A 71,697-nucleotide genomic window follows, 5' to 3' on the forward strand; every position below is an offset into this window, starting at 1 on the left:
CTTAAAAATATTTAACAAGACACAATCCTCCTTCTTGCTTTCCTGGGTGTTTTTTCTACATGCAGATGCATATACAAAATAATTAAAAGAAACTAATTTCTTACTGTCCAATTCTGCTTTGTCTTCCCTCCAAGAATATAATGATCCACTTTACAAAGCTCTCTGGCTCTGCAGCCAGTCACTATTATCAGATATCAATGAGTGAAAAAATACAAATCCAAGAAAGGCATAGATATGAAAAGAAAAGAAGTGTTTACATTACATAGTGAATTATGGAAATATGAGGTTTTCAATTTTTCACCAGAGAAAAAGTCAGAATTTAATTTGGTAGCTTAATACTTGCATTTATGGACAGACTCACACACTGAAACTGGGATTTTTCAGAGAAAATGAAGGTCTTCCAAAAATCTCTGTCTTAATGAAAATACAAATATCAAAAATAAAAGAAGCATTTTTAGGCTGAGCTTGCAATTTTTTAAATTCATGCAAGCCAGTACATTACAACACAGATTTCTAAAGGAGTACAAAGTTGTAATTTAATGCCTTAACTCCAGAAAATACCTCTTGTCTCTTCTGGAGATGAGCTGTATTTAAGCTAAGTTTTTGAAATAACTTACCTTTTTGTTTCTGCAACAGGCTGGAAAATTGTGATTTTCCTCAGCATTTCCAAGAAAAACTCCTGTAGGTAGTAATGTATAATTAGAGTCTAAAATGGACAAAAATTGTTAAGATATCTTTGTGAATAGTAACAACAGCACTCTACTTCTGCTGATTTTTATATTTACTAGGGGTCTCACAATGCATTTGAGAACAACATAACTCAAATGCAGCAATATTTGTAGCATTTGGAAAATCTTATTAGATGCTGAAATAGTAACTGAAAAGTGTGAAAAAGAGAAAGGCAGCAAAACAAGAACCTATCAAATTCTCTTTTCTTCTCATTCAGTAAAAAGTGGTGGCTTAGATGTCGATAATCTGCTGGGATTAACTGGGCTTTCATTTAGTCCATGGTCATAAATTTGGTGAAGCAATGTACTCCAGAAGTCTAGCTTTGTGCACACTGAGGCATCTATCTACCTTCCCAGGTGCATAAGCAGTAGCTCTGGTAGGTGTTTTTTGAAAATCAATTTTTGCAGAGAGACCACCCACTTTGTTAAATATTATAATACTATATTTATTTATAAATATTTATATTATATAAAAATATTATAATAGTATCCTTTTTTTTGTACCACGCATAATTCAAATGCCAACTGCCTTTCATGCTATATAAAATATTTTTGCCCCAATAACCTGTGTTCACCTTTCTCCAAAGGAATTCTCTGTTTGGGTTTTTTTTTTTTCATTTTCTACATAAACTACCCTGTAACAACTGCAATTATGGCAAAGTATAAACAAAAATTTAATTAACTGAGCAGACATTATATCACTAGTGTTATTCAATAGTGTTGAGAAAAAGTTGGGTTCCAAAGTTTTAAATGCTCCAGATCCTTCAAAGTCTTACGTAGATGGTTAATATTACAATTTTGAAGATTTTCTGTTGATTTCAGTGAGCCTGTCCACAAAGGTTACTTCAGCAAAGGTTCACGTTTGAAAAAGAGTGCTATAGCATTCACATAATACATATCATCTTATCCTACTGCACTCATGTAATCTCATTTTTTAAAAATATTGCAAAGTGCCACATAAATTCTAGTCTGCTGCAGAATTTGGATTAACTTTACTGCAAAGGCTTAGTTATTAATACAGTGAAATTAGAGAAGGGTTGTCAACTGCATAGTTGTACTCTTTCCTCTGGATGCTTTTCATTTATTTAATGTTACAAAACCCACCTAATACTACTAACAGTAGCCATCAGGGGAATTTGAATTGCCTATTAAGTATTTTGTGCATTTGACATGCCTTTTGATTACCTTTTCAATCATATAATCTTCTCATCCAATTTGCTACTTGATTTGAGTGCCCCATATTGCTAGAGGTGAGATAAAATGCTTACAACTTGGATTACAAAACCGCAATAAGGAAATCTCAAGACAGATATGGTACCTGTAATTCTTTTTATTCATTTTGCTTTGGAAATGACTAATTTTCAAGTTAACTGTGTCCCTTTAAATCAGAAAAAAAAAAACCCAGCGCAATTCATTCCACCCATGGCATGAATTCCACCCATTTATGGAGAGCAAAGGGGATCAAGGAAAAATGTTCTGTCAGTGCAATTCAGCAAGAGGATAAATGGGAATGGGAAACCCCAGGGATGTCTTGCTGTCATTGAACCTAACTGTGAAGGAAGATTAACTCACCCCAACCTACCCAGAAAGTGAATCTCTTACCAGATAAGGCAATTAGTGCCTGCGGAGGAAGAGTTGCTGGAAATTAAGATTTATGGATTACAGACAACATAAATAAAGGCATTCTGATACTTGTTTGAAGCAATGTTTTACACAGATCCTGGGCGTGACCGATCACTGAACCCCAACAATGGAAAAAGCCTCTGAAGACACAGGCAAGGGCAGCGTGCTTGTGAAGCTCAGGGAAGAATGCATGGAGTGACTGACCACAGCTGTCACACAGAAACCTGAACTTCCCTTGACACAAAGGGGACCAGAGGGTGGCCTTTGTTCTAGATAAATGGCTGCGTGAATCAACCAGCTGTAGAACTGCTCATCCCTGACTTAACAAGAGCACAAATGTCTCCCTCCATTAGCCAGAACAGGATGAGGAGTGTATATGTGAGAAACCTCTTTGAAATAGTTCTAGACTATTCACTTCTGAGACTTCTTACAATAGTCTTCTTTGTCCCATGCTTGAGCTGGCTTCCAACCGTGCGTTTCTTCCCAGCAGCAGAGGATGCTCACCATCATGATGGTGAGCATATTATAGAGACCCTGGATGAGAAGCATGTTTGTATTGTGAGTTGGCTCTACAGCAATTGCTATAGTCTGCTAAATGTAATTTGTATTTGTATTGTGATTTAAATACATTGCTGTGCCATTCTGCTAAATCAAAATCACAAGTAGCATCAAATAACATCAAGTAAGTAAATCTGGCTTTAAACATTAAACCCCCCCAAGTGTGGAATATCTAAAAGCACCTAATTAGAAAGTATTGCACTCTGACACTGGGTCAGATGTGCTGAGTGGGATCCAGGGCAGTGCAAGAACCAACTACCCCTTAGCTTACATCCAAGATCTGCTGGAAGGGCAATTGATATAGGTGCTTACTGTTTTCCCTGGAGTTACCACTGGACCAAAGTAGCCACAAATTCACATCGGTGGCATAACAATGCTGTGGGAACCCCCGTTCCCTCCGCACCTTGTTCTGAGTTCCAGGAGATGTGGTTGCTGTGTGCCCTCACTTTCCTCTACTTATGACACTTCTGTCCCAGTGGCCCCATGTGTAGGTGTAACATTAATTTCAACCAAGACTGAATTTAACCCACTGTAGCTTTCAGTTTATCTAAGAACAAGTTTTCATTGCCGGCACTAAAATACTTTGTTTATGTAGGTTTATGTGGGATGGTCACATCTGGTTTTCTCAAAGTTATTTATTGTTTTATACTATCAGAAAGACAATTTGTGGGGAGGCTGGGATAACTTAGGATACCACTCTTACAAGGATAAAGAAAATAATAACAGCATCGCACTACTAAGAAACAGTTTTTAAAAACCAAGACAGGTATTACAAAAGTTGTAACTCTATATAAACAGAGGAAGCTGAAGGACTGGGATAATTACCTAAAAATATGCTACCTATAGGAATTGAAGCTAACCAATGACATCAATACTATATTCTAATACAGTGCTTTTCATTAGTATATTTTTCAGTGCTTCAGAAAGTAGGCATCATTATTCCGCTTCATGGATGGGGAAGCTGAGATGCGACAATGTGACATGACTTCTGTATGTCATGGAGCAGACCAGCAGCAAAACTGGGAAGACACTCTTGGTCTCCTGAGTGCCAACACTGTGCCTGATCCACTGCCAATGCTGTGATCCCCTTCTGCCATCTACAGTATATAGTCTAGCTTCGTCTACATTGAATCAAAACGTAGCATCACAGGAAACAACCTATCACGCAAAGATCTCTGCAGCATACGTCTGTTTTCTTGCACTCAGAAATGGCTTTTGTTCTGATTCATGGGGTGCTTCAATTGCAGCACGAGTAGTTAACACGTTGAGGAAATTACATAACATCTGACAAATCAAGCACTGCTCAAGGAGTTAGCAAACAAAACAGATGAAAGATACCGTGAAGTAGATGCAACACACGGCATGTACAGAACAGAGGTACTTCCTTCCTTCCACCCTGCACCCCTCCTGACTGCTGGCCTAAGCCACCCAAACAGCTCAGCAGAGAAACCCAGCAGCGAAGGAGGAAGCAGTTTTCAGAGGAAGCAGAATATCTGCTTGCTGTTCACAGAATCACAGGTTGGAAGGGACCTCAGGGACCATCTAGTCCAACCTTTCTAGGAAGAGCAGAGTCTAAACAAGATGGCCCAGCACCCTGTCCAGCTGAATCTTAAAAGTGTCCAATGTGGCCAAGTCAACCACTTCCCTGGGGAGGCTATTCCAATGGTCGACTGTCCTCACTGTGAAAAAATTTCCCCTCATGTCCAATCGGAATCTCCCCAAGAGCAACTTGTGTCCATTCCCCCTTGTCCTCTCCACGTGACGCCTTGTAAAAAGGGAGTCTCCGTCTTCTTTGTAGCTACCCCTTAAGTACTGGTACGTGGTGATGAGATCCCCTCTAAGCCTCCTTGATTCTCAAGGCTGAACAAACCCACCTCTCCCAGCCTACCCTTGTATGGCCGGCATCTCAGTCCTTTGATCGTCTTGGTGGCCCTTCTCTGGACCCCTTCCAGCCTGTCCACATCTCTTTTGTATAGCGGGGACCAGAACTGTACACAGTACTCCAGGTGTGGCCTGACAAGAGCCGAGTAGAGTGGGATCAACTGCCAAGTAGAGTGTTCTTCACACACCTCTCGAAAAAGCCACACTGGGGACATGGGAGACTATGGTGAGAGGAAGCCTCAGAAGCCAACAGTCTAGAGAGGTTTCTTTAACGCTGAACCATCCAGATGCATTCAAAGGGTCAGGCCACATAAGAACTAAATAAGAACTCCTATTCTCACGTATCCGTGACATGCCCTGAATAATCTGAAGAATTGGACTTTCCAGCCTCAGCAGCACTTGTGTGTTTGTTGGGCCCAGGGATTTTTCAAAGGATGGTTTTATAACTGAGCGGTTTGGTCATTCTCACCAGACAGGCTCTTTGGTCTCCTGCTTATCTTGCTCCAGCCAGAAAGCAGGGTGACATCAGTGCTTCCATAACAACAGTAAGGCCACAAGGAGACCAAGGGTGCAGGGCTGTGTGGAAACTGAGGCATGCCATTCATACCTGCCGGCCCTTAAAGTCAGCATTTGCAACTAGCCTGCTGTTCTGTGACGTGGGAGAGCTGAGAGATGCCAGAAACACTCAGCATGGGACTCAATAAATCCTCACACATTTTAGGTGATCACTAGCCCTGAGGCTGCTTTTAGATGTTTGGCTCTAACTTCCCTGGGATTCAAAAATAGTGAGATAGTCCCTAATCTGCAATATGATGTTCCAAATTGTTTTTAAAATCAAATTCAGCTCCCTGTAAAATGCACATTTAACCTAGTTAACTTGTAATTGGAGCATCCAACACAAGTTGGACACGTCCATTATCTTACTGCTTATTTTTGTGATTACATCACCATAAGACATAAGCATCTCTGGTCAACTAGCACATCTTACCCCTATAACAGCATGGCTGAAATAGGAAAATATTCTTTTAAAAATGCAGAGTGGAAACCACAGAGCTCTGGTTCATCTCTCCTAAAACCAGGGGGGTGGCAAGCCTGGAGCAGAAGACACATCTCCTGATTTATAGTCCTTTGCCTTAGCCTTAATTCATCCTCCTCCTAGTCCAAGCTTAAAATTGGTTATTAAATCACTTCCCATGGACATATATGTCAATGTACAGAACAATTAATTACAGCAATTAAACAAACAATTAAATACAGCAGGAGGCTCTGACTTGGATCAAGAACAAGAAGTGCATGTGAGATGCAGGAATTGGACAGATGCTTTCATGTAGCTATGCGCCATTTCTGAAATGAGGGTAGGTACCCAGCTCTGCATGGCAAATTCACACCGCTTTCCATAAGCACCCATTACATTTGTAGATTGTGAGCATTGGCTTTTTTGTACTGTATTGAAGCACAACCGTACAAATCGGATTTCCCGAAGGTGTTGAGGCAGGCTGGGCCACTCACAAAAGCTGTGGTGAGACCATCAGGCATGATAAAGGTGGAGAGAGCAGTGGTGGGTAGGTGGTTTGGGGGTGAGAGGTGGAGGGAGCCTGCTTCTGTCGTTCCCAGCTACCAGCAAAAAGAGATGAGTACACTGAGTTTGGTGTGCACATGGCTTACAGGACAAGGAAAAAAAGTATGTTGCAGCTGAGAACTGGAGATGGCCAGAGTTCACAAAGCATCCAGAATTTTGCCCCAAACCCCAAATCACCTGCTGTGCCACAGCTCTGGCAGAACTGCCATTTGCATTTGCATCAGAACATAAGTTAAAACTGAGTGTTTTGGAATCTGTCCAAATTGCCAGAAATTTTCCCTGACTGTTCTGCCTTTTACTACACTGATATTTTAAAAACTTTTTGGTGAATATTAGCACCGGCTGCAGTGGTGTAAGCCGGGTTACAAAAGAATGGCCATTTGTATTCAGTGCAGACCAAAAAGCAATGGGAACCCATTGGAAAATGAGGCTGTAATAGTGCGAGTGGCAGATTTAGCGTGCCCTGCGTGTGATCGTATTGTAACATTCACAGCAGCACTTGATTAAGGGAAAAAGTCTCAGTCAAATGTTGAAGCCTTAGAATGACAGAGGTAGTTATGAATTTTAGAGTGGTTGCACGTCTGTAATAATAAAATTGTTTAACCCCCATTTAAGGCTGGTTTAATGAGGCCAGGTAGTTTAAGGCATAAGTAATGAGTTACTGAAAACGTTTTCAATCAGTCCAGCTCAGTAGCGGCCAAAGTTACTGTCATTTCATTGTTGGACTTGGCCTGTTTCCCACTAGACAGGCACTCAGAAGCAGGCACAAGGATGTGTGAAACAGCAGTTTCCCTGTGGAGGTTAGTAAGTATTTAAGCTTGGGGTTTCCAAATGCACCTGGAAGTGCTAGGGATCATCCTCCCTCCGAAATTCCTCTCTTGGGTTCTTCTAAACCTCCATCCCACCCTCTGGAGCTGTGAGTCAACAACCACTCTAGGGTCTCTCAGGGCCACAAAAACAATCCGAGGGCTGGAGCACCTCCTACGAGGACAGGCTGAGAGAGCTGGGGTTGTTCAGCCTGGAGAAGGCTGAGGGGAGACCTTATTGCAGCCGGCCAGTATTTAAAGGCGGACTGTAGGAAAGATGGGGACAATCTCTTTAGGAAGGCCTGTTGTGACAGGACAAGGGGTAATAGTTTTAAAGTAAAGGAGGGTAGATTTAGACTGGATGTAAGGAAAAAATTTTTTACAATGAGAGTGGTGAAACACTGGAACAGGTTGCCCAGAGAGATTGTGGAGGCCCCATCCCTAGAGACATTCAAGGTCAGATTGGACGGGGCTCTGAGCAACCTGATCTAGTTAAAGATGTCCCTGCCCATGGCAGGCGGACTGGACTAGACGACCTCTAAAGACCCCTTCCAACCCAAACCGTTCTATGATTCTACGACCTCCAGCGCCCTTCCCCAGCCGGCCCCGGCCCGCACCGCACCCTGCCACGGAGCCCGCCGCCCGCCTCCCCGGCCCCCCGGCTCGGGAGCTGCTCCGCGGCCGGGAGCTGCGCCTGCCCATGGCTCTGCTGCGGGGCTGGGCCGTGAATACTCCGCGGAGGCGGCGGGAACCCCAGACGCCGGCCAACAGCAAGCGCTAACCAACCCGCCGCCGCCGCCCCACCCCCAGCCGGAAGGCTAACGTAGCCCGCGACCGCTACACGCCCGCGCGCTGCGGGAGAGGGGGGCGTGCGCAGGCGAACTGCCCCTTCCCCACGCCCCCCCGCCCAGCGGGGCGCTCCTGCGCATGCACCAAGAGAGGTTTGGCCCTCCCCGCGCGCCGTCCGGCGCGAGGGGTGGTGGGTACGACAAGATGGCGGCGGCGGCTCGCTGCGCCCGGGCTCCCCGCGGCCTCCTGTCGCCAAGGGCAGGTGAGTGTCGCCGCCGCTGTGCCCCCGAGGGGCTGCTGCCGGGGAGCCGCTTCCCGCCCGCAGGGAGCCTGGCTGCCCTTGCGCCCTCTGCCCGGTGCTGGGCCAGCCGCTGGCCTCCCCTCCTTCTCCGCGGCCGGCGCCCTCGGAGAAGAGCCGGGCGAGGGAGCTGACGGGGCAGCGTCGGGAAAGCAGGTCGCTAAAATAACTGTTCGCGGCGGAAATGGTCGAGTTTCTGCCTGCTTTCTCCTTAGGGAACTGGGGTTTGTAGCCTAGAGGGCTACATGGGATTAGCTTGGGCTGCCGGTGTAGTTGTGCAGTGGGGTTGTCTCGCTGCGGCTGCCAAAATCCCAGCAAATGAAATGATCCCCTGTGGGCTAAAAGTTTGGATTCCTTTTGTGTTTTCTTAGGTGACCCTGGCATTTTGGCCATGGTCTGTAAGCATGCTCAAGTACCGAAATTATATTTAAAGCCTGTATTTGGGTCTTTGCCGCCAGAACAGAACTGCTTTTTAGTTAAATTGAATCAGCACATGCTCCTCTGTTGAGATGACAAACAGGTTTTGTCAGTTGATAAAGGTGAGGAAAGAATTTAATATACTTTTAATTGGAACAATATGTCTTTTCAAGGAAAAAGTTGTGGTTTACTGTGGATATTTCAGTTTTAATTCAAACCAGTGTTCATAAATTGCTTCAAATATGGGTTGTAAAAGTAAACTTCCAGGAGTGAATCAGTTCTGGTCAGTGAAGAAGATAAAAGTCCTGCTGTTGTGGGAGAAAATTCCTGTGCAAGTCTGTGTTACACAGGAGCACCGAGCTTTAAGCAGTGCTGCTCAGTCTGGAAATATTAACATGGTCTGTGAAAGCTATATGGCTCTGTTAAGTTACGTTGTCCTGAGTTACTAAATGTCACACTTTGAGAGGGCTCCACATCACGTGGAAGGTCCTTTACTGGTTGTGAGTCGGTGTGAGAATCTCTAGCCTTCTTTCTTTTAGTGTCATGGATATCCTTAAATCTGAACTTTTTATAAAATATAGGAGTAATTGGGCACATAGCCATAGGTTCTGATAATTTGTCATAGATATTGTACAGTTATGGAACAAGAAAAGATGTACACCACTAAAGACCTTACAGTATAAGGCAAGCAACAACAGGTGTATACACAAAGGTGGGAGAACACAAAACAGTAGATGGATGTTGTTTGACAATGTGACAGTGCTAGCATCATGAAGAGCCTATCATAAATAATTTTTGCAGAAATAAGAACAAAAAAGACACAAAGTAGTTGAAAGACGTATATGTTTTTTTCCAGATTAACTTTCTTGTCATTCTAACATGGGATGATCTGTTCAAACTGAAATCTTGTTGTTATTAGGCTTTATGTTATAAGGACTGATGATCAGTGGACTGGAACAGGCTGCCCAGAGAGGTTGTGGAGTCTCATTCTCTGGAAATGTTCAAAACCCATCTGGATTGCATTCCTGTGCCCCCTGCTCTAGGTGTTCCTGCTCAGGCAGGGGGGTTGGACAAGACTATCTCCAGAGGTCCCTTCCAGCCCCCACCATTCTGTGATTCTGAGACTGAAATGTGTTAATGTGTTCCTGTCTGAAAGCAACAGAGATAGTGTTAATTCTGTACATATAAATACTGTGTAAGGTTTGGGGTTTTTTATGTTGGTTTTTTGTGTTGTTTTTTTTGTTTGTTTTTCTGCAAACCTTTAGAAAGAGATGTGTATGCAAACAAAGTACTGAGGAGTATGTGTCATTAGGCTTTCTTTTTCACCATCTCAGCATACCATGTAGCTTTTTTGCATACTTAAGGGAATCCTGCTGTTACAAGAACCCAGTCATTTTTCTATGAGTCTGCTTGTCCTAAAAAATATATTAAACAATGAAACCCTGGTTGTTAGAACACCACAAGAACGCAGGTAACAAGATCATCCAGCTGTCTCCCTGTCTTCCTCAGTGTTATCCTTTACGCTTGTGCTTGTACTGAGCTTGGTTAATCTCTGCTCTCCAGGTACCCATTACACAGCTGCAGGCTTTATTGTGTACAGGGTATTCAATATACACTACTGATTTAATTTGCAAGTTTTTTCTGTTGTTGTTGAAAAGAATAAAGAAAAAAAAGCAACCCCTCTCTCCAGGAGTTTTGAACATGAAAACCTAGGGAATGTTTGTGTAGTCTGTGTCAGATAACATTGTAAGGATATTGTGGTAATGTGTTATAAGATGTTCTGTATTGGAAATCCATTGAAATGTGTGTCTTCACCTTCACTGTAGTTCTGCAGAAGTATACACAAAGATTTTAGAGGGCAATGTGAAATTAAATGGATGATAGAAAAAGCAGAGAGTGGAGATAAGTCGTGAATATGGCAGTGATAAGTTGGCATGTTCCTTAAATTTTAAGTTTGAGGTATTATCAGGTTTAATATGAACATATTGTGTCACTTTAAAAACTGCATGTCAGGTTTTTAGACATTAGTTGGATGCCACAGGAGTGTGTACTTCTATTAAACTGCAGCAGATCTTTGACAAACAGTGTGGTGTTTTTTTTGTTGGTGGTGTGTGGTTTTGTTTGTTTGGGGTTGGGTTTTTTGTGTGTTGTTTTTTGTTTGATTTTAAACAGGTGCTTATCATAGAGTGTATTTTCCTTCTTTCTCATAGTTAGTCTCAAGGTCTCTACTTTGGTAATGGAGAGGCCCTGCATAACTGCCACTTTAAGACAGATACTATGCCCAGTTTAACTGTTCCTTGTTTGGACCTATTTTGTAGGAGAGTTGCTTTTTAGGAAGTCATATACATACTTGAAGTTTGCATAGCTTATATCTTATTTTGTCCTGTTTCTGTCAGCCAACTGGAGTATAGTTTCTAGACGTAGCATATTAATTTGGTAAGTACAAGTCTATATGTGTGATTGCTTTATTTAAGTGGGTGTGAAACTACCTTTCAGGACAGAATTGGAGATGTGGTATCTTCTATTGTTCCAGTTTGTGGGGTATGGAGAGAGGAGGGATAGATAAACTTTTGGGTAGAGAAACACCTCCTTCAGGCACTGAAATCGTGCTGGATTTTCTGGTTTGAATTCTACTAGCTGATGTAACAAAATATAATTTATGTCCAAACATGCCCTGCCCTTTTTATCATGGCTGCATCATCAGTGCCACTGTGTGACTGGTAATACCTAGCCATATCCAGATAAACCTTATTCCTTCAGTGTCCAAGTGGGATTTTTTTTGTTGTTGTTGCTTCCTAATGTGTCCGTCATTCTGATATCAAGTACTAATCTTGTTTTCATTATGATTCTTGCTACTTAGATTTATGTGGGGAAGGTTAAACTTGCTTATTCTTATCCAGAAAATGCTTATGGCCATGACTTAGTAGAAGTTGGAAGGTCAGTTACTGGATTTCTGTTATATCCTCAAGCTAGTTTTCCAATGACACCACTTATGGTCTGCTCTTGTCAACAGCCAGATGTCTGTAGCGTGTTTATGCACTCTCTATTTCATCTGTTCCTTTCTTTTTATGAGCATGGACATGTAGTAACACTGAATGCTTCTAATTTAAAAAATCTTTTACAAACAGTTTATTTCTTGCTTTTAGCTAACTTGATTGGAGAGGACATGCTGCTTCATTTCAATTGGAACTACCATGTCAATTTATGTCAATATCCTAGTGACATCCTATTTCCATGGCTTTCAAGTTTTCATAGCCCTTTGAGAAAAGTAACAGCTTTGAGGCAATATTCTATGCATCATGGATCTGGGTCTTTGCATCTCTTTATTTCCCTTCACACCAGAGCTATGATATAGGAGGATTGCTGCCTCTTCCAACATTTGGGTCTGCTATATTTAGACTGAAATAAAAAGTCTGGTTAACTGCATCTAGAGTGAGTCTGAGGTCTTTGTCCCACAGTTCCTAGATCTGCAAGCAGGGTGTGGATGTGCTCGTGTGGGATCTGCCTGTAGCAAGTATTCTTTATTTGCTTAACCTCTGTGCTTTACCTTACACATCAAGTACTAACGCTAGCCAGTTAAGCTTAACTTACTGTTTAGGAACCAATGACCTTAGTCTGCTTCTTTAGTGTCTTAGTTTGGTCTCTGACTTTTCTCAACAGCTCCTGCAAGCCTGCTGCCCTCTGACCTGCCCATATTTCAGTCTCTGAAATAGCCTGTTAGGAGTCTTGACATGGGAAATTTTGCTGAGGGAGGTTAAAGAAAATGGATCTGTAACGAGAAAAATAACATTAACTATGGTTTGACACTGCTAACTTTTAGCTTATATCACATGCTCTCTCCTGTTTTGTACTGCAGGCCCTGGCATTTCTGTGCTAGCTGCAGCACCATCTGTGTTGCAGCAGCACCGCCAAGTTCATCATGCGGTGATCCCTCATGGAAGAAGTGGACGATCCTCTGTTAGTGGCATCGTGGCCACTGTCTTTGGGGCTACAGGTTTCCTGGGACGATATGTTGTCAACCGTTTAGGTAATGCTCCCCAGGAGTACTAATTAAAAAAAAATTAAGTGATTAACAAAACTCTAGTTTTCCTTCAGGTTGTAGGATAATAATCTTGATATCCCTCGCATTTTGGATCTTAAGTGTTTTGTGTGATACTTTCAGTGTGTTTGGTCTGCTAAAGTGCCAAGATGTGACAATTAGTAAAAACTGTTTTAAGCTAGGAAATTTAGAAGCTTTTGAAGATTGTTAAAGTCATTAAAATAAGTCATTCTCCTTCAAGCACTGTTTTTCAGTCTGTAAAATGCAGGTCTGAGAAGAGGTACAGCATGTGTTTGATTCTTCTGGTTCTGGCCTTACTAGGACATTTTACTAAAATGTTTGCAGGAATTTGATTGGAATTCTTTAAAATGCAATTTTTGAATTTAAGTTTCTGAAAATAACTCTTTTTTTTTTTTATATATCTCCTTTCCATGCAACTTAAAAAATGCAAATGTCCTTAGATGTGACACGTTTTTAAGTATTATACTGTGTTTATAACACACACTGTGATTTTTTTTTTTTTGTTGTTGTTATGTGTTAACAAGCTTCTGTATTTTGTCTTACAAGCCCAAATACTCAGGTATGTCCCTGCTTAAGAATTCCAATGATGTAGGTTCAAAAACTTACTTCTATTCTACTTTTAGCTTTCCAGATAACTATTCAAGACATCTATGTGTATTTGTTGTGCTTTAATGCCAGGGAAAAAAGGGAAGTTTTGTGTATTCGGAAGTTCATCTACTTGAAGTTATGTAGTAATTTGAGGTAAATGAAACTTTTTTTTTGAACACTTAGGTCGCATTGGATCTCAAGTAATTATACCTTATCGTTGTGATCAGTATGACCTCATGTATCTGCGGCCAATGGGTGACCTGGGGCAACTTCTCTTCTTAGTAAGTCTTTTGCTTTGGCTTTAGATCAAATACAATACCATTGCTATACAAGGAAGTCTGTTAATCATTCTCAAAGTCAGAACTCCAGCTATTGTTTAGCCTCTAAATGGAAATGGTGTGAAAGAGCTTTCTTTGATTATGCCTATTTACACGTTATCTCATCTTTTTCCCATTTGATGCTCTGGTTACAGGAGTGGGACTGTAAGGATAAAGACTCTACCCGAAGAGCCGTGGAACACAGCAATGTGGTCATTAATCTTGTTGGAAAGGAATGGGAAACAAAGTAATTTTTCCTTTTTTCCCCCCCCCATACCGATAGATTTGCACCAGGTATTGGACATGGTAGCCACATTTTACATTACAGTATGCATAGAGTATGCAGTGACGCTGGCATTTTTCTTGGCTTCTATGAGAAGGCAAAACTGAAATTTTGCTTATAAAAGTTCTTCCATTTCTTTAAATGGTTAACTAGAGTCCTGGTATGATCTGTTCTTGAAAAGTGCATTCTTTCTACAATTTTCTAGTGTACAACTTTTGTTCCGTCAGTTCAGTGTGCTGCTTTCATACGCTTTATGGACGTTTCATGGGTGCCTTCCTGTAGGTGACAGAGGCTCATCAGTTTCCATGAGCTCCTATTTACATTATTACAGAAGTGGGCTTTCATCCTGTCACTTCAGCATAATCACAGAATGGTAGCCTACCAGAATAAGCTCTGGTCAAGCTTTTCCTATTCTCTGGTAAATGTTAAACAGAGAATTTAATGGAGAGTCCCTAAGAGTATGATTGATTAACATAATTCCTTGATAGAATTATGGCACAGATGCTATTAGTTACATAAGCATTTTTTGGTAATAACTTGAAAAAATAGTTCCTTTTTGAAATCCATTTTAAAAAAATTGCCATATTTATTTTAGGTTAAAAATACCTGTAATAGCCTAATTTTTTTTCTGCTTGTGTGCAGTTATGTCCGCTTTATTTAAAGCCTTGTGCAGAACTGTCAGACAAAAACTTACTAGTTGTGTGATTTGCCTTTATATGGTACATAATTTAGCTATCATAGTAGACAGAAACAAGTGTAAATGATCAGTTTCATCTATATTTACAAGCCTAATGCCTTTGTTCTTTTTTTGTGAATAGCCATTTGGTGTTCAAATTGTAGAATTAGTAGTCAAATTGTATTAATAGTATAGAATTAGTAGTATCAAATTGTACAGCTATTCTTCCTAAAACAGGTGCTTGCTAACAGACATACTATTTCAGCTGTTTGTCGTCTAGTCAAATATCATACATAACTTTCCGGAGGCGCCTTGATTTCGCATTTAAATTTGTAGAGGTACTGTCTTTTTCTGATAGTCACTTAGCTCCTTGTCCCACTGTTGGAGTCTATAACATAGTTTATTTGGGGAAAAGCCCACAAAGCCTAAATTAACTTCGGTATTCTGCATCTAACAACTTCAGGCTTTGGGATAGAGGTAAAAATGTACAGACCAACCTGTCAGGTTTGTTTTGCACTGTTACTAAATTACGAACATAAGAGTTCAAATGCTTACTGCTGTCAAAACAGAAGAAACTTCTTTGTAATGTGGGAGTGAGGGAAGAAGAAAAGTCTGTACAATTGGCCCAGGGACAATGTTATCTCTATTTATCTTTCAGATATGTATTTGATGTGTACTTCGCCCTTTAAAATTTCTGGACTCATGTAAAAAGTATGATTTATATAAGGGAGGTTTTTTATGTTATTGAAAGGAAGTGTGATGACAACAACAAAAAGTTTCATTCTAGTTAAAAATCCCCAACCCTTGTCCCTCTGGTCCATTTCAAGAGATTCAAAAGCAGGGAGTCTTGGTACATGTTGAAGACCTTTGGACATTCCAAAACTTACACTGTATTGCACAGATGTTCTTATTGTGCGTTTTTTACATGTTGGTTTCAACGGTGGTGCCAGAACCCTGAGATAAAATTCTGTGGTGTGTTAAACACGAGGTCAGACCAACCAATGTAATCATCCCAAAGTCTATGAAAAATTAAAGCAAGAAAAAAAAAGTAAGATTAGAGGTAGAGATCGGTCAAAAAAGTAAAGCCTGACACTAAATTCTTTCCTTCTTGCCTAGTATTAGTGTACAGTCTCATCTGTGTATACTGTGTTGTTTGAAAACTCCATAGTTACAGGAGGGATGTTGTTCGTTCTTGTGTGTTTCTAAAATCTATTTTTGTGAGCAGAACAGGAGTGATGGTTCCCAGGATCAGATTAGTTATTGAAGGGTCAAAAATAACTTCTTATTTTTAAGGCTTTCTTTAGACTCCAGTGGGATCTGAAGAGCTGTGGGAGTAGATAAGGACAGAGGGAGAGGCATTTGGACAAGATGTTTGTTATCCAAAGCAAATGGAAAAGATGGAGCAGAGTGCTTACAAGGACAATGTAAAGACATGAGAAACCAATTCTCTTTCTTGCAGTCTTGGGATAGTTGGAAAGAATTTTGGGATTGTTGCCAGCCTATAGTGTCAGTTCTGCTTTGAGACAGGGCTCCTGTTTTGTTCTTGATCAGATGCCAAACTAGATCACAGTTGAACCCCCTAATTTAGGCCCCTTGAATGCCATAAAGTGAGTGGAGTTGTTCTTTCTGCATGCTTTTCCCTGAAGCCCCTTATAGCTGCTATGGAATGGTTCTAACTATTCTGTCGATGTAAAATTTTTCATTTACGTAAGCACCTGTGTGTTCTTTGGTCTGTGTTTGTCCACTTCCACAAAGCCTACTTTCTGCCCTAACTTAGGCTGCTCAGGATTTTTGAGCTCCTTTACAGTGTAATTGAGTGCAGCAAATCAAGTCAAATTTTGAACAAGTGTTGTAAAAAAAAGACAGCTTTGCTCAGGTGTCAAGATGCAGCATTTCTATTAAAAAAAAAAACAAACCCCAAACAACAAATATCTGTTTTCACTTGAGAAGAGTTTTCTATTTGTCACAGACCAGTGGGCAAGAGAATTTTTCATACTGATTTAATCTTAACAGGTGAAAAAGCAGACAGTACTAAAGCTGTAGTTGAAGCTTACTGTTGCATTTCACTTGTCTCTGGTTTTTATTATATGAAGAGTCCCTCATGAAAGGAAACTTTGTTTCTAACAGAGGGTGTCAAGATAGGTTTTTTGAAATATGTTCAAGTAATATGTAATGATTGCTGTTTGGCTTGTAGGCAGCCACTGTTCATTGCTCTTCAAGTAAAATTTGTTTTTTGCCTTGTTTTAGAAACTTCAGTTTTGAAGATGAATTTGTAAATATTCCCCAAAGTATTGCGCACATAGCTAGGGAAGCTGGTGTGGAAACACTCATTCATATATCTCACCTGAATGCTAGCATGAAGAGTCCTTCCAAATACCTCAGGAGTAAAGTAAGTCTGGAATCCTTTTGAATATATTTTCCAAGAGCATACTTTTTTGCTGCTTTTTTTTTTTTTTCCCCAGCTGAGTCTGTTTGAAGGAAATCAGTGTATGAATTTACTATGGAATGTTTTCTGCAGCTGAGGAATTTTTGAGTTACTGTGCATATTGGAACTTGAAATTCTCCATAGTACTTCATGTGCTTTGAAGGGAATAGGTCCTGTATTCCTAAAAACTCTTCCTTCTGTCCTTGAATGTCTTTGCATGTAAAATTACCGTCATTAAGAAAGAGGAATTAGTTTAATGATCTGGGATCAGGACTAACATCTAAGGCTAGAATGACCCAGCAAAGTAAGTGGTTGATGCTAAAATGAATGCTGAAAAGACAGGTGAATATCACAATTACAAGCCCTTGGAGGAGGATTGTTACCCCTTCTTGTACAAAAAAAAACAACAACAAAAACAACCCCCACAACAACCAACAAAAAAAGGACACACAAAAAAGACACCAAACAATCTGGTTTTGGTATCCTATTATTTTTTTTCCTTATTAGGAGGTATAATTTTCTATTACTGATTTTCTCTTTTTAATACAGCTATTGTGCCAGTTTCAGCTATTTTTTTTTTTGTTTGAGCTCACTGTACTCTGCCTTGTCTTTAGTATAAAGATTTTTTAAAACCAGGGTTAAAATTTGGTAGCTCTCAATGTGTAACAACTCTGCAGGATAGTCAGGCCTTAGTGTATTGGCCAGTCCCATGTGGAAAGTAGATAGCTGCCAATGAAATTTCTAACTGTATTTACACAGTTCTTGAACTGTTTTGATAGTGTAGTAGGGGTTATGTAAACTTTCTGTTTTCCTCCAAGCTCTGGTCTGAAATAAGCAAGAGAAGTACTTATGTTAAGCTTCTTCCTTTTTGAACTTTGTGACTTTAAATTTGTGTCACTTCACTAGCGAGACTGTGTTGTATTTCAAATAGAAGAAATGATGTACACATTTATGGGATGTTCTGTGAGACCTTTGCCTTAGCATAGCATCTCAAAGACCAAATGGCTCAGATACAAATAATTTTTGTGCTACTGATGGTGTCATTTCTTTCAGTGCTGTAGTCAGGATGCATTAAATTCTGAAAAGGCATCCTCTTCTGGTCTGTTCAGAACGGATCTAATGAATGTGTTCATTTTAATTGAATTATAGGCTGTTGGAGAGAAAGCAGTGAGGGAAGAATTTCCAGATGCTATAATTTTGAAGCCCTCTGAGATGTTTGGGAGAGAGGACCGATTTCTCAATCATTACGCAAGTATGTACTCTTGAAATAATAAAACTATCTATGATTTGTATACCTGTCTGTAGGGAACAGAGGGAAAATATGATTTGCTTTTGAAAAGCAGAGAGGTATGTTATTGTCAGAAAAGTACTGTATTTTGTTAGCTGAAGGTATGTAATGGGAAACAAAATAAATTTTCACCTTATGACTGAATTCTTTCTGAATCTAGTTAGCCTTTGCAGTTTGGGTGGTGGCCTTTTCCAGTGATTTTTTGTTTAGTTTTGGTTAGGGTTTTTTTTTTTGGGGGGAGGGGGGTATGTGTACTATTGGGTTTTTTGTATTTATATTGTTTTGAGCTAAGGTCTGGTCATCTTAACCCTCAAAGTAGTTTACCCTGAAAGCAGTGTTTCAAGTTGGTAGTGCTCGAATGTAAAAATCGACCTGAATTGTTCTGGGCTCAGAAGCAACAGCAATGGCTCTGATGTATCACCAACAAAACTGTTAGGATGGAGTGGAATCTGTTTCTGTCTTGCAAAGCTGAGGTATCTCTGAACCACTTCAATTAAACGGTAAATATAGCCTTCCTACTGTTGTTAACAAGAGAACTAAATGTGCGTTGAAGAAAGTGTTACTGGGGTTGGATGGTAATTCTTCCCAATTCTATTGTTTTTTTAAAGTTAAGTCAGTTTTCAGAAGAGATCCATGCTCAGTGTAGTGCAAAATGTATTGGTTATTTGCTAACTGAAAGGATTCCCCGATTTTAGTCTCAAGTTATTTATGTGTCTTTCTATCAGACATGCGCTGGTTTGGTGGTGTGCCTCTTATTTCTCTGGGCAAAAAAACAGTGAAGCAACCAGTATATGTAAGTTTTCAATAGAACAAGACAATCCCAAATCCTCTGTGTGCAGATGTTGGGTATTCTTCTTTTCCCCCTGTAAATCACTTCTGAAAGAGGAGTGTGTGCATTCCTGTGTTCTATTGATAATTGTCTGAATTTGTTTTTCTCAGGTGACTGATGTAGCAAAGGCAATTATTAATGCAATTAAGGATCCTGATGCTAAAGGAAAAACATACGCCTTGGCTGGGTAGGTTACTTTTCTGATTCTAATTAACTGAAGTACTTCTTTTTTGGTGTCATTTTTTGGCATGCTGCACAGTACATTTAATTTCTCCATCCATGCACACAGTTTGAGCTTCAATAAATTCCACCTCCTTTTTGGGAGGAAAAATGACTCAAGCTGTTATTGTGAGTACTCTGAAAATCCTAGTTTGGGCCTCATTGCATTTAATGTTATGTATGTGCACACAAAGAAATAGGCAGTCTTGGGAAACATGCTAGACAACATAGATTGGAGAAAATTCTACTAAAGCTGTGTGGAACCCATGTGGAATTAGAATGGATAGGGACAGTGGATCTCTTGGAGTATTTTGTGTACAAAAGCTCCAAGTCAGAATAGGTCATTAGCATTAAGGATAAACAACGTGGCAAATGCCAAGATAATGGGTTCATGTTTTGATACTGTAACGTAGTATTGGAACTGGTCTCCACCCAATATATGTGGTAAAAGGAACATTAGATTCATTGATAAAGAAAACAGTTGCTAATGAGTCAAGATAAAAGTGATGTTGAACAGCTCCTTTTTTTTTTTTCTTTCTTCCCTATTGCATGCATATCTCTGTCTTCCCCCCTTATCCACTGGAAATGTGCATTGTATCTGGAATTTGAAAAAGGCTTATCTGAGATAACATTTTTTTGATGTTTGTTTTGTGAAGATGTTGCAGTGGCAGCTCTTTATTCCTGTAGTACAGAGATTCTTGCTGGTTCGTCTTTTACTTGTGTGTTGTCACTTTCTTCAGTACTGTAACTGAGCTGTGGAGGAAGATGTTATACTGGCAGCTAGGCTAGGTGTGCTATACGCTGGTGTCCTGGGAAAGGCAGCAAGCAGGTCTTCAACTTCTTTTGGGTCATGCTGAGGAGCTTCTGCTCAGAAACTAGCAAAATAAGAGAAGGAAGCTAAGGATGGTCTGAAAGGATGACTAACAGCAACAATAAGGTTATTAAGTAACTTCAAGTTGCTTTCAAATCACTGGGATGATATGAAGTGTCACACTAAAGAAAAAGTGGAAACAAATGCTAGGCAGCCATTCAAAACCACTTTTTAATGAAAGAGAATAGGTAGGTGTCAGATGGATACAACTAATGCAAAACCACAAAATGTGACGAAATTTACCCTTTGAGTGACTATTTTATCTCTTGGGGGCAAGCTTGAATATGGATCAATATGTATTCAAAGCTGCCTGCCGCAAAAAGAAGGAAAGGTTCCTGGCTTTAGGTTCATTGTTGTCTCGGCAGAAGCAACTGCTCCAACTGCAGGGGAAATTGAGAATTGCACACTAAATAGAACTCTATTTGTAGCGAAATGGAAGGGCAATTGGCTAAACTTTGAATGTATTCTTACAGTTTCAGAGTCTCATATTTTGGCAGTTTACACAAGGCCAGGAGTTCAGTGCCCAGGTTTCAGAGGCAGGAATTCAAGCAAGGATGCCAGGCTGTCACTGCAAGGAATACAGTTTCAGGCACATAACGGTGACTGAAAAGGCTTTGAATAAATGATGATCTAAACCAAAGATCCAAATCAGTGTTGGAAGACCAAAGGAACTCTGTGGCATAACCCTTGACTAAAGCTGCATGAGATAATTTTTAATTTTTTTTAAAAGGAGTTACCAGTTTGAGTTCAAAATACTAATATTGTAAAAGAGCATTCTACTTCTGTGGGTCTGGGTTTTTTTTTGGGGGGGTTGCATGTGTGTGTGTTGTGTTGTTTTTTTTTTTTCTCCTTCCTACTATATCGTGGAATAGAGTTTTAACTATGACAGCTAGTGGTGTCATTGTTATTTCTGAATGACTGAATATTTGGTATAGTTTTTAACCTGTTCCCTATTTCCCCCATGACATTGGTTTTGTTTCATTCACTCGTTGAATCTTCTATCTTAAATGCTAATGTTCTCTAGAGCTTGTGGTCTGCTAGTATTGTGGCTAATGTAATGACACTTCAATGTGATTCTGTTCTTGGTGAGTTTGGTAATTTGTAAAGGAACAAATAGTATTTATCCTTATTTTCACATTTTTAAGTTTGGCTATGTTATACATCCTTTCATGTTTCTTACATATCAGGATAAAAGGTAAATGGGCTTATACTACCTTTGGATAGGCAGGAAGATGTAAGGGCAAAAAATTTGGTAAAAACCCCTGCTAATAACTAATTAAAATGAAGTTTGTTTGGTTGGGGTTTTTTTCACGGCTGAGTAAGTAAATTTGACATTACCACTTTTTGCTGTGTTTCTCTTGTAAGCTCTATTAACAGAAGAAAACTTAATATCTTGTTTTTGATGGTAGTCCTTTAGTGTAACATAATAAATGCTGATATCTCTCAGGTTCTATAATCCAGCCACCTTGATGATGTTTATAAAGAGTTTTGAATTTTGAATTCTTTTGAATTCTCCCAAGTATACTGACCTACCTTTAAGTATATCCATGAGAATGTTTTGCTCTAATTTGCTTTTACAAATTAAAGTAGTAGTTAATTTGGGGTTCTGTCTTTTCTCCAGCATTTATTAGCAAATTTTGTTTGTGGTTATCAGCATTGCTGTTCTTTCCAAAGAACATGTTAGTTGAAGACTCAGTTTTCATGCATGCAACCTCAGACCTTTATCTTTGAGATCTTGGGCTTGTTAAACAGAAATTCATGTTCTTTATATCATAGTCTTGGATTTTTGAAACTGTGTGAAGTTTCGCATGCATAGATAGTCTTACTCTGGCATGATTTTATTTTTGTGGGGGGTTAGATTCCAACAGTAATTCAGTGTCTTCTATTTTAAGAAAAAAAGGGGAAACTGAAGATGAAGAAAACCTAGAGTCTTATTTTTAGGAGGCCTCTACCTGGGAAGTAATCAATCTCAAGATGATTGTCATGTCACTGAGGTCTCTGCCTTAGCTGAAAAGCATAGCAAATCATTAGGAGACACACACTTTTCGTGTATTCGTTGCTGCTTTGATCATGATTGGCAGGATGTAATTTTGGAGGTTGAAACACCAAGTGACACATCAGAGCTCAGCTGTGTGCTCTTGTGTGTCGTCGTGAAGATTTTCAGAATGTTTTAGAATACCAGCAAGTTGCCTTGAAAGCCAAGGGAGCTATCCGTTTCAGTCTGAGCCGTCTATAAAGATAGAGTATTAAAATGCTAAGGCAAAGTCTGAACAAGAAAGGAATGAGAACTCCCAGTGGTGTATGTTTCTCTTAAACTACTGCATGTATGCAAGAGACTGACTGCTTCTTTCCCTCCATCTTGAGAGAGTGAATGCATTCTTTTGGGGGAATTTATCTTAATTTCTTCCTCTTGCTTTTGAAGAGAACAGTATGTTCTTAGTCAAGCAAAGGCAAGTGAATCAACTTCATCGCAGCCATTTCCTACCAAAGATGGGATGTCTTGTTAACAAACCTTTCTTAATTTTACCATTTGCTTTCTGGCTTCCTTTTGTTATAAAGTACCAAGTGGGCTTCCACAAATTCAGTCCTGTCCCAGTGCTGAAAATTGTATTCAGAATTTGAGTCAGCATGGAGGAGGCACATTGAAGGTGTGCTTTAAAAGTACACAGAATACACTTTATTCACTATGACTGTGGTGGGTTAGCCTTGGCCAAAAAGCTTATGGGTTGAGATAAAAGACTGGTAGATTGCTTACCAGTTGCTGTCATAGGCCAGACAGACTCGACTTGGGAAAAATTAAATCTATTCTAATTGGCAGTAAATTAAATTGAGTAGTGTGAAATAAAGACAAAAAGAATAAACACCACGTTCTCCCCTCCACCCTTTCCCCATGATCAGCTTTAGTCTTTCATCCTGAATCCTCTACCCTTTCGTCCTGAGCTGCGCAGGGGGATGGGGAACAGCGGGTTATGGGGTCAGTCCATAACTTCTCTTTGCCACTCCTTCCTCTTCACACTTTTCCCCAGCTCCAGCGTGGGTCCTTCTACAGGCTGCAGTCCTTCAGGATAAACTTGCTCAGCTGTGGGCTCCCCATGAGCCACAGGGGAATCCCTGCTTGGGTGGCTGGAGCACCACCACCTGCTCTCACCTTGGTGCTCGCAGGACTGTTTCTCATGCTTTTTTCCTCTCTCATCTCTGCCTTTGTGGCATTTTTGCCCTTCCATAAGTATGTTTTCTCAAAGGTGCCACCATTTCATATGAGGGACTCAGCCGTGCCTTGGCGTGGGTCTGTTGGAGCTGCCTGTGCCTGGCACAGGGCAGCCCTGACCTCCACATAAGCTGCCCCTGCAGCGCCCCCGCCAGCGCCTGGGCACCGACACCAAATGCAGTGACAAAACAATTTTGCAATTTGCGACTTACGCTGTTACCATCGCTGATGATGATATGTTTTTCTAACTTAATCTCTTGTTATTTCAGACAGTACAGAATCTGGAGGGCCAAAATTTGTTCCCCTCTTGTGAGGAAAATAACAAACCTGGCAAATCATTTAGATTGATGAAAACAGGCCTTTGGTAGCCTTGGGGATGGAGGGCTTTAAAATTCTTATCTCTTGCTGCAAATATTTAAGTACACCTAACTTACCTATAATGTTATTTGCTTTTTCTTTCAGACCTAACCGATACCTCCTTTACGACATGGTAGCATACATCTACGCGGTTTCCTTTCGAACCTTTCTTCCCTATCCGCTTCCACGTCCTCTCTACCAGTAAGTGGGGCCCTTCCTTTCCTTAGAACTTGGGATCCGCTAGGCAGCACAGAAGCATAAATAACTGTTGCATTGGTTATTTAATATTGCCAGTTGTTATTTAAAATGGTAGGACTGTAGAAACTGGCTTTCCCTAGGTACTCATTAGTTAGCTTTGAGTCTTCTGCTCAGGCACAGGCCTGCATTTGGTGAGCTAGTGTATGAAAGATATACTTGTAATAAACTTAACATAACTATTTATTCCAGAGTCATTGAATGGCTTTGCTGAATCAAGAAGTAGCACAGGGTCCTAAGTAGAGACAATCAGTAGCAAAGTAAATGAACTTTCAATAGTACCACATGGAAAATCTGTGTGTATGTTGCTGATTGTAGGCCCTGATAGATTTTTCTGCAGCAGCTTAAGGTATTGCTACTGTCAGCTGTCCTTCCAGTCTGGTGAACACTACTGCCCTGGAAGCAGAGTTTGGGGTAAGGGTGGGTATGGGTATTGGCTGACTTTCTAGTTCAATCCTTTGTATTGATCTGAGCCAGTGTTGGAGGTAAGTTTGTACTGTGGTCTTGGCCTGGGAATTTGAGCAGTGCAGTTGTGAGCAAGCATTTCTTTGTCTGTGATATGAGGGCAGTAACATCTTTAGAAGGTGGTAATAAATAGGGAGGTAAAAAGGGAAAGGCGTAGCATCACTTCAGTTGACTACAGTGGTTGGACTGAAAGGCTGTTTGCACGCACTGAGCTGCTTCTGCAGCTGTATGTTTTGGCCTCGGGCACTGAGGATAGAAGCTGATTTGATGAATTGCAGCTACTGAGTAATGGTGCATGAAAAAGTGCAGTATAAGTCTGACCCTGTGCCTAGTCCTTAAGGCATAATCACATCCTTTTCAAGAGCTACCTCAGACAGTAGATACCATTTCAGAAGTTGCCTTCAGTGTGGTTGAGATGTGTTAATGTTTGGGGTATTGGTCCTCCTCAGTTTTAGTACAACACAAACTAACAAGCTAAAAAAATCACTCTCCTACCAATCTGCTAATAGGACTCAACATTAGATTCATGCAACTGATGACTAATGCTAGAACAACATCTTAAACTGTTGTGGCTCTTTCTGCCTGTAGAGGCATCAATTTAACATGGCTCAGCTGACACAGAGCAGTTTGTTAAAAAGTAACTATGTGGGTGCTTATTAGTTTTATTCACATTTGCTGTAGTCCATGTTATGCTTTTTTTTTAATGGGCTAAACTAAGTGGTATTTCATATTTTTGAGGAAAGAGTGCATCTAAAAGATGGATAAGCCTAGTTCTGTTTATGTGCAGTATCTTAGTCTGCCAGGTGAGCACTTCAGTAAGAGATTCTACCTTGAATACTGTTGGTCCCGAGATGCTGAGCAAGAGCTCTGTAGTGTTGTTTTCTTTTCTCTGCCAGATTTTTGTTCTTTCAAGGGAAACTTCATTTCTGGAAACTGCAGATACACTAATCCTCATTCTTTTTATAGATGCAGATTGCTCCAGATTCCATCATCTTGTTTGGACGGCTGTTAACTCATTTAGTTGTCAGCAAGCATGTTTTCTCATGGAGACACTGAATCAAACTTCATGACTAATTGGATTACTGCCCACACTACTAGGGAACTGAGTTTGGAGGAAAGGCAGGGGCTAGACTGAACCCTCTGGTGTGTAGGGAATTGGATGTGAAGCTTTACTCTCCCTACCCACTAACGTTCATTTTTACCTCTAGATATCTGCTCCTCCGTTCCCTTCCAAAGTAAAACTGAGATTGAATAATAGAGTAGCAAACAGTTAAATTTACCAGAAACAAAACTAAGAACTTGCTGGCTGGCATGTTAATGGCTTTAATGAATTCATAGCTTGCAAGAACATCTACAGAACAAGCTCTTGCTCACTGTCTATTAAGTGTGAAATATTTTTACCAGTTCTCGTTTTCTTCTGTGTATCTGCATAATGACTACACTTCTGCAATACTCTTTCTGATTACAGTCTACTTGCAAGATTCTTTGAGATTAGTCCATTTGAACCATGGTTAACACGAGACAAAGTGGACCGGGTAAGTGTAGGACAATCCACAACTTCTTGGGAAATGTTTCACTGTGTGTTTGTAACTTGTACTTGTAGTTTTGCATTCAAGGATTGCTGAAATGTGTGTACATCATCTGGTGTAGTATTTCAGTCAGTTCCATGGCTAGAATTTGATTATAAAGAATTGCTTTTAGACTGTTTGGATACTACAAATATGTAAATTTTTAAGGGCATGTATGTATAACCTTCTTCAAAAAATGGTTATGGTTCCTGCCATACCATTGCTGCAGCTACTGTTACGCAATCTGGCTCTTAACTTATTTGTCCACACCTGTTACAGTGCCAAGGGAATACACTGTCAAAGCAGTATGGAGATCCCTCTGGTGTAGCCCTACAAAGACTTAGTAAGGGAGAGGGACTAACAGAACGCTTCTTTTTTTTTAAAGGCATCATAATGATGTAGTTTTTCCACTAGCATTGGTGGAGGAAGAATGGTTAACATATTTCTCTAAATATGTTTAAGAAAGTGGTTGAAACGATTGGTGAGAGGGTAATACAGCAAGAAGTAACATGATGGGGGTGGGGAAAGGGTGCAACCTTCTTAAGTGCTGGAAGTGGTCAAGGGTGCATACTCCACTGTGCCCCTGTCCCCCTCCCCCAAAACACACACTACTGAAAATAGCAAAGCCAAAGCAGAGATTAGATATGCAATGTGCAGCTAAGTGATGGGGGCGGGTGCTCCCCACTTCTAGGTAACTAGTGAGTTGATGTGCCACTAGATGCATTAAAATCACTTATGCCATCCAGATAATGGCATTTTTAACAACTCAAGGTGAACTGACAGTGCTGGATACAGCCCGAACTCTCACTTAACATTAGAGTGCATTTCTCATGAACATGTTGCAGCTTCATGTTTATTCCTAACTTCTCAGAGTGTCTAAGTGGGGGTGGGTGGAGAAATAACTTGAAAAAACCAACTGCAAGTGAGGGAAAAGTAGGATTTAGCAAGTATTGTCAAAACTGTTGGCATATGCGTAGGTTGGCAAAGATAGTCATCTACTCTGACAGTCTCTAAGCCTGCTGCTCTCTGAAGGCTGCAGGTACTTTCCCAACTGTTTTGCAGAGCTGGAATTTGAATGCCTTTTAGGATGCAGTATCAATAGCTTATTTTGACCTGTTTGTCCCAAAATTAATTTGAGATAGGGTACTACTGTGACTTTGGGAGAACTGGGTCCTATACTTACAGCTGCTTACTGAATAGCTGTAAGCAATTAATTTCTATGTTTACATTTCTCCATCTGTGCAATAAATTGATTTCCTATTCTGTTAGGAAATAATTGTGAAAACCTGTGGACACTATGTGTAATAAAGGAGGTAAGCTTATTCATGGTCTAGTGCAAAACTTTTTTTGTTCTCAAACACTGACTTATTCCCCATACTGGAGAGCGTTGGCAGTGTACTTCTATTGGCTGTATTGACACAGGATGTAGATGTAACATCTTCTGAAAAACTTACTTCTAGCTGCCTTTGTAGTTTATAGAGTTACATTTCATAAAATAAGCCTGCACCAAATCAATAGAAGTGCTGCAATTCAGCTCTAGCAAGGGTAGTATGGGGGGGGGTGTTTTCTCTATGTCACTTCTTCTGTGTCTGATTGTTCTTCTTTCCCAGCTTTTCATCCTCAAGTAATCTACACAAAATTAGATGTGGTTGACTTAAAGACCTTTCAAGGAATAATAGCACAAGAGAAATCCCCATTTTCTAAGACGTAGGTCATAAGTATTGCAAATATGGTAACAAAATTAAATATTTGTCCTGCATGGGGCCCTGTTCAAAACCATGAACAGAGAAAAACAACCTACTAAAGGTGATAATTCAACATATATTTTCTTGACAAAGGAGAATGTATATAATTGCAGTTCAAATATGGCCTTACAATTTTAGCCTAATTTTGTGGTTGCAGTGCAGTAATCTTCCTCATAACGTGTATGAGATGGAGAGAAAATGCAGACACTTTCTGCATGTCTCACTGCTATTCCTGAATCTAAATCTGAAGCCAGAAGGGCTTTTTGCCAGATGCAGAACATCTGTATCTCCTGTTGAAGTAACACTGAGTACTCAATACCTTGTATAATTATGCCATAGTTCTGTAGGGCCTCCTCCCGAGGAAAAACAGTGAGCCAGAATCAGCCATGGAGCTGGGACTGATGCACAGTTGGCTCAGTCCACATTTGTGTTTGACTAGATCTTCAGATTTACTACAGGATGCAGCAGTGTATTGTATTGCAGGGTTCTTTCTTGGAGGAAACAGTCTTATTCCAGCAGCCTTGAAATTGTAGTAGAATCTCCCAAGAGCTGCTGTTTGTAGAAAATTGTTTTGAGACATTAAAATATTTCTAGTACTATGGATTTATGCTGGTTTTTTTCTGTAAAAGAAAAAAGGTGACCTCATGTATAAGTACCCAACACTTTTTTTTTTTTTAAGTACGTGAATGGTTGCCTGAATCAAGTGAATTCCCTCTTTCTCCTCTCTCCCCCTCTTCTTTTTGAAGTTTCACACAACAGACATGACATTTCCTGACCTTCCTGGTTTGGAAGACCTGGGTATTCAACCAACACCTCTAGAACAAAAAGCAATTGAAGTTCTGCGCCGTCACCGCAGATACCGCTGGTTGGATGCTGAGCTGGAGGAAGCAAAACCAGCTAAGACATATCCCATGTAACAGTTGATAAGAGGGTTACTTAATGCTTCTTAAACTGTCTTTGTATGACCCAATTTGTTTGGAGAACTGTGTACATACTGAGTAAAATAAATTAATCACATAAGCTATATTTTGCCAGTGTTGTATTTTCAGTTATGGAAGACTGTCATTGAAATGCTATTTTTCACTTCAGAAGGTCATGAAAGCATATTACGTATTGTTGCATACCGGGGGAGCATTAAAATATTTTTAAGGTTGGGACTAGAGGGAATGTGTTGTAATGCTAGTCAGTTTCTCCCTTGGCTCTAAAAGCAAGCGTATCACTGACCCTTAGTAAGTGCTCAAGTGATTTGAAGAGCATTGCAGTTCAGAACTATGTCGCCTAGAACATGCCCTTTCCAACAGGGATTGCTGGTACTGCCACCTATTCGGTTGATGAGGAACAGATGAATCGCTGTTCTTAAGTTCTTGACTCTCCTGAGCTTTGTTCTCTGCCCTGAGCACAACTGTTACAGAAAACACCAGCCAAAGTGGCACAAGCTGTTTCTAAGTTCAGAGACTGTCAGACATGTAAACAAGTTACTACGTGTCGTCTGATCTCTTGTGATAATTGTGTGCTGGGGCTCATAGACATGAGGAAATGCGTAATTTTTTCCATTTTTAAGTGAGAAAGTCTATTTTTAGATGCTCAAAGCTTTTATGTGCTGGGACATTGTCTGTCTTTTGGTAAGAGAGATAAGCTTTGCTTCAGGATTAAGTATTTTCAGTTATTTTAAGATCAGAAACATACCTGCCTGAATTTGATCAAGAACTGTGCTCTCTGTTTCCTTATCCAAAGAGTTGCTGGAGGCTTTTGGTTAAATTTTGGCAGGGACATTGTTTGCTAGGGTGCAGCTTAGAGCTGAGTGAGTCTGCTCACAGAACTGAGAGCAGGGATCTAGATCTTTTATATGCAGTGCAGTGCTCTGATGCTTCAAGATGTGAAAGAAGACATTTCTTGAATCAAGGAGCGAGCTGCTAGTTCCGGGAGTGGGAAGAATCACGTTAACTAGGATGAGTTGAGATTGGTGGGGAAACTGGTTTTAAACTGGGGCTGGGAGGGGATAAAATGAGTGACGGAACATTCTGTGTTTTCACCTCCAAGCTTCCTGCTACTTGCCTATGCTGGATGTGAAATTGGAGGGAAGGAACTGGGACAAGTAGGACAAATAGGTATCAAAAGTAGAACCCTAATGGAGGGGAAATTTGAAGCGGAGAATGGGATGGAACAGGTGATGAAAAAGTAAAGTAGGAAAGCAAGTACAGAGATTGAAAAGCACATAAAGGTCAAGGTTGGGGAAAGCATGGTAGTCTCTGGCTCCAGCAATCAGTGTGGTTTAATCAAAAGATCAGAATCTCACTATTTCTGTATTGTTGCCAAGCTACCATGATACTCCTGGGTGAAGTGTTTCTTAAATTTTAACAGCTTCCACATTTTGGTCTTCCACATAGAGCCTACTGCTGCTAGTATTTACTCTGTTAGGAAGAGGTAGGCTCTTGTGGTAATAGGAATTTTTTGCTCATTCCTGCTATGTATTCAATTTGGCTCTCATGGATTTTATATTTTTCTTTTGATAATATAAGTTTAGTTGTTTTAAAATAAATCTGTCAATTCAAAAGCTAGGACAAACTGGAAGTGAAGTGTATATTGCTAATAATTTGATCCTTTTAGTATTTTTCTGACTGCAGGCTTTTTTCCATAAGATCCTAACTGTAAATAAGTAGCCTCATTAGTGCTTGTTTAATATGTGTGGCCCTAATCTTGATTTATTGCATGTTATTCACATCCTGCTGCGAAAACAGTCGTACTTCTGAACTGTTTCACAAGTGCACATAGAGTACAGAGATACGCAATTATCATGATAGTGCTGCATGGTTAACAAGCAGTTTCCATTTTCAGATGACAAACTGAGGCAGAAAGAACTGTCAAAGGTGATGCTGTACTGTGAGGTGCCGATTCTGGAACGCTTACCATACTGCAGTGATTTTTTTTTTCTTTTCTCCCCATTCAAAGTACAGCTTGTCCAGTGGCTTCAGTTGCACCACAGACCACTCCTTACAGGATCTTAATTCACGCAACTATTAGACAGAGGACATGCAGGTGATGAATACCCATTAAAAGTTTGCTTTAAGCCTCCTGATCTGTAACAGATATGTGATACTCTGCTTTACCAGTGTTCCTTAGTGCTCAGCTGCTGCTGCTGCTAGTTTTCCACAATACTTTGCCTTACATAGCGCTTCTGTTTCCTACCTTGTAGAAACTACAGTGTGATTTCTCATTATTTATTCTTCCAAAGCAATTTATTTAGGGGTCTTGAATGTAAAAAGGAAAACAATTTAAAACAAAGAAAAAAAAATCACTTATTTTGTAATACAATCCAGAGTACAAAATTACTATAATTCAGTTTCGTCAGTGATTTTTATCCCTACTCGTTTATCAATGAGAGGATCTTCCTTCTTATCCTATCCCTAGTTTCTCAGTTTGCAATAGTTTTTTCAGCCAATCTGCAATTTGCAAAGTACTGAAGGTCCTTCAAACGTGTGGCTCGTGCCTAACACCTTTGTGTGCGGTGTTGCTCAAAGCAGTACGGAAAGAGAGGGCTGCTGTTTTCCACCCTCCCCACAAGAGGTCACTGGTAGAGCAAAAAGTGGCAACAGTCTTTAAGCGCGCTGGGTGCCTCTACTTTTTGCAGCCTGTCTCCTGCTCAGGCTTTGCCATTTCTCACCTCTGTTCCTTGCCGGCACGCAGCAAGAAGGCTGTCCAGAAAGGGATGTTCAGGTCAGGCCCAAAACTGCATCAACAAATTTGGGTACAGTGGTATAATAGCACATGGCACTGGTACCATCTCTGGCTGAAAGGGAACCTGCTTTGGTCCTTTCCCAGTAAGTCTAATGATCTAATCTATAGCCCATGTTCAGGCTGCTCTAGAGGGTCTTGTGAGACAGCAGAGCCTTGCAGCATCTGTTAATGGATGAAATGAAGTATTTGCATGGCTGCGTGAGTGTGTGTGTGCACTTAGGAGACATGTTAGGGGTTAATAAGGGCTGAATAGTAGGTGAAGGCAGTCATACTGGCAGTTGTGTTAGATATATGTGGGTGTGTGTGTATATCTGTGTGCATGTACATAGATATGTATGCATACACGCCCCACCCAACCTTGGACAGTCTGACGGACAGGAGGAGAGGAGTTGGACGCAATGACCCTTGTGGGTCCCTTCCAACTCAGGACATTCTATGATTCTATGAAAATGGCAAAGGAAAGCTGGTGGCAGAGCTGAGAATAGAGTGACAGTGTGCTGCTAAGGCTTCTTTCTACCCTTTTAATGACTAGTTATAGCCTGGGACTTGCTTACTCTAAACACCATTCTTTTTTGAAAAAGCTTAGAAAGGTGGTAGCATCAAAATTTTTGTAATAAACAAATAAGACCTTTTGGAGAAAATTCTGAATGAAGCTAGTTCTGGATTCCTGTGAATCTCTACTTCTTCTTTCCTTTGTGCTTTCTTAGGCCTGTTTTGACACACATTTCTATTTTGGTTTGTTTATAAATCAGCAACAATAAATCACAAGATTTTTGAGAGTGGTTTAGTGTTAACAGGCAAAGCTTTTTTGATTGTGGTGTTTGGGGTATTTTGGGGGGTGTTATTTTCTTTGGGAGGGGTGAGTAAAACCTAGAAAATGTAAATCACTTTTCTCATTGTCACTAGGGAATCCCAGATCCCAGGGATTTTGTTATTGGGAATTCTGATTTGGAGCAGGGCATAGAGTGCCCAGTTTGAGAAACATGGATAGCAACGCATGTGCATTGGTTTACCCTCTGTATTGCCACAGTCTTGATTAGAATTAAATTGTCCAGTAGTAAGAACTGCTGCTTAGCAAATGCTTTTCTAGGTTTTCCACCTCTTCTGTAACTTTATTGGCCAACATTTATCCTCTGGGCTGATAAAACTGATTAAAAAAGGCATTAAATGCTTTTCTTCAAAGTTTTGTGTTTTGTGTATATATATGGTAGGGGTTTTTAATACTTCAGCTTTCCTGGTGTAGTACAAGACAGTATGACTTACAAGGAAAAAGGAAGGAGATAAAAGAATGGCTTTTGCAGAACAGTTAGAAAAATAGGAATGTAATTTTTTTGGACAAGTTTTATCACGGCTGTGTTTGCACTCTCTTTATCTTCGTATGCTACTACTTTTTCCCTCTACTTGGAGGGGAAAAAAAAAACCCATGAGAAATCACAGAATGGTTTGTGTTAGAAGGGACCTTTGAAGATCACCTAGTCTAACCCCCTGGCCATGGACAGAGACATCTTTCACTAGATCAGGTTGCTCAGAGCCCTGTCCAGCCTGACCTGGAACACTTCCAATGATGGGGCATCCACAGCTTCTCCGGGCAACCAGTTCCAGTGTCTAACCGTCCTCTTCATAGCTTTTTTTGCCTTATGTCTGGTCTAAACCTACCCTCTTTCAGTTTAAAACTGTTGCACCTTGTCCTGTCACTACAGACCCTAGCAAAAAATCTTTCTCCATCTTTCTTATCAGCTGCCTTTAAGTATTGAAAGGCAGCAATAAGGTCTCCCTGGAGCCTTCTCTTCTCCAGGCTGAACAACCCCAACTGTCTCAGCCTGTCCTCATAGGAGAGGTGCTTCTGCCCCCTGATCATCTTTGCGGCCCTCCTCTGGACCCACTGTAACAGCTCAATGTCTTCTGTGTACTGGGGACCCCAGAGCTCTATGCAGTACTCCGGGTGGGGTCACAAGGGTGGAGTAGAGGGGGGAGAATGATCTCTTTTGACCTGTTGGCCACACTTACGCAGCTCAGGATTCCGTAGGCTTCTTTATATGGTAGGGCTTTTTATGCAGCCTAGGTTACACAATAGGGAGGTTAACAAAATCTTGGGCATGGACCATCTCTTTCTGCTCCAGTTCCAGTGCACTGTCCTTCCTTGTACTTGAAGGCTACCCGTGTCTGTAGGAGCCTGCCCTGAGCAATGCTCAGTTTCTGCCATGGAGGGTAAGAATTTTGAGTTTGGCAAAAATGCCACCGACTTCAGCTAGTATGGGACTCTTGCTCAATGTTTCCTTGTTATCCATGGAGGGTGCTGAGTGTGCTTACCAGCAACCCCCAGAAATTCTGCGTCTTAGAACTAGTTTTCCCTCATTCCTTCCTTCAGTGTATCACAGTGGTATACGTGCTGTGATGCAAAGCTGGTAAAGGATCATTCTTTGATCCTGACAGTGAGTGGAATAGTAGAGCTGTTGTAGGCACGCTTCTCTTCTTTCTCCTCTATGCTCCAGTATACCCAAACCATGCAGAAAACTTTCCTATTACCAAAGCAGTATTTGTTGGTACTTTTAACCAAATACTGAGTATTTTAAAGATAAATATTTTAAAATGCACAGTATTTAAATACAATTGTACTACACTTGTACTATTAGTCGAGGTATTCCCATGCATTTACAGTGCATAGTACAGTACTTGCTGTGGTTTAACTGCAACATGTACAGTACAAGGTGCTCTTTGTTTCCTCTGGTCCTGGTTGTTAGTTTTGGTTTGTTTGGGTTTTTTTATGGCTCTAAAACAGATTGTGCAATAATGTCAGCATAATATTTCAGCTGTGGTCTGAGCAGAGTTAAAGCAAACAGACTTACCTTGTATGTAAATCCTGAACATCCCTACCTTTTCTTCTGAGCATTTCATACTAGTTAGTTTGATGGCATTTGTTAATTTCCTGTTATATTGGAAATGTTTACTGGACTTCACAATATAATCTGCTGTGTTCTTGCTAGCTTAGTTTTTTCTTTCCCAGGATGGACCTCATTCTGTCATTTTTTTTCTAGCCCTGTTTCTGTCCTGAGATCCTTTATTTTTCCCTTGCCTGAATTTCCATAAAATTTTGACAAAAGCGTAATCCTTATGTTTCATGAAAGTACTTTTGTCTTCTTTTTGTAAGTGTTCATGAAAAAACAAAATTGAATTTTTTTTTAAACAACCAACCTAATGTGATACTGGGATTCATCTTTTTATTTCTGCCTCCCTGCTTCCCCTTTTCCCACCAACCCCCCCCCCCCCCCCCCAAAAAAAAAACCCCAACCAAACCAAAGAAACAAACAAAAAAACCAAAGCCCCCACAATAAAAACCCCAAAACACCCAAAAAGTTCTGAAAGTCTAAAAGAAGCAGGGGGATCTTAACAGAGGTAAGCACACTTTCTTGTATGTATGAGGGAAAAAAAATCAGATTAATTACAATTTATTCCTTTCCATTTGAAGGGTAGCTTTTTAACATGTATGAGTCAAACAATCGAACAACCTATTGGCACATCTAAGTTGTGTATTCTTGGAGCTGTAAATACCTAAGCAAAGCAAATTGTTCCCTTGCATATTTTTTTCATGATTCCTTTGTATTGTTGAGGAAATGTAGGGCATCTGATTCCCTGGCTTGGCCAGCATCATTGAGCAGAAGGAGGTGCAGTGTTTTGCATACACAGTTCTCTCTCTGTTGTCATGCAAGACCAGCTGAGGGATTGTTCTCAGGCCTTGGAAGTATAAGTGAAAGGACACAATTGTTGTTGGCCCACCTAGCTCCTCTCTCCCACATGCTGACCAGAACAAACTTACCAAACTCGAGTTATTTCCCTGGGGAAAAGTCTCTGGTGAGTCTTACTCTGCAAATTGTTGTGGGTATTCTCTATGGGAACGTCCTAGATGGTGCAGGCAGGAACACATGAACAGTTACAGCATTGGCAATAATTGGGAAATGAATGACCCTGTGCCTTGATGAAGTTTTATTTACTGGTGTGGTTGTATTCCATGATTTTTCTCTACCATGGACTTACAGGTGTTGGACAACAGCAACTTGTTGATTCTGGCAATAGAGGCTTCATGTTCTTTGCTTTAAAACTATTGAGTTTGCTTGTCTCAAGATTATCCCTGAACCTGGCTATTGCAAACTGACTCTGCTTGGGGAGATGCCCCTCACCTTCTGGTCGCTGGCCAAAGCAGTATGTACTATCAAATAGAGAACCCAGACCTGTCAAGAGCAGAAACCCAGTGCTGTAATTAGCTTGATTTGTCCAACTGCCTGCAGCTGAGGGGACTTTCAGGTGTGACTGTTCTGGATTAACCCCACTCAGCTGCTTGCTCACTCCCACCCCACCCCAGTGGGGTGGGGGAAAGAATCGGAATGGTAAAAGGGAGAAAACCTGTGGCTTGGGATAGTGTTTAACAGGTAAAGTAAAAGCTGTGCACAAAAGCAAAGCAAAACAAAGAATTCATTCACTTCTTCCCACCGGCAGGCAGGTGTTCAGCCATCTCCAGGAAAACAGGGCTCCATCATGTGTAATGGTTACTTGGGAAGACAAACACCATCACTCTGAATGTCCCCCCTTCCTCCTCCTTCCCCCAGCTTTATATGCTGAGCACGACGTCATATGGTATGGGATATCCCTTTGGCCAGTTTGGATCAGCTGTCCCAGCTTCTTGGGCACCTCCTCACTGGCAAAGTGTGGGAAGCTGAAAAGTCCTTAACTGAGTGTAAACACTGCTTAGCAACAACTAAAACTTGTTGTGTTATCACGTTATTCTCATGCTAGATCCAAAGCACAGCACTATACTAGCTACTAGGAAGAAAATTAACCCTATCTCAGCTGAAACCAGGACAGTGACTACAAGCTACTTATAGAAGCCCTACTTGGTGGTAAAGGAATCAGATGCATGGACAGTTTTCAGCTTGTCTGTCTAGCAATAGTGTTGGAAGCTCTGTGCAACTACTATTACCTTCTACTTGCAAGCTATTCCTGGAGCTCCTGCATCACTTGAGCCAGCAGTGCACATGGTAAATCGGTCTTTTGACTCTACTATATACAAAATTGACCATGGGAATTACAGAATCAGGAAGATTGACCAAGGTTCCTTGCCTGGGGTGTTTTGTAAACGGGCTTCAGTGAGCATCTGAAGGATTCTTACATAAATAAATCTGGTTTATTCTAGATTTGTGTCTTGTGTTTGGTTTCTCAGCTGTCTAACAGGGCATCAACGTGTCTTTTCATCCCAGTTAGGGTGTTTGTGATGTGACTCTGCTACTGAATTAACTAGTGTGTAAGGCTTAAACTTGTACTGTAGTATTTCTGCAAGTGGGTAAACGTCAGGATCTCCTGTCTGTGAAGTTGCCTACTGTCTTTGGCCAACAGATCGGGACTTATTAGGGGAAGGGTGGATAACTAGGAACACATACACATTTAATAGGTATAATTATCTTAGAACTCCACCTCAAACAGATATTGCTGTCACTTCAAATAAAGCTGAGGCAGCCACTGTATTTGGTGTATTCGGATTTCAGTAAAGTTTTCAATACTGTTTCTCACAGTATCCTCCTGGATAAATGTCCAGCATGCAGCTGTATAAACACGTAATGCAGTAGGTGATCAATTGGCTGATGGGTCGGCTCAAAGGGCCACAGTAAATGGGGTTACATCGGGCTGGCGACCAGTCACTAGTGGGGTTCCACAGGGATCCATCTTGGGGCCGGTACTCTGTAGTGTCTTCATAAATTACTTGGATGCAGGACTGCAAGGAATCCTAATTAAGTTTGCTGATGACACAAAATTGGGAGGAGCTGTTGATACTCTCAAGGGCAGAGAGGCCAGGCAGAGAGGTCTGGACAGACTGGAGAGCTGGGCAATCACCAACTGTATGGAGTCTAACAAGGGCAAGTGCCGGATTTTGCACCTGGGTCACGGCAACCCTGGATGTACATACAGACTGGGGAACGAGAGGCTGGAGAGCAGCTCTGCAGAGAGGGACCTGGGGGTTCTGCTCAATGGCAAGTTGAACATGAGCCAACAGTGTGCCCTGGCAGCCAAGAGGGTCAACCGTGTCCTGGGGTGTATCAAACACTGCATTGCAGCCGGTCGAGGGAGGGGATTGTCCTGCTCTACTCTGCACTGGTGCAGCCTCACCTCGAGCACTGTGTGCAGTTTTGGGTGCCACACCACATTAAGGATATAAAGCTACAGGAGAGTGTCCAGAGGTGGGCCACAAAGTTGGCGAAGGGTTTAGAGCGGAAGCCGTATGAGAAGTGGCTGAAGTCACTTGGTTTGTTCAGCCTGGAGAAGAGGAGACTGAGAGGAGAGCTCGTTGCAGTCTACAGCTTCCTCGCAAGGGGAGGAGGAGGGGCAGGCACTGATCTTTTCTCTCTGGTGACCAGTGACAGGACCTCAGGGAATGGCAGGAAGATGTGGCTGAGGAGGTTTAGGTTGGATATTAGGAAAAGGTTCTTCACCCAGAGGGTGGTGTAGCACAGGAACCGGTTCCCCAGGGAGGTAGTCACAGCCCCAAGCCTGATGCTATTCAAGAAGCACTTGGACAACGCCCTCAAAGATACGGTGTTAATTTGGGGTTGTCCTGTGCAGGGACAGGAGGTGGACTTGATGATCCTTCTGGGTCCCTTCCATCTCAGGACATTCTATGATTCTATGGTGAGGTTCTGAAGGCTGACACCATCCTGGCCAAATTACAGGGTTATGTTCTAGGAAAGTTTTAAACAGAGCAGTAACTTGGCATAGTAACAGATCTGAGTGAAAATAAAAGAAAAGCTGTTTGCCTGTCTCCAATTGTGCTGGCATGTTCCTTGCCTGTTTCTTATATATACACCCCTATGCTTTATAGGCTTAAGTAGTTTTGGGATAGGGAAGACAGTTTTAGCTATCGGTTTGTGATTAAACCAGTCAGTTGTCAAGACTTGATTTCACTCACTCTGGTCACTCTGGTTGCTGGCACCACAGGCACACAGTACTTCTGACCTGTGATCTCCAGTTGTTGGCTCTTGGACCTTCAAGCACACAAATGCACACAGAATAGAGTGCTCCACCCAGGAATATGTTTAGAAATTGAGTTTAATAAGAAGACAGGACAGATCAGGTGCAGGGCATGGCTGAACGAGCATACTGACCAGCCAATCATTCTTCCATATTTGTTCCTCCCCAAACCACCGCGTCCCCTTTTTTTCCCTGCCTTTAGCTCCTTTCCTAAGCATCCCATAATAAGTCTTGTACAATTGCCAAATGTCCATCTTAGTATTGCATAGTTTGTCCCATACCCCTGGGAAGTAAGCCACCTGCAACTTGGACAACTTCTGAACTTCAGGAAACACTTACTGTGAGGGTGATGGTTCAGTGGCCCAACTTGCCCAGAGAGGTGCTGTAGTTTCCATCCTTAGAGATATTCAAAAGCTATCTGGACATGCCCCTGGGCACCAGCTCTAGATGGCCCTGTTTGGGCAGGGGGGTTGGATAAGATGACCTCCAGAGGTCCCTGCCAACCTCAATCACTCTGTGAATCTGTGCAGATGGACTTCCTGGGTGAATAGTCACACTGCCTAGGAGCATTTGCAATACCCAGGTCTTGGGAAGACCTGCAAGGACAAAGAAATGCCGGTGAATAGCATGGAGATCCATAGATCTATCTTACCCTTTATTGCTTGAGGAAGGATCTCAGTCTTTTTTTTTTATCCCTCCCGTCTTTTTTTTCATCAGCATTTAACATAGCAGAGGGAACTTGGCATACGTGACTGGTTTGTTTTTCAGAAGGCTTGGTTTTTCACTTTTTGCATGAATCAGGCTAAAGTTCATTGTTTTTTACAGGGTGGGGGGAAGGATTATACACTACTGATGTGAATTTGAACTGACATTTACAGCAATATGTACCTGGCATAACTCTTAGGGTTTCTGTAGCAGGGGCTGCAGGGCTGCCTTGTGGTGGAAGAGGCCATGAACTGATACACATAAGAAAGAGTGCCAGCCCTTAAGGCAGGAGACACCCAGAGGCGACTGCTGAAGGGGCTGTAGATATACCCTTGGAAGGGATGGTGGCCCATAGGGGGGACGTGCCAGGGCAGGGACAGCCGTGAGGGACTGTGGCCAGCAGATGACCTACACTGGGACAGCAATGCTGGGAAGTATGAAGAAGCTTGGTATTTCTATGGAAAGGAAAGCTGCATAAGCTAGTTATTGTTGTGAGTGCTACTTCAAATTCACAAATGTGTTCTAGGCATAATTGACAGGGTCTTCGTAGTGGTGAGCTGCAGGAATGGGCTGTGTGGGAAAGGGCTGTGAAGTGCCCTATGCCAGTCACAATTGCTTCCAGCTGGCTCAAAAATGGATAGAAAATCCATTTTAATGTTTGGGTTTTTTTTTCACATTTTTATTTCATTAAATTCACAATTCTCCAGCTGCTAATGATCAGGAAGTTTACTGCAGTTTATTCCATTGTCTTTGTGTGTACATGTGCTTTGTTGCATGACTGGCTTTCTGACATCTACCCAACAGCCCTGTACTTCATACAGCATCACTTCAGGTGCTTGCTCTGTTCACATGACTCATGACACAAGCCAGCGAGAGCCCAATGCTTTCTTTGACATTGATAACTTCTACAGATACGTATAAGCATGCAAGTGAAAACACTTGTAAGCTGTACATTATCATAGCTGTTCTATGACTCATTAGACTCTTAATTACTTAATCTGAGCAGTCTTAGCTCTCAGTCAAGTAGAGGCAATTTGAACCAGTGCATTTGGAAAGAAGACTCAGTGTGGACCCAGAACGACAAACTCCAACCAGCAGCAGAACGCTGTTTCTTTGAACTTACCATGGCACCCTGGAAAAGACCACGTAAAGTTGCACTGTTAATGATCAACGCAGGGTTTGTGTGTTATCTGGTGCATTTACTGCAAGATCAAAGAAAAGGAAGACTTGATTCCTTGGACATTAATCCTCAATCTCTGAACCAGGAAAGTATCATTCTTCAGAGACTGGACTATTTGGACCGGAACATTCGTAACCTCTGTAAGTAAAGTGCCATGCTGCCTAACTTTTTGAGGATTAGGTATCTAGATTTCCTGAAAGACAGAATAACAGATAGCATAATAATAATAATAATAACAGATAGGGATAATGTTTGTTTGGGTTTCCCTGGACACTTTTGATTGTGGCTTTTTTTCTTGTAATCTTAAAAAAGATTTGATAGCTTCTCTACTTACACACAAACAATGAAGTCTTTCACAGTCATCATGGTGCTTTTTCACATAGTAGATAGTTTCTGACCCTGAACTCTTTTAGAAGTGTTAAGCAATTTTAAGGTGGTTGTTGTACCAGCATACTCATCTCAGGTGGTTATTATTCCTGTTGTTATTTTGTTCACCATAAGAAGCTATTTTTGAGAGAAACTGGAAAGGCCCCATACTCTCAGCCTCTGCCTCTGCTGTGTGGGTGAGCAACAAGGAGAACCGTGACTCACTGAATCCTTTTCCTTCCTGTACCTTAAGAATAGACAAAACAGAGGTGCTGTGGGGAAAAAGTGATGAACTCTGCATCACCTGCTCGACTGGGCTGTGTTCCCAAGCAGCATTAGCTGAATTCTGCTGGCAGAACTTTTTCTCATCCCACGACAGTGCAAGGCCAACAGCATCCCATCAGGAGAGCTTGTATATAAGCAATATGAATTTAGAAAGGGCCTTTTCTTTCTCACAGCAGCATTTGCGAATTTTGACCTTGTTTTCAGGTATCTGTCATAGGTTAGACTGTTGGGAAGTGGGCACAATAGAGCCTTCTGAATCAGGGCTGAAGAATCCACCTGGAAAATGGAACAGATAGACCAGATAGGCTGTTAAGTCTCCATCCTTGGAGATATTAAAATCCTGACTGGACAATGTCCTGGACACCATGAGAAGACTCTTCCTCTGTCGTGGTTAGTCCCTCTCATAAGATATTCATATGCATTAGTAAGTCCCCCCCGCCCCCAAGCCTTCTTAGGCTTTCTCAGCCTCTCATGCCTAACAGATGCTCCAGTCTTATAATTATCTTAGTGTCTCTTTGTAGGACTTACTCCAGTATGTCTTTGTCTTGTAGCTCAGTGATAGCTACACAAGCTGAGTGTAGCTTGAGTGTGCTGAGTAGAGGGGAAGGATCACCTCCCTCGGCCTGTGGGCAATGCTCTGACTATTGCAGCCCAGGGTGGCCTTCTTTGCCACAAGGGCACACTGTTGGCTCATGTTCAACTTGGTGTCCACCAGGGTCCTTTCCTGCAAAGCTGCTTTTCAGCCAGTGCTGGTCCATGGGGTTGTTCCTCCACAGGTGCAGGACTTTGCATCTGCCTATGCTGAACTTCATGAGGTTCCTGTTGGCCTATTTCTCCATCCTCATCAGGTCCCTCTGAATGGCAGCAGGAGTCACTCCTCAGAGTTTGGTATCATACACAGACTCGATGAGGGTGTACTCTGCCTCGTTTTCAAAATCATTAATAGCCTTTAATGATTAAAACAGTATTGGAACCAGTATTGACCCTTGGGGTACACCACTACTGACTGGCCTCCTTCTGGACTTTGTGCCACTGATCACAACCATCTGGGACTTATCTGATCTAGTGCGTAATTCCTCAGCTTGTGCATGAAAGGCAGGGTCAGAAGCCTTACTTAAGTTTAAACAACATCCTCTCCTCTCCCCTCATTCACCAAGACAGTAATTAAATTGTAATGTAACTCATGGGTTTTTGTGTACCTTTTCATATGGCACAGTGCAATATTGTAAACTTAAATAGACCTTGAAAGATTAGGGTTCACCCTGTTCAACTCTTTCTAAGCAGGCTGTCAAAAGATTCCAGTAAGCTTATTGAGAAAAGGGCTCATTTATTGCATTAACCTTCAATATCAATATGGTATCAACAACCTGACTTAGATGGGAATCCTGCTATGGATCCTTGATACATTAATGTAACTGAAGCATAACATCATAGAAATTATTTAGGCCCAATTTAATAATTTGTGTGTTGCCTCTACTCCCAGACTTCTCCACTGATGCCAGTGCAGTGTTTCTTGCTCTACACTTTTGCAACTGAGGGCAGAATCTGATGCAGAGTATTGTGAAATATGATGTTTAAAAACTGTTCTCATGTAGGAGCGTCTGACGCTTTTCTCATGTGAATATCAGCTTAGCTGTAACTTCATGCACCTCTTGACCTGCAGTGCTATAAGGAGAATTTGGCTCAGTTATGATGACAGAGAGTGTTCTCAATTGCTGTTATAATCAATCCTTTTTTATTTTCAATCAGCAAAATCAGTGGAAGCGTTCCATGAAAATATTAACCAAATAGAACATGATCTGAAGCTGCAAGATAAGTCCAAGACTGAAGTACACAAAGCGGATAATGCTAAGGAGGAAAAGAAGATTGTACACCGTTTGCTGTACCCAGAGTCAGCTTTGTTCAAACGCTGGGGTGCAGATTTAAGGGAAGACGAGCAAACTGTTGCACAGAATCTGTTCTTAAGTTACGGGTATAATGTTTATCTCAGTGATCGTCTACCTCTGGATCGACCTATCAGAGACACCAGATCTCCCAGGTGCAGTATAAGCCCTCTCTACATTCACAAGGAGACATGAAATTAAAGGCAGTGTGTTCCACATTTCATTGGACTAAATTAAAATAATCTGGTAACAGATCTCAATTTGTGCTCTGTTCAGGTTTTTTTTTTATATTTTTCTTCCAAATCTTGCTCAGACTTGTGATACTCCAAAGACTGTGAAAAGAAGTCACAGCATAGAGAAGACACTTAAGAAAAAGAATATAATGTTATCATTGTAATTGCTAACCATACTATTCAGAAGATATAAAACCTTCTGGTCTGTTTACATTCTATTTAATCCCCAAAGCCCAGGACATCCGAAGCATGCTTTCTCGTGTCTCTTATGTTGTCTTTTGTAAGCCTCTTATATGCTTAGATATTCAAAGTGGTGTTTTTTAACTCCCCCCCACCCTCCTTTGGAAAACCCCCAAAATATAATCAATGAAGAAATATCCCCCTACATTGTAAAATTCTGTCCTTTTTAACATAATGCTTGTTTTTCTTAGCTATGTTGCAGATTGTAGTGGGGAATACCTATACTGCTTATTAAAAGATGATTAGATATCAAACAAAAGAGGTGGCTAGAACTGATTCTTGGCCAGTGAGTCCCATGAAGGGTGGGGGGAGACTCAGCACTTGAGCTGTGTCCCTGGCACTCTTACCTTTAGTATTGTAGGTGTAGCCATAATGGACTAGTGACCTTGTGAGTTTCTTTATAGTCTTATTTTTCTTTTCCTGTTTCCTTCTCAAGTTGTCAAAGACTCTGAAGGTTAATTACATGAAAAAAAAATTTTGATAAGCATCTAAAGGATTAAGCTGTAGGTAAGCAGTCCATTTCATAAAAGGAGCTTAAGGAATATTTTCCAGGAATTAGCTGGTTCTTGAAGCCAATTCAACTATAGGAGCTGGCTTAAATAGCCATTAAAATCCTCATTAGGAAAAAGTATCTGTTAAAAAAGTGAACACATTTTTTTCTGTAAAATATGGTAAGGTACACAATTTATGGCAAAAGATGATAGTAAGCTTTACAGGAATTAACTGATGTAAATGTGGAAGAATGTCATAGATATAGTGTAAGCCTACACATTTGTACCTATAGTCACTTGTACTAAATCTGGTGGATTGTTTCAGAAAAGGTTGTGGGGGGCAGAGTAGATTGCAAACTGAGTGTGAATTAACACTGTCATACTTGGGAAAGGGGGAGTTGTCTTACCAGCATCCCTCTGGAAGATATAAAGAGCAGGTTATGCAACTGCGTCCTCATCATACAGCTTGGATGGAGCTGGTTCCATCTAGGGCAGACAGTAATACATTGCCCTCGGCTGTGGGTGTCCTCTGGGTCTTGGCTCAAGCCTTAACTCTGGCATATAATGACAGTTTGCTTGCATTTCCCAGTTCATAGTGTCTGAAGTAGTTTGAGGGCTTCTAGAGTGAGTTTCAGGGGGCTTTCTGTGCAGCATGTCTTGGGGTGCTCAGGCAGAGGGTGTAGAATTGTGTGAGGGCATAAAGTGGTGAGCCAGACACAGATGCTTCTGAGGCAGCCCTAAGCTGAATGATCCCCACTCCTCTGGGGGATCATTTTAGTGAGGCCTGTTGGCAGCAGCCACTGCAGAGGTGGTCGGAGCAAGTGCATGATTAGTCTGTGTGGTCCCAAAGAATGGCTGCAGTGCTTGGTGCTCTTCTGCTTCACTATGAAGATGTATTTGCAGAGACCACCTTTTGCAGATACCTACTCGGGCACTTGTGCTAATGGATAATAAAGCTAACAGAGAAATTCCAACAAAAATGCAATCCATTCATGCAAAATTACTGCTGTAGAGGTCTATCTGGAGCATGAGCCTGGGTCTCAGAGAGCTGCATTACGCAGCCACACAACTCATGCAGTCTAAGTATTGCTTTCACAAGCATGTTTCTAAGGGGAGGGAATGATCAGCCTGACAATCCACCTACGATCTCTTGTCTGCTCTAGAGGGAGTTTGTGCTTAGCACTATGAAGGAGACCCAGTCCTCACCATCTGCCCAGTGGCCAGGATGCTAATTAGCAGAGCTAACAAATATCCTAAATATATACTTTAAAAAAAAAATTTAAAAAATCTTTTGACGGTAAGCAGGAAGTCCAGAGGTATTCAAGCTACCATAGAAGTAGTTTGTTTCAGTACTGGAAACAATTTATTCTGGGGTTGGATGGAGTTCTACAAGGTCTGGTTTACTCTGTAAGAAGTATTTTTGAAGCTCTTTGAAGAATTTCTAATGACATCCCTTGTCCAAGGGAATCCTTCTCTCATGTTAGTTAAGTATAGCTAGACCTACCTTGTTCTTCATTGCACATACAAAGGGATTATTGCCTAAATTGCTTTTGTCTGCTGTTGGGTTTGGCTATTGTCATCTCTTTCTGTAAATGCAAAAAGCCAAATTTCACTCACATGTCCACTGCCTTGCAAGCTAGTCACCCCTGTCTGAGTCAACTGTATGCTTTAGTTTCAATATTTTTAAAACATTTTGGATTAAGAAATAGTAATTGGTCTTTCTTATTGTCTTAACAGAAATTTCAACTTTACCCAAATGGTTTATATGCAACTCAAATGGATAACGAAACTTGGATTTGGGAATTCCTTTTTTTTTGGCTCTTACGCTGATTTTCACTGTATGTTTTAAGCCCAACATCATAATTTGGCCTTCTTACAGCTGCCTCGTTCTTTGACTTTCTTTAGAAACTGTGCTAAAGTTGTTCTTTTTCTATTACAGCTGTAAAATGAAAACATATCCGAAAGACCTTCCAACAATCAGTGTTGTACTTATATTTATGAATGAAGCACTGTCAATCATCTTACGTGCAATTACTAGTATAATTAACCGAACACCTTCTCGTTTATTGAAAGAAATCATCCTGGTAGATGATTACAGTTCAGATGGTAAGTGACCCAGGGAAGGCAGGAGTTCTGCTAATTTATGCTGCTATTATGTTAAATGACTGTTGGTGGCCTTTTGGGTGCACACAGAGTAGACTTCTCAAAATTAAGAAGTAAATTGAGTACAGAAACAAAACCCAAACACCTTAATAGCCTGAAAAAAGGGCAGCTAATAAGGAATAGGATGATACTTTGCAAATATTTGACAAGGTTAAGAACTGAAGTGGGAGAGTATTTATTATCACTGGCTCATCAGGCACAGTACCAAAGTAACAGTATGCTAAGAAAACTGCCTCTATAAGTATCTGAAGTAACTCCTTGAAGAGAGGTGTCTTGGAGTCTGGAAGATACTCCTAGGGGAAGGAGTGGGTGCATCATTGCTCTTAAAATTCAGCTGAACAAAGCATTGTAAAATCATCTGTAAGACAGAGTCATGTCCCTGATCTTAAAGGTGCTCTTTGTTTTTTTCCTTGCCTGATGAGATGTGTTTGGTTTCTCATTTTTCTAAGGCTTTGTAGCTGCTAGAAAAAGATGTCAGTTTGGGCGGAGCAGGAGTTTAAATTAATTTCCAAAACAACATGAAGAGGTCCCAAATTTCTATTCCTTTTCCCTGACACTATTTTCTTCTTTGGTGAGGGAGTTGACATGCTACAGCTCTTATAGGAGCATTTCATGTTTTCAGGGGTTGTTTATTTTCTCTTTTCCTTTCCACATGGTAGAGGATACAGACAAAAGTTACCTAATTGATTGCTGTTGTGGCATACATCTAAAGTTTCTACATACTGATGTATTTGTGTAAAATTTAGAAGCCATAAAATATCACTATATGTAAATGAAATTTAGGTACTTAATTGAACTCCTGGAATGGAAGCTGGTTTTAAAAATAAGCTTCTTGAATTCATAGGTACCTGAATAATTCCACCTGTTCTATTGCAAAGAATACATCAGTTTTCAGTCCAGAACTGGCTGAAGCTAGAAAGCCATTACCTACAGAATCTTTCCCATGTCTTAATATTGATTAATTTTTTTATTATTATTAAAATGTGGGGGCTGGTTTTAGATGATCTGAAAGGACCTTTGGAAACACACGTCAAAAATTACAATGCAAAGCATCCTGGACTGCTGAAGATCATCAGACATCAGAAAAGACAAGGACTAACACAAGCCCGGATTTCTGGCTGGGAGGCATCAACTGCAGATGTTGTTGCAATTTTGGATGCCCATATTGAAGTGAACGTGGCATGGTAAGACTATGAACACTGCGGGTATTTCTGAAGCGGGGAGAGATAGGTGGACAAGGAGTATAACTGTGTATTTGGGACAGGCACCTTATATATGGTTCTCCTTTCTGGCATGCCACATGTTAATTAACTACCACGAAGTCATTTATTTCTGAGCGGAAAAGGGATACAATTGTTTGAAATAAATAGTAAAGCAGACAGGTAACAGGGTAAGCTGTTTAGTGAAAAGGAAGAGAGAAATGCCAACCTTCTCTGTATATTTATTAAATTTATAGGAAAAGTGAGATAAGTCTGATGCAGGTTATTTAGTTTCACTGCCAGCAGCTTTGGCCCTTTATAAGTATATTAGACAGACATAATACCCAATGACTTTAAATAGGTTTGTTTCTTATTCCAACTGTGGCTAATGTCTATTTGATATTTCCTGTAAGTTTGATAGTGCATCATAGCTCTGTACAATTAATTTTGTCTCTTTTTGCAAAAAAAGTGGCTGATGATGGATATTGATATTCTTTTATGTAGTGATGTCTACAGTACTGTTTTATGTGAAATCGCTTTACATTCTCTCCCCACTAGGTTATTGAATTCACTGGCTGACTATTGTCCATGCTGTCTCACTTTCTGGGAGCAAGGTTCTCCCAGGCCTTCTCAGGCCAAATTGGCTCTGTGTAGTCCAGCTATCTCTTTCTCTCTCTACAATACACTAACTGTCACTCCCTAGCTGTTACAGTCTTAAAGGTAATGCTGAAGTCCTTTAGTCATGGCTTTCAGAACTCATTGGGGTAGGTTGGGCTGTCAAGAATATGTAGGAAGAGATAAGGTCAGTTCTTTTAGGCCTAACAACAATTGGGGTCCAGCAAAAAGACTTTTTCTGTCAGAGCGCAATGCTCTCTGACCAGGTTCTTTCAGATATTCCACATGAGGAGGGTTTAATATTTTAATTCTACATTTATTTATTTGAAGTTAGACGGGATTTTGGTTTAGAAAAGTGATACAGCAATATACTGAAATCACAGCAGAAGCACAATATAGCTATTGCCATATACAGCTGAATCACAATACCAATGAGATTCACATTACTGCTCTCTGTATGCTCACCGTCAAGATGCTGGGCATTCCTAATTGCTGGGAAGGAATATGTGGGTTGAAGCCCACTCAAGCACGTTGCTCTCTTCAAAGTTCGTTCTTCTGGGTGTTCAGTTTTTATATTCTATGTTGGGCTGAGCCACATATACACTTCCCCCATGTTGGTTTGTCTGGATCAGGAAGATAATACTTTCTATTGATTGTTTTAGGAAGCCATGTACATAACCAGTTGACCCACTCAACTGATATTGCTGTTTGTCTGCAACAAAGGCCACCTTCCAGTCCCCTTGGTGTTGGGCTAAATTCAGCTTCCTTTATGATAGCTGTGGTCACTCCCTACATTCTTTGAGCTTTATGAACACATCATCCTTGCCTATGTTCTCTGAGTCTTCTTCCATTGTAGGGATTCATTGGTCAGTCACAGCCTTTCCCTCGTACAGCAGCTGTGCCTTCAAGGCACAAGAGAAAGATGGTGAATGATCAACCTCAGGGCATACAGCACCCCTCCGGGTCTCCTTCCTTTCCCTTTCCTTCTTGTCCCTTCAGGCAGATAGTGAAGGCTTTCTAGAGCCTGTGAGAAGCAGACCTAGGTAGCAAGTTAAGCGTGGAACTTAAGGTTAGTTTGATTAGTGACAGTCAAAATGCAGAAGCAGCCTATTAGGAAGGGAGAATTACTAGCTCTGCAAGAGGCACATAACTTTTTGTAAAGGCCAAAGTCAATGACTTAAATAAAGTAGCTAACCCAGTTTTAGAAAGAGGTGGTAAAGTTGAGTACTGTTCCTTAGATTTCCACTTTTTCAAGCTGAATAGACTCTGTTAATTTTGTTAGGTCTGAACCTATTTTGTCTCGACTAAAAGAAGATCGCACTGTTATAATATCACCGGTATTTGACAATATTCGTTTTGATGACTTCGAGCTTCTTCAGCATTCAGTGGCTGCAGATGGATTTGACTGGGCACTCTGGTGCCTTTATGAATCTTTACCAGCTGAATGGTACGCTCTGAAAGATGAAACAGCTCCAGTCCAGTAAGTATGAACAGCATTTGAGATTGAGCCAAGATACATAATATCCAACATAGAGCTAGCATGGGGAAGAAGCGGTTTCATAGGTGGTGGAATAGATACCTACAAAGTACATTATATTAGATAGTTGGTTTGTAATTGTGGGTTTTTAGCAGCCCTGAAAATCTCAGTACACCAGTTGCAAGGTAGTATTACAGAATCCACCCTGTGCTGATGCTGCTGTCAGATTTTCAGGCCACCCCCAAGTCATTGATTTTTCTATCTTATGTTCCTTAGCTAGGAGCATGGTAGCAATATTTATCGACTGTACAAGATGAACTGTGGTCCCTCTCCATGCTTGCCCAACAATATGGAGTGCATCTCACAACTTTGCTGGACAATTACATGTCTGAGCTGCGAGGACTCACATGGATTCCAGTTATAAAGTTCTTACTTTGGAGATGTTGGAAGGACATATAGTTACAGTGGTCTTGGGCAGCCCTTTTCAACCCTTATCACTTGTATATCACATAAAAGCAAGAAAAAGCCATGAACAAAATTCATACAGTTGTTATACATAAAGTGACCCCTTACTGCTAGGCTTACAATATTTGCTTCTATTCCCTATACCTTCCTTAACTGCTGAGATTAGTTTATGTATTCAACACAAGATGGTTGCTGGTACTATGATACCAGCAGCCATTCTGTGCTGAATATATATACCCATTCATTTCCATGTTCTACATGGATGTCAGGTGTTGTTGACTGTCCCTTAGCAATAAACAACCATCTATCAAATAATATTAAAAAAAGCTAACAAGAGATAACAGACAGTCATCAGGGTTTTCTAGTCCTGTCTTATTTTATTGGGTTTACACAGCAAGGTTTTGGTAATGGGGGAGGCTGCAGGGGTGACTTCTGTAAGAAAAGGTGAGGGGCTGCCCTCATGTTGGACACAGCCGGTTCCAGCTGACTTCAAAATGGACATGGTGCTGGCAGAAGCAGCAATGCTGGTGGTGCCTCTGGAATAACATATTTAAGATGTGGCAAAAAAATGCTGTGCAGCAGCTGTGAGTGAGAGGACTGAGGAAGAAATATGAGAGAAACAGCCCTGCAGACACTGAGGTCAGTGGAGGAGGGGGAGGAGGTTCTCCAGGCACCAGAGCAGAATTTCTCCTGAAGCCCATGAAGAAAACTATGGCGAAGCAGGCTGATTTCCTGCAGCATGTGGAGGACCATGCCAGCCAGATATCCACATGGCAGTCTGTGGAAGACCACACCAGAGCATCTACCTACATGGCAGCCCATGGAAGACCACTCTGGAGCCAATATCCACACAGAAGCCCGTGGAGGACCCCACACCAGAGCAGGCAGATATGGCCTGAGGGAAGATAAAACCTGTGGAGAGCCTGCATTGGAGCAGGCTCCTGGCAGGAACTGCAGCTCATGGAGAAATGCTCTGGCAAGAACTGCAGTCTGTGTGGGACCCACACTGAAAGAGTATTCTCCTGAAAACTGTACCCTGTGGAAAAAGACTCATTCTGGAGCAGTTCTTGAAGAACCACAGCCCATGGTCCACACTTGTTTTGGAGCAGCTCATGAAGGACTGTATTCCATGGGGGGACCCCGTGCTGGAGCAGGGGAAAAGTGTGAGAAGGAAAAAGTGGCAGAGACGAAATGTTATGAACTTACTAGAACCCCCACTTTCCAACCCTATGCCCTGCTTGGGGCAGGGGGAGGCAGTAGAAGAGTCAGGGGTGAAGCTGAATCTGGAAGGAAAGGGAAATGGAGGGAAGGTGGTTTAGTTTTGATTTTGTCTCTCTCACGAGCCTCCTTTATTTTTAATTGCCAATAAATTACATTAGTATTCCCCAAGGTGAGTCTGTTTTGCTGGTGATGGTAACTGGTGAACGACCTCCCTATCCCTTATCTCGACCCATGATCTTTTTCATCTTACTATCTTCCCTTGTCTTGCCAAGAAAGGGGAATGAGAGAGCAGCTTCATGGGCATGTGGTGGCAGCCAGCCAAGGTTAATCCACCATTCTTATCTATATAAAAGGGCTTTAAAATATACTGTGTAGATCCTGAAGAGGAAAGGCACCATGAAAACATTTGAAAATAATGTCCTGTGTTTGTCAGATGAGATGGCAGATTTCTTCATTAGTATACTACTATACCTGGTAGTCAAGCATTGGATATAGGGCTGCACAGATACCTAGATAAAGAACTATGGGCAATATTGGCACCTGTATGTTTTAAAATCATTATATAGTGAGCATTAATGGTTTGGGCAGGAGAATGGAATGAAGGCAAGCCAAATGTATGTTAAAGAATAGTTCATGGTGAGGTGTCCACAATTCTTAGACCAGAGAAAATAGAAGGTTTGATCATAGAGAATGGAGATATCAAAAGAAGACCAAATCCCCTTTCAGTCCCCTTTCCCCTACCTATAGGATGGATTAATCTACAGTGGAATTGGTCCTACCAGACAACCACCTCAGCTCTTTTTCAAAAGCTCAATTGAAAGTGATTCCACAATCCCCCTTGGCAACGGGCTTCAGTGTTTAAGTTTCCTTAATGTTAGGTAAAGTTTCACAATGTCCAACCTAATTCTTCCTTGTTGCAGTTTAATCTGATTTCTTTCTTCTTGTTTTAAATATGTGAAAATTACTGTTACAGCTTCTCTCAAAACAGATCTAATTCTTTAAAAAATACTAGATCATGCTTTTTAGACTATTGATGAAGTTTATTTGGTGTCTTCTGGATTCTTTAATGTTGATCCACATGTTCTGAATTAAATCTATTACACTGTCTTGGATACAACTGGAATCCTTCTGGAAGTTCAAGATGTGATTGATGGCTAACTGACATTGTTTCCATCATCATTGCTTCTTCCTAATTTTACTTGTTTGGTTCTCCAGGAGCCCGTCTATAATGGGGATTCTTGCCGCAGATAGGAAATTTCTGGGTGAGATTGGTGTACTGGATGGTGGAATGCACATATATGGAGGAGAAAATGTGGAACTTGGCCTGAGGGTAAGCCTATTTTTTCATCTTTCTCTGAAAGAGAGTGAAAATTAGTATGTGATTTTTTTTGAAAGCACTCAGGCTGATGGTTATTGTCCAAAGCATGGGTTAGTATGTCAGAGAAATTCTGATTTATTTTGGGTACCAAAGGGAAGTGACAGATTTCCAAAAGTGTTTAAGGCTCATCAGCAGGCTTTTGTTGATACTTTTTAAGAAGTTTGACTTCTGACACAAAAACCTATTTCAGTGAGGAAATTTTGAGTCTTGCAAGATGAGGTTCTCTGCAGAAATTTAAGGTATATGTCTCTTGGGTCAGCAGAAGAATAAGATCAAGTTAAATGAAGTTATGTATTAGGAAAAATAAAAACAGCAAAAACAAAACCAGAAAGAGGTCTGTCTGCCCTAGAAAGTGATATATTCTTCAACTTTGGACGTCTTCAAATCAAGAATGGAGGACTCCCCCCCCCAGTTGTTTTATCTGGAGTGTCTTCCCTTATTAGGGAACATGAGAGAGCACTAAAAATTCTAATGCTGGGTATATTTTTTTAAAAGTAATTGTGGTTGGAGATATTCTAGAAGACCTGAGAAGAAAAAAAATGCATGCAGTGCTTATCTCTATAAAGAAGAGAAAGGATGATAGGACATGAGAATTTTAAACCTGTTAGCAAGACTTAAATGTCTAGGAAAAAAGGGTTTCATTATTCTCTTTCTCTGTAGATATGAAAACTAGGGGTCTTTGAAAGAAATTGGTAACATATTTCAAAAAGAACATGAGGAGGAGGTACTTCATTCTTCCAGTAGCGGACCAGACCAACAGAACAGGAGCAGAGCTCCTTCCAAAGAGTATCATGGGTCTTAAAAACTTGCAGCCATTTGTGGGGAGACTGAACAGTTACAGAATAAAAACCTACTCAGAGTTAGTAAACAAAAGTGAATCCCAGGAATATGAAGAAAGTCCACTGACCTGAAAATGACTGGGGGCTGTGAGAGGTAACATATGTACTTGCCTTGTTTTTAACCTTCCCAGGAATAAGTTTGCAGTCATTGCAGGATATAGAATATTAGGCTAGATGGACCATTGATCCAGTATGGGCATTTTCTTATGTTCCTACAGCATATGATTTTTGTTCTCATATCTATTAGTAACCACATAAAAGATAGTACAGACAATATACATTTGTCTGAACAAATCATGTCAATCTAGGTGGTTGGTTTTTTTTTCTATAATAGGGTAGCATGCTTTGTGCACAGCAGCAATTAGGAGAAACGAGAGGAATAAACAGCTACAGAGGTGCAGGTTGGGGATCATCCAGCTAGAAAAGAATTGGGAGTAACAAACTTTGTATGGGTCAAGATGGCCATGCAGCTGGATGGGAAAGGATGGCATTGATGATCCTTCTCTTCTACTGCTAAGTTATCTTCTGGAGTTGTGTTTTTATGTTCTGGGACTATACATCAGGAAAGATGTGGAGCAACTGAAGACTCTGAAGGAAAGGAAAGAGAATAAATAGAGTTCCTGCAATATGTGACATAACAGCAGAGATAGACCTAAATGAGGGTTTTTTTTGATTTATAGAAGAGATGATCAAGAGAGGATATAGCAGCAGTCTTCCAAACATGCTAAGTCCTGTGTTAAACAAAGCCCCTGCATGTGAGGTACCACACTGAGCCATGTGGGTATACTAACTTGGCTTGATACTATATTGGAGATGTTGACACATTTCTCCATTACTCATGGTGGACATGGCCAAAGACTCCATGCTTCAGATTCTATCTGTGAGATTGAAATGTCACATGTCATCACCTCATATCATGTGAGGCAGTTTGTGAATTAATATTTTAGTTCTGTTGCTTGAAAGTACACTTACACCTTATCCTTTATCACCCTGCACCATTCACAGTGGAAGCAATGTATGTCTGTAATCATTTACACAAACGCTGGAGGTGAGAACAATGTAGTATCAGTTCAGTTAAAGCACAAAGCTGATACAAAAATTGACTATAAATAGAATTAAAGGTCTCTGTTTATTTTTATCCTGAGAGTTTCTTGTGTCAAATATGGTTGGTTATCAAGAAAGCAGCCTCTTACGTTTTAAGCAAGCAGCCGATTTAGCCAGCTACCAGGCCTGGAAAATTTAATGTGAAGATGTGAAGGAAGTTTATAGCACACAGTGGAGCATTGTGTGGTGATCCCTAAATTAGTACAATAAATCTGCATTGTGCAATGCCATGTGGACTTGCCATCTTGAGTTCAGTTCTGCGAAATTCCTTGTATTTTGAAGAGCTTCCACACTTACGCTGGCTCACGTATAGACAGGTTAGGTGTGTTTGTTCTGAACCTTTGGTACTTTGAAGCATTGTTTGTGGCCTGCTTAGCTATCTCTTTTAATTCTATGTAGATATTTTCTAGGAATCCACTGGATTTTTGCTTTCTCTTGAATTCGCCCTAGTGTGTAAGATTTTATAAGACCAGTTCTGCTCTTTGCATGTCCTGGGCAATGCCTGAAGGATTCAGGCCCATAACCACCACAGTATTTAGCGGTCTATCTCCTAGTGAGATCAGTTGGAGGTATGTACCAGTTGCATTAGCGCATCTATGCCAATTGATCTGAGTGCCTTGTCACAAGAAACTGGTGAGTAGGTTTTTTTATGGTAATGGCAAAGAAAATTAGAAAGAACATGCCTGCACTCTCCTGGACCTGTGATCGGGCTACACGCAGTAGAAGTGAAAGGTATTGAAAAAATCTTTTTATTCACTCAAGCCAGGAAATAGAGCTTTGAATGTTGAGGGCCTGACAGTTTATCTGGTGAAGGAGTTGGGGGAGCAGAAATGGGAGCACTCTAACTAAAAGTGCAAAGGGTTTGAATAAATGGGCAACTTTACCTCAAATTCTTTTTTCTTCACCTAGGCCTGGCAGTGTGGAGGTAAAGTAGAAGTGCTGCCCTGTTCAAGAATCGCTCATTTGGAAAGAGCTCACAAGCCTTACTTGCCAGACTTGAGCATTGCCGTAAAACGCAACGCCTTGCGGGTAGCTGAAGTGTGGATGGATGACTACAAGTACATGGTCTACTTTGCATGGAATCTTCCAATTGAGGTAGCATTGTTTCTCTGTGTTTCAAAATGGAATCCAAAGTCTAAAAGTGGTCAACTAAGAGCACGTGGTCACACAAAAAGAGGCATAGTGTAGTTATAAGAGTCACTGTGAAAAACAAATTAATATTGATACGTTACTTATTATTGATATGATGGCATCCAAAAGCCATGATTGTAGACATGTTCTTCTTAGGCTCAGACCAAGAACTGATGCCTAGCTCAAAGAATATAAAATGAAATTGTTTAACATGTGATTTTAAATTTTAGGGTAGGGAATATTTGACCTGGAATATTCATAATTTTGCACAAAAAAAAGCAGGTCTCTAGTGATCTGGGTGTCCCTGAATATCTTTTACATAAGCAAAATTGAACTTTAAATAGAAAATCCAATTACTCTTCTACTCATACCCAAAGGCTTTTATTAAAAGAGCTCTCCTCTCTGCAGCCCAAAGTTCCACTTTTGTTTTCCTGGAAGAAAAAGGGGATAGTTGTATTGCTATACATCTAGGATGCTATACATCCTAGGAAGGATGAAAAACGGTAATACCAGGAAATTAGGAACTTTCCTTCGATGATAGTAATCTAAGTCCTTTAAATTACAGGGTTTTTTTCTCTTTTCTATTAACTTTAGTACTTCTGAATATGTTTTTAACTTTCCTCCAGCACAAACTGTTGAAGATACTGGAAGTGTCAAGACCAGGTCTTCTGAGTACTGATAACTTCCATTAATAAAAAAAACCAACTCTATGAGTCTTCCCAGGCTGCACTTCAGTGGATTTATGAATCTTTAACAAAGGAAGAGCAGCCTCCCAACTCCTTGTGTTCTCTTGAATAGGTATTAAAGAAACAGATTAAAATGTATAGTGATATAGCATAAATTAAAACTTTAGAAGAATCCACTTTTCTTCCCTGTTATTAACTTTTAATGTAAATATTTGAGAACACATATTTGGTAGAAACACAAGTATCGGTTTTAGCACTGAATAAACTTGCATAAAACTTGTTCATCTTTAATGACCCCCCTTTTCTGGGATGTACCAGTCTATGTGAAATTCCTAAACTAACTTATTCAGATCACAGACTGCTTTTTACAGAACTGATTAAAGACAGGGTGTAAGATCCTGTAAGCTCTGTCAAACTTTCCTGCTGGAGCTGTTCCACTTTGCAGAAGAAGTTACATAGTCTTAGAAACAGTAGTCTGAATCTTGACTGCTCCCTTATGAGATGAGCACCACAGTCAAATGACTACTGATAAACTAAGGTGGTTAACAAGCTCTGTCTCATTTTTCACTTTGAGCTAGATTTTTTTTCTTAGTATGAAAACTACTTCCTAGCCGTATCTAACTTTGGTATTCTTTATATTTATGAAGTCATAACATGTTAGTTTTTCAGTAGTTTATTGATGTCTCTAGGCAAACATGTTCTGAAAATCTGAAGTTTAAAAAATGTACATTTTTAAAAAATTAACTTTTGAATATATTTTTAATGTTATAAACAGACAATATGGATAAATAATTCTGTATTTTTCCTAGTTTCTCAGACCACCTTAATGCTCTGAAATTAAATATGTTGTTCTTGCAGAACCCTGGAATAGAATTTGGAGATGTTTCTTCCAGAAAAGAGCTAAGGAAACAATTGAAGTGTAAAGGCTTTGACTGGTATATAAAAAACATTTACCCTAATTTAATATTTCTTCCCAACATTGTTGGCTATGGAACAGTAAGTATTGAGTCTGTTTATTTGAAATATGGAACAACTAATTAGCTCTACCGTTATGAAGAATTGTTGTGAACACCCTTTTGCTGATTATGATATATTTTTCTAGAAACCTTAAAAAGACTTCTACATGTCTTTCTATGCACTGAAGCTTTCTAAAGTCTTTTTCATATTAGTTGTCAGTCTAGAATTTCTAAACTGTGATTATTGTGTATGTACTGATGGGAGCACAACAGTAGTTTGGAAAAGTGCTTAACATGCAATTTTTTACTGCATACAAAACTCATTTATTGACCAACAAGAATAGATCAATATCTCTTGTAAAGGACTCAATTTTTCCATGGAATATATGGATTTTTTTTCTGCAGGGGTTAGCAGGGTGATTTGGAAAGCATGCAGATGTGAATCAAGATAGCGTGTAATACATTGGAAGTCAGGCCACAGTTTGCGAAAGAGAGAAATAATCATCCAGGCTGCAGTGGCTTCTTAATAGGCATTTTCTAGACCCAAGCTTGCATACCTTGCTGGAGCTGGGCAGTGGTACTCACCTGTTTGGAGCTGCCTGGTGACTTCTGACATAGTGCTGCATGGCACAATGTCAATGAGTCTTTGAAGGACCTTAGATTTGCTTTTGATTTTTGCTGTGATGAATCATTTCTGCAAAGGTAATCTGAGATTTCTTTTCTAAACCCATACTGTATCTTCCAATTTAGCATTCAATGCAGAGCTCTGAATAAATTAGCCTTGCTCTCCGGACAGTGTCTAAAATTAGTGGTGAGGAGTTGAAAACAAGATTGCTGTTCCTCATGGTAAATTTCATGTTTTATTCTGCAGATGAAAAACACATTGAAAGAAGACATCTGTATTGATCAGGGCCCTGTCCCTGGAAACACACCAATTATGTATCCCTGTCACGCATACTCACCACAGGTAATACAAGCAACTGATAAGATCTTCACATGTGAGCTGTTGCTAACTGGTCCTTTCAAGCCTCCACAGGGTCATGAAATAGGCACTTCAAAACTATTACCTCTGTGCTGTCTAAAGGGGAATATTAACCTTTATTTCATTAAATTCTGCTCCCCAATGCAACTGGCAGCAGAGCAGGTTCCCATGGAGAGCTAAATGCATTAAACTAAGGCTTTTGGTTTAGCCTTGCCAAAAAATTGTGAGACCTCATGTTGATACTGATTGATGTTGTTGATTAACAGAAGATCAGTGGGATGAATGGGAGAGAGGTGGAGCTCTTCCTCACACCTTGCTGCCTGTCCTCTCAGTAGGAGGGAGTCTAAGGGTTACCATTCAATTGTAAGGGTCTTGTGTTTTTTCACTGGTAAGCAGAAAGATATCTAGGGTCAAATTCATCCTGGTTTAGTTACTGAGAGATCAGTGAATGCTGGTGCTGTACAGCTGATATCTCTCAATATCAGTCTTGGAACTGTCTGCTATCATCTGCTGATGAGATTTCCCTGGTATCTTAATTCACTGACAGTGGTCTTACCTTCCCTTTCAGCATGTCTTTTATCACAGTACTGGAGAAATGTATGTAGGAGGTTTACGTGCCCGACGGAATGCAGTTGATAGATGCCTAACAGACCCTGGGAATGGGGACCTGCCAGTTTTAGAGCAGTGTGACACAGCTGTGAATAAAGGCCTGAACTTGCACTGGGATTTTAAGCAGGTAGGTGGATTTCTATATCCCCACATTTCAATAAGCTTTCCCATTATAATGAATCCTTAGACACTTTCCTTGCAAAGCAGTTTGCTTCTGAATAACATTGCATCAATTTCAAGACTTGCAGATGCCACTGCAAGACCTATGATGGAGCCGAATGACTCTTCATGGGTGTGTGATGGTAAAAACATGGGGATGGTCACACAACTGAAGCTGACTGAGTGACCAGAATTTAACTAGTTCTTCCTTGTCTGAAACATAGTCTCTTATTTGTCCTCCAACAGGGCAAGAATGCCCTGCCATTCTTGGTGGAATCAGCTGATTTAAGCCTTTTACTTAATGGTTTAAGTCTTAATTTTCATCCAGGCCACCTAAAAACATTTGCTTGCTCAGTTATCACAGTTCAGCTAACAGGCAGGTAATGTGCAAGTCCAGGTGCCTGTGTTGCTTTTGATGGTCTGGCTATATACATTGTGAACTCTCTCCCACCGTCCACCATCTGCCTTCCCAGCCTCCTCATGGGACCTGTTGGTCTTAGGGAAAAAGCAGGTTGATGTCTCATCCTGCTCAGTCTCTGGTACCATCTTCTGTACCAGTGTCTGAGCATGGAAATCGTTCTTGGAGATCAGGCTAGGTTCATCATTTCAGAGCTCAGGTCACAGCTGGTGATCAGAGCCTTCATGCTATGTTCACTTGTCTCCATTCGTGCAGGATTTATGGCAGCAGATGCTGACACGCTTAAGATCCCAAGTGATACTTTCATATTCTGTATTCAGTGCTTCTGAATACAAAATATGATAATACTACCTTAGTCAGATAATCTAAGACAGATACTGACCCTTTGCTGGGGCAGGATAAACAGGCAGCAGTGCTAATGATGGTGGGAGAGTTGGGAGAGGAAGCCATGAAACTTCTCCCATCTCAGGCAGTTCAAACCTTATTAGCTTTATGTAATTAATAATTAAATAATTTTACATGTAATGTATGGACCTGCTTACTGTATCCCTCTCCCAGTGAAAAACTAAGCAGGAGACAAATCTTGTGAGAGAGTGGCAGAGAACAGAGGAGTTGAACTGGCAAAAGACAAAGGTTTCAGTGATGTGCACCAAACAATATAGACCTACGTGGTCTGCAGAAATTCTGCTAACATGGGCTTTCTTTTATCTTAATCTGGTCTCTAATGACAATACTTTAAAAAACTTTCAGGTAAGTTTCTGGAAGATTTAGACCCACCTTAAAAGTAAACCTTCGGTTCCTTGTGTGCATTGAGCATTATCATAGTAAAACAACTGGCTGCATGAAGCAGCTGGTTGAGACTCTGTTTGTTCTGGAGCCCAACCTCTTACGAAAATCCTCATTTCCAGTGTGATGAATTGACATAATCACACTCCACCCCATTCACAATATTTGGTACTGAAATATTGACTTAGAGATAAGAGATGAATATTCTTTTACCTGTTATTAGCTCTCTTCTTTCAAAACAGGATGCAGTATTAAAATTTACTGATTTTTTGAACTGAAAAAATAAAAACCCAAACACCCCACAAAAACCAAACACCACTCCCCCTCTTCCCCAACTCCAGCAAAACAGACACAAAATAAACCTCTAAATGTATTTAATATGCCTTGGAGAGTTCCAATAAGCTGTCATGTGTCATTAGCCTGAAGAAAACGCAACATTTTTCTTTCAGGTCTGTGACCTACTAGTGTTTCTCAGACACATTTGTAGAAGCCAAGAGAACTGCTTCCTGACTGAGCACTAAATTTATAAGCCCTTTGCTTCCCTCATATTTTCTTTCCTTCTGTAGGGATCAGCTGTAATCAACAGGAGCACTAAAAGATGCCTCGAAATCACAGCAGACAATCCAGTTTCATACAGACTTGTAATGCAGACCTGCACAGGACAAAGGTGGAATATCCAACACACAGTTAAGGACTGGGGAAAGTCAAAAGACCTGGAAAAGAAGACACAGCATTGACTAGAGGATGTTTTTCCTTGAAAATTGATATGTTCATAATGCAGCACTAAAAGCAATGATTTCAAGAGTTTGTTCACATGGGATTTTACAATGTAGTAATTGCTGGAGTATGAGCTACTCTTGCAAAGGTGCAAGTTCATCTCATCACATTCTTGGGCCACCACCATCCCTGAGTTTCCTCAACAGGAGAGGGACCGTCTTTGCTCTCTTTTATTACTTCTGGAGAGAAGCAGTTAGGTCTGAGAGTGTTTCAACCTGCCTGAGTTCCTTATGTAGTCCTTTGGAAGTGCCTATCTTTGCTAATTAATGAAAGACTGATGTCAGGTCTCTAACTTTCTAACTTCCGCATTTTGGTTAGATATGAAAGTTCAGAAGAAATGAAACTAAGCCTGACTTCCTCTTGTACACAGAGTTTATCTCAGGCTGAATTGGACCATTTTTTCTTGTCTTGTGTCAAATAGATAATGCAAAACTTCTTGTCAAGATGTTCTCATGCTAGTGGGTGAAATGAAATACATCCATTCTGTCCCTATGAATTGTCTAGACATAATTCAGTTTCTCAGTGAAGTTTATTAGGTTCAGCAGTGTGCCACTCTAAGGCTGTTTTATGTTTACCTAAAAGAAGTTGGTTTGTGCTAGCCAGCTGACAGCATGGATAAAGTCCTCTTGGAAACACGGGGATTCAACTCAGTGGGTTCCACAAACTAATACAAGGCCAATGTAATAGTATATGTCTGTTGAAGAAACTGAGTAAAGTATGGCACGAATTGCTAATGGGAGGCAACTTCCAGGCAGATAATACGGGTTCTTGTAGAAATAGGATTAGGTGGAACTGGTTGTCCTACTTCTTAAAGTAACCACTCTAGGACCTATGTTTATTTTTTAAAGGGAACCTCTGTAAAATACACTCATTGAAACTATATAGAGTTTCAGCCCAAAGTAATTGTCTTACAAAATGTACAAAACATTTTATCTGAATACAAAGTGTATTCAGAGTCTGTTTGAATATAATCCAATATGTTCTGGTTTCTTCCTTTCTAATTTCTCTGTAAACTTGATGCGAACAATCTGGCCCTGATATTCAGAATTGGAATTGGAGAAGCTCTTCTTATAGGGCAGTCTTTGGTTCTTGGGGTCTGTATTTTTCTGTTCTGAAAAATGATTCTTAAAAATGTCACATTTCAGCCAGATTGAATTTAAACTACTAAAATCACCTTTTATTCCCATGTCCCAGGTCAAAGCCAAAAACACCAAAGAAAGAGGAATATGTGCCCGGTGGTTTTCTGATTCTTCAACAGTACGTCTTACCAAAGTTAAAGGATTTGTGTATTGACAAGCACAATGAAGACAGGAGAGGTTGAGGGAACTGGGGTTGTTTAGCCTGGAGAATAGGAGGCTGAGGGGAGGCCTTATGGCTCTCTACAGCTACTTGAAAGGCGGTTGTAGTGAGGTGAGTGTTGGTCTCTTCTCCCAAGTTACCAGCAAGGAAGAAGGAAACAGCTTCCAGCTGCAGCAGGGGAGGTTTAGATTGGATATTAGGAAAAATTTCTTCACAGAAAGAGTGGTCAGGAATTGGAACAGGCTGCCCAGAGAGGTGGTGGAGTTACCATCCCTGGAGGTGTTTAAAAGACATGTAGACACGGCACTTCAGGGCATGGTTTAGGAAGCATGGTAGTAGCCTGATGAAGTTTGCTGATGACACCAAGTTGAGTGGGGAAGCAGACACTCCAGAAGGGAGAGCTGCTCTGCAGGGACATCTGGATAGGCTGGAGGAGTGGGCCAGCAAGAACCTTATGAAGTTCAACAAGGAAAAGTGTAAGATCATGCACCTGGGAAAACATAATCTGGGAGTGCAGCACAGACTGGGATCCACCTGGCTGGAGAGCAGCTCTGTGGAAAGGGACCTGGGGGTCCTGGTGGACAGAAACCTCAACATGAGTGAACAGTGGGCTGCTGTACCCAAGAAGGCCAACAGGATGCTGGGTTGCATCAAAAAGGGCATCACCAGCAGAGAGAAAGGAGTCATTATCCCACTCTACTCAGCGCTTGTCAGGCCACACCTGGAGTACTGCGTACAGTTCTGGTCCCTGCTGTACAAAAAGGATGTGGACAGGCTGGAAGGGGTCCAGAGAATGGCCACCAAGACGATCAAAGGACTGGGAAGCCTGCCATATGAGGATAGGCTGAGAGAACTGGGTTTGTTCAGCCTTGAGAAAAGGAGGCTCAGAGGGGATCTCATCACCACATACCAGTACTTAAGGGGCAGCTACAAAGAAGATGGAGACTCCCTTTTTACAAGGCGTCACATGGAGAGGACAAGGGGGAATGGACACAAGTTGCTCTTGGGGAGATTCCGATTGGACACCAGAGGGAAATTTTTCACAGTGAGAACAGTCACCCATTGGAATAATCTCCTCAGGGAAGTGGTTGACTCGGCCACGTTGGACACCTTCAAGAGTCGTCTGGACAGGGTGCTGGGCCATCTTGTTTAGACTCTGCTCTTCCTAGAAAGGTTGGACTACATGATCCCTGAGGTCCCTTCCAACCTGTGATTCTGTGATTCTGTGACTCTGTGATTCTGTGTTGGGTTGATGACTGGACTTGATGATACTAGAGGTCTTTTCCAACCTTAATAAATCTATGATTATATGATTCTATGACAATGGGAATTTTGCGATTACAACTAAAATGATAATCTGGCGTACTGGTGATGATGGATAAAAAGTGTTCACATAATCATTTTTCCATCTTACTATGCCACTTCAGTAGAATCAAAATGTAGTGGACATTTGCACAATTTTGCTTTGAACTTAGGGTTTGGGAAAACACAAAAATGTTCCAGAAAGTCAAGATTTTCTGGCTTTTAATTTATGGCCTCTGGTTGTACACAAGTTACTACTGAAACAAAATGCTTCAAATATTTTGTTTTACCTCAAGTATGACTTATCTTAATTTCCTGAAGCATCTCCACAAATGTTGCTTTTTGGCTAATTTTGTAATGAGGCAAGAGAGTAGTCATAAGAGAGCTCAGTTTTCAGACTAGCACTTTCTGGTGATGTTTGATGAGACATAAATAACAAGTCAGTGTTTTTGGTGCTACATTACTAATACCTTGCTCTCACTAGTGATACTTTTGAACTTGGAAATGCACTGCATGATGAAGCAACTGATGAGTGATTCCTCAGCAAGTCTGCAGTAGAGTAGGACTCTGTTGACATGGTGTATCACAAGAAGGCAGCTATGACTGCAGCACAACATCAAGAGTGGGACCTATTCTTGACCTGAAAACCAGTCATTAGCTAAACTCAGAAATGCAAAAAATCACCTCAGCTCTTGCAAAATCACATGAGAGTGCTGCAGTGCCATGTGCTGAAAACAGGTAATAAATAATAACATAACAGGCAGGAGTTTTTAATGGGTGTGCAGCTGCAAAGGAATGGGACAGATCAAATATAAACAAAATGACCAAGGCGCATGCTACTGTGAAAGTAGGCCCTACTGGCCACTGCAGAACAGTAAAGCTTTCCTCCTTGGTTTTGTGCTCAAGCAAACTTGGCTTTACTGCACATGCAACAGGAATCCACCTTGGGAGGAAGAATTAGAAGAGGGAAAAAGGTTTTTTTCTTTAATGTCTGGTGGAATGGGGAGAAGAGCCAGTCTGGAGACCGAAACTATTTAAGGGACTACTAATTGTCAGTCTCTTTAAGGGGAAACTAAATCACAGAACAGACAGAATCATTTAGTCTGTCACCAGGGGATTTGTTTAATTCTGACCAAACCGTGTGTGGTGGTTAATAAAAAACCCCATTGCTTTAATTCACTTTTTTTCGGCCTGACTTTTCCCATCTAAGTTGCCTTCCTCCTTTTCCCCCCTCTTTGTGAAATTAGCCCTTTTGGAACATGAAGTGTATGTATTATCAGTGGGGTATAGCCCTCTGCTTGCATTGAGAGAAATCCAGTCAGTATCAGTGGGCAACCTTCAACCAAATTATTATTTAAATTTTATCTGTCTTATGTCAAAAGAAAGTGTAGATTATTAGGTACAGAAAAGTTTGGCAGAAAAATCATAATTTTCAGAAAGATAGATGATTTAGTCCTGGTTTCACCTGTTTGCCACTATGCATGTCCCTGTCACAGCACAATTTCTCCATTCCCACATAAGACACAAGTAGCTCACTTTGTTCTCTCATTTGATTTGATATTCCCGTGCTTTATTCACCCTATTTAAGCTGCTGTATACATGTATACATGTTTTCCTGTACAGATCTTCCAGCACAATGTGTTTTTAATTTTTTTTTCTGCTATGTAACCTACAAATGCATGATTTTGAAATCTTCAGCAGACTGGGAGCCTGAGTTTTCCCTTCTGCTGAGAGATCCAGGTGAGGTGAGGACATCCACTGGATTGACAATTCAATTAATTGCCAGCACTGAGAGGACCAAAGAGTAAAGCTGCTCACAGTCAATCACCCAGAAACCCTCAGGAAATGGTACAAGCCTGCAGACTGCCAGTGGGATATAGGGCCCATCAGTCAATCTCACAGGGTAGATCAGTCCCTCGGGCCTCGAAAATTATCAGTCACATTTGTAATCTCAGATTACATTTCAGGATGCTTTTGCTGATTTTTGGGAGGTTCGTCATTACTTCAGAGCATGTTTTCCATCTGTTCACTGTGAATTTACTTGCAGTCCTTAGTCCTCCCAACCTCCCCTCCCAGACAAGGCAAAATGGTACCTTACAGTGTGTGTGTTTGCCTGCAAAATTCCCCAGAAATGTGCCATCTGTTGCCAAGTGCCCAAAGCAACATGACAATGGCACTAGCTTTGAAGCAAAACCACATTTACTTGAGCCCTGCTGTGGTGGATGCACAGAGCTCTGACCTCAGTATCATGATAGCTGTTGGCTTTTTATGCCATGTGTATTTCTGTTACAGTGGTTCAAAGGAGATTTGCAAATGTAGGTCAGTTTTGTGAGATTATTTAGCAGAAATTCTCACTCTGTTATTTATGCTAGTGTCAATATTCAAACCTAGGAAGTGCATGGTGTAATGGCACACAACCCGAAACTACTGCTTTTTTTGATAAAGGGGAAATACTTGCCTTACAGGTTTTGAAAAGGTATTGTCAATTCATCGTATTTCAAAGAAAAGAAATGCAGCATTAGAGCTCTACACTGACAGCCACATCCAAAAAATGAGACAAATATGTACAAACCTATGATACAAGGAAACTCATCTTCCCCTCCCCACCTTCCCCCCCCCTCCCCCCGGAAATGGCCCTGAATGCATTCAGCTCAGTCTGCATTGAGTCCCATGTTTCTGGGACTGCCATGCTTCTGGTGTGCAAGTCACTTGATTTAAGTGATAGCATACTGTGCTGCAATCTGCTGTATAATTACACACTTAATTAGATTCACAGTTTGTTACCTATGTCACACTGACAGGGATTGTTGCTCTTTAGGAGGGAAAAAAATTCTTCTGGTTATAACTCAGTAAAGCATCGAGAGGTTTGATTTTTCTCCCTGAAAGTGTGAGTTCCTTTTAGAAGAATCTGCAGAACAGATTAATACTCAAATAATCACCATTTATTAAATTTCTGTGGTTAACACCCCCCAATTAAAAGTATGCCTTTGGGCTTGCAAGGAGAGAGCCCTGGGAACAACATGATGACGGCACACACGCTTACTGCTGTGGGATAAACAAAGATAGGAGATTTCAGTATGTGAGTTCTGGAGTAGCTGCCTGGTTGTGAGATCTTGCACTACTCTGATATAGCTTCTATCTCTGCCCTCAAGGGATGAATTGTCTCCTACTTCACATGCGCAAATATGCTGTTACTTGCTCTTCTACAGTATCCCTCACTTGAAAGTATCTTCCTTAGGTACCTTAAATCTGCCTTAAAACTGTGTTTGTGATGGGTACTGCTTGTGTGTGTAGGTGAACATGTAATAGCCTTAATTTAATGTTGCTCTTCCAAAACAATAGTATGTTTTGGAATAAAAGTATCAGTTCCTTAAACATTAAAATGATTTTCACTGCTGCTTATTGGATGGTCTTTAAAGCCTATGAAGGGAATGCAAAAGAAGACAGAACTCTCCAGAACAAGGAAACAGGAGTTGCCTTTTTAATTTACCTTGTGCTGGAAGCTACAGATGGAAGCTTAAGGAAGTAAAGGCAATATGAGTTTTTATTGCCATTATTTGTCTGTTAACGTTGGACAAAAGGTAAACTATTGTAATTTGACACTTCCCTGATACTTGAAATTCAAGTAAGTTTATTATGTTCATGTACAGTAAGGAAGCTAGTGACTGTGTGGTAAATATGAAAATACATTATTATCTAGAGAAAATAAGCCCCCAAATCAAGCAATTTGCATTGAATAGAGATCTGTCTACATAAAAAACTCAGTAGCATTTTTGGGTAAGCGGTAAGTTGTTAGCAGCCGTGATTCAGAGACTGCGAATTGACAGACTTTCTGAGGGAGGCCTGGCTTGGCCCAGCCCTGCTGTGGCAAGCTCAAGCTATTATCATCAGACAAGTGTGTTGCAATGGAATTATAAAATTTATCAATATGAATTTTATTTGCTCTGGTGGAGGACTGCAAAATCCAAGGGAACTGGGAGGTAAGTAAGTGAACAACAACAGATTCTTCCTTGCCCCTTGGCGATCAGGGAGATACTGAACTGAAATTATTCTGAAAGTTGGATGCTTTGATCTATTAAGATGGACTTGAAGAGAAGACCCTGCTTAGTTTTCTATGTTTTACACCTCTTGGGTACAGCCTCATAGCTGCTGCATGCATTCTTGAATGTGAGGAACAGTAGAAGCAGATGTGCTACTTAGAGGCTTCCCCTTCATTATCCCAGCTCTGTAATACTGAGACCCTGTGGTGTGACTGCATGCTCTTTTCTAATTCATCTGCAAGTCCCAAGAACTCAGTACATTACCAAAAGGGTGCATAAGGTGAACAGAAGGGAGTCAAGCTTAACATTTCTTAAAGAAAGAAGGTATTGTGTAGGAGTGAAGCACTGGTTTGAGTTGGCTTCTTTGGCTTCCCAGAAGCACGTGTATGCCATGAAAGAAGATAAGCCAGCCTACGTTCATAGCTTGCCTTTCCCTTCCACTGTCCCCAGCACCCCACCTTCCAGTCCTTAGCAGACAATGTCCTACCTGTTTCACCACTGTTTTATTTAATACTCCAGCCAGGGCATTTGATAGTGCCCTGAGACGCAGGGCACAAACCAACATCCACCTTCTAGTCTTTTGTCATTTGATCCTTCACAGAGAAATTCTTCCATCCTTCTCTTTGAAACAAGATGAACAAATGGACATAAAAATGATCTTTCTCATACTGTTCTTCTGCTTCCTTCCTATATAGAAACTGTAAAAGTGGCTGAATACTTGAAGCTTTCACAGATGGGGTGTTTCCCAAAGATTGATGCTGTAATGAGCAGTATTTCAAGGACCATGTCAAATTGTCCAGAGTTTTAAATGTATCAGAAACATAAGCCAATGTTTCTCACTGGAAGGGAAGAATCCTTTACAACATCCACTGGTGCAAACATGGTAGATTGCATTTGTACAGACCCTGCTATGATACTGTAAATATGAGTATTGTGTGTTTCACTGAGAAATGTCAGTATTTAAAAGTGTATGTTGTTAACTGTGCTGCTGCTCAAGGTATGTCAGGAGAGGACAATCTACAACTTTGCACTAAGTGTCACTGGAAGAATGAGCAAAACTGGAGGGAATGGAAGGGGAAGGAAGGTAGCTGACAGACAAGAATCTGTGTCAAAGTATATCTTAAATGAAACTGAGCAGTGGGTGCCATTGTGTATGGAAAATGGCCCTATCTGGTTACAGTCTTGGGTTTTGAAACTTCACTAAGCACAGAAAGTGAATGAGGCAAGATGGAGCTGAAAACAGAAATACAAAGGGTTGCCATAGAAAAGGCAGAATCTGTTAGTAGAAGCCTGTTTAACTGAAGTTGACCCTTGATTGTATGGACTGTTTATTCTGAGAGGCTAGGTACACCTGGGCCTGGTGCTGCTGGTACCACTTGCCTAAAGGACAGCAATTATTTAATGCTGCAGGCAGGTTATGGTCTTCCCTGGTCATGGGATTGCTCTGCTGGTCCCACAGGAGGGTCTTCTCTGGTACAGAATGGAGCCAGGTTACCAAGAAAATGTTATACATCACTTTCTGATCAGTAAAACTTGTTCCCTGGATGGCAAGCGTGGGGAAGAAAAAGATACCATGGAAGAAACCTACTCGATATGGACTTTCTCTTGTGTTGTATCATCCCAGTGATGGGGCTGACTGATCCTATGCAAAGCAGATTTTATTGTTAAAATAACATGACAGGCATTGTATTTGGAAATAATAAATTTAAAACATAAACCTCAAAAAGACAGGCCAACTGTAGCAGAAACATCTGAAAAAAATACATAAGGCAGCAGTTTCATGCTATAATAGGCGTTAGTTTAATGCATGTACCTTTGTTTTGAGGGTGCTGATTTGGAACAGCCCATCACAAATAAGAACACCTGCTCCCAAACTGAAACATTCACCTTCTTTCCCTGTGTCCAAAAGAAAATAGCAGTGAAAAGTTTCACAAAAATCTGTATGAGTTCATGTGAATGCAGGGAATGGTACCCATTCCTCATTAATTGTTTTATTTTTTCATTTTGGGAAAGCACAAATTATTTTGAAAGAAATAAAATAATTGTTTATTTAAAATGTAAACATACTGGCAGGAGAAAATCAGGTTTTCAGTCAGTCCATGACATAAAAAACGTGTTTTTCTGGCTACTCTAGGTAGCAAGGTAATAAAAGTTCTGACATATTCATTCACTATAACTAGAATAATATTGGACTACTAATATTTTTTAACATCATGTACCGATTGTATTTTGTGAAGGAAAATTCTTTTGACTTGCTAGAATAATAGAATAAGAATGACCATAAATTATATTGTATGATAAGTACAAAGTTATGTAGACCAAACAGAATATATAGCAAGAATATATCCCAAAGTGGGGGTACTCTACATGTACTCTACATAGTGTGTTAAGGAATAGGACAATTAAATGATGCTTTAATTAAGGGGGTATTAAACTTTAAAGTTGATCCCTCAAACTGATGGTTTGATGATTTGTTCCTTATCTTGTTTCTTTCAAGTTAGGATTTTGTGTGTAAAAGAACATATTTATGTGCTCTTCTATGCATTTTAACATTGATTTCTAATGTTAATTATAGTTATCATGTCTCTGGCTCAGGACAATGTAAGCACATTTCCCAACAGTAACTACTGTGTTTAGACTTTAAACTTAAGGAAAAAACAAACACTGTCCTTTTCTTTTTTTTTTTTTTTTCAGGTTATAGTCTTTTTTCTCAGTGAATGTCCTGAAAAAGCCCTTTTCTTCCTGATTATTTTCAGGAAGGATGCATGAAACCCTTAAATGTGTATCAGACTAGGCTGGAAGTGTCCATGGGCCCAGACACAATTGGAAAGAATGATGGAGCATGTAGATGCCTGCACTAACCTGCAAATGGACTGTGCATCTGTAAGTCTTGTTTCCTGAAGAAATTACTCCCCAAAATATTGCTATATCTTTGATACATTTTCTTTCTTTTGTTGTAAAGTATTTTAATTTCCCATGAAAATTTGTGTCCAGCTCTTCCACTTTTAGACAGCTCTTTTGAAACTTACATTTATATTTCAGCAATGAGGATTTAATTGAATAAAAATTAAAATGTTTCTAAACAGACTTTTCAGTTCAGGGGAAGACTTAGGGAAGTCAATGCATGTGGTAACACTCTAAGAGAACAATGGGCTCTCAGGACAGAGCAGCTGGAGATGCTGCAATGTAGGTGTGAGATGGGTTGAGAGAATGATGACTGGGTTGAGGAGGCAGGTATGCTGTCAGTCTGCACAGTGAAGGCTGACTGAAAATTTTGCCATCTCCTGTTTGCGGTCATCATTAGCAGAGGTCACCTTTCCCCACTGGGAACAATGTTTTGTGCGAGGGAAATCAAGTGCAGCACAGGTTAGATGGGGTGTCGTGGCAGGTACATGTGTGGTGGCTGCTCTTTGTCCATTGCAACAGGCATAGCCACAGAAGATTGCATGGGCCCACCCACTGAATGCATAAGCTGGCACTCTTACAGGCTGGCACATCTCTAAATGTATTCCCCTGTAAGAACAGCTAAATTGCCCTTTCTCTTTTCTGCTTTGCTCTCCTATTCTCTCTTCTCTTTCCTACTGTCCCTTTTACTTGCTCTATCATCCTGCTGCTGTTTTGTTCACTTTCCATCTTTCCCTTTCTCTAGATCTGTTATTTCCACCGTTTCCTTCCTTTTCCTTCCCCAAACTCTGTATGCATTTTGTGCTTGGTCCCACCCTCCTATTTTGTCCCCTTTGTTTCTCCTTATTGCTCTCCTTTGTCTCTCCTGATTCTGGATGCATCAGTGGAGGCTGAGATGGTCCCACACAGGTCACGGTCCTCATGCTATCTTGTGTACCCTCTTGATGGGGAGTTTGCAGGAGGCTCTCTCCTCTTTGAAATGGTTCTCCTTCTCAGTTAAAAAGTTACGACATGTTAAATGGGGACAACTATGGTCCACCCCAGTACACGTTTTTCTTCTTACCCAGGCCTGGGGTAACTGTGGTAGCACAGTAACTTTGACCAGCATTGCATATGTTGATAGCTCTGCAAATCCCCCACAAAGAGCAGTAGTAACACTCCAGAGACAGAATCACTAGAGAAACAGAATGACAAAATGCAATGAGTGAGTGAAACAAGCCCTGTT

At 40.8% G+C, this 71,697-nt stretch overlaps 2 protein-coding genes across 3 annotated transcripts; both read left to right on the forward strand.

Annotated features, from left to right (window-relative positions):
• Positions 1–7,980: 7,980 nt before the first annotated feature.
• Positions 7,981–28,857, forward strand: NDUFA9 (NADH:ubiquinone oxidoreductase subunit A9). 2 transcript variants are annotated; one of them, XM_075111391.1, is made up of 12 exons: positions 7,984–8,226; positions 12,536–12,706; positions 13,511–13,608; positions 13,800–13,891; positions 16,851–16,992; positions 18,178–18,280; positions 19,042–19,109; positions 19,256–19,332; positions 23,906–24,001; positions 25,989–26,055; positions 27,358–27,401; positions 28,580–28,857. In XM_075111391.1, exons 1-11 carry the CDS (start codon positions 8,103–8,105, stop codon positions 27,391–27,393), a joined length of 1,074 nt encoding a protein of 357 aa, XP_074967492.1. In that variant the 5' UTR covers positions 7,984–8,102; the 3' UTR covers positions 27,394–27,401; positions 28,580–28,857. The 2 variants fall into 2 exon arrangements, with proteins under 2 accessions (XP_074967485.1, XP_074967492.1); XM_075111384.1 differs by lacking the exon at positions 27,358–27,401 and having other exon boundaries at positions 7,981–8,226.
• Positions 28,858–40,211: 11,354 nt separating this feature from the next.
• On the forward strand, positions 40,212–63,543 carry GALNT8 (polypeptide N-acetylgalactosaminyltransferase 8). Its single transcript, XM_075111403.1, has 11 exons — positions 40,212–40,604; positions 42,865–43,153; positions 45,902–46,068; positions 47,126–47,309; positions 49,222–49,419; positions 52,318–52,432; positions 55,333–55,518; positions 57,099–57,236; positions 58,068–58,163; positions 58,747–58,914; positions 60,717–63,543. Exons 1-11 carry the CDS (start codon positions 40,409–40,411, stop codon positions 60,885–60,887), a joined length of 1,908 nt encoding a protein of 635 aa, XP_074967504.1. The 5' UTR covers positions 40,212–40,408; the 3' UTR covers positions 60,888–63,543.
• Positions 63,544–71,697: the final 8,154 nt, after the last annotated feature.

Source organism: Phalacrocorax aristotelis, chromosome 1 (genome assembly GCF_949628215.1).
Source record: "Phalacrocorax aristotelis chromosome 1, bGulAri2.1, whole genome shotgun sequence".
NCBI lineage: Eukaryota > Metazoa > Chordata > Aves > Suliformes > Phalacrocoracidae > Phalacrocorax > Phalacrocorax aristotelis.

Coding starts and splice junctions, on each gene's coding strand:
- GALNT8 (XM_075111403.1), top strand. CDS start 40,409: ATGGCACCCTGGAAAAGACCACGTAAAGTTGCACTGTTAATGATCAAC. Junction 52,433..55,332: donor ATGTGGAACTTGGCCTGAGG/GTAAGCCTATTT, acceptor TTCTTCACCTAG/GCCTGGCAGTGTGGAGGTAA. Junction 58,915..60,716: donor TGCACTGGGATTTTAAGCAG/GTAGGTGGATTT, acceptor TTCCTTCTGTAG/GGATCAGCTGTAATCAACAG.
- NDUFA9 (XM_075111384.1), top strand. CDS start 8,103: ATGCACCAAGAGAGGTTTGGCCCTCCCCGCGCGCCGTCCGGCGCGAGG. Junction 12,707..13,510: donor ATATGTTGTCAACCGTTTAG/GTAATGCTCCCC, acceptor TTGAACACTTAG/GTCGCATTGGATCTCAAGTA. Junction 19,110..19,255: donor CAGTGAAGCAACCAGTATAT/GTAAGTTTTCAA, acceptor TGTTTTTCTCAG/GTGACTGATGTAGCAAAGGC.